The sequence below is a fragment of the Papaver somniferum genome, chromosome 4 (assembly GCF_003573695.1).
Source record: "Papaver somniferum cultivar HN1 chromosome 4, ASM357369v1, whole genome shotgun sequence".
NCBI lineage: Eukaryota > Viridiplantae > Streptophyta > Magnoliopsida > Ranunculales > Papaveraceae > Papaver > Papaver somniferum.
The window spans coordinates 19,125,925-19,198,013 of NC_039361.1; the positions used below are offsets into that span (position 1 = coordinate 19,125,925).

At 38.0% G+C, this 72,089-nt stretch overlaps 4 protein-coding genes across 5 annotated transcripts; 2 read left to right on the top strand and 2 right to left on the bottom strand.

Annotated features, from left to right (window-relative positions):
* The first annotated feature begins 32,762 nt into the window (after positions 1 to 32,762).
* Positions 32,763 to 35,352, top strand: LOC113274859 (protein ROOT PRIMORDIUM DEFECTIVE 1-like). 2 transcript variants are annotated; one of them, XM_026524273.1, is made up of 2 exons: positions 32,763 to 34,702; positions 35,234 to 35,352. In XM_026524273.1, the coding sequence occupies exon 1, from the start codon at positions 32,823 to 32,825 to the stop codon at positions 34,332 to 34,334; it is 1,512 nt and encodes a 503-aa protein (XP_026380058.1). In that variant the 5' UTR covers positions 32,763 to 32,822; the 3' UTR covers positions 34,335 to 34,702; positions 35,234 to 35,352. The 2 variants fall into 2 exon arrangements, with proteins under 2 accessions (XP_026380058.1, XP_026380057.1); XM_026524272.1 differs by lacking the exon at positions 35,234 to 35,352 and adding an exon at positions 34,954 to 35,154.
* A 1,093-nt stretch (positions 35,353 to 36,445) lies between these two features.
* On the bottom strand, positions 36,446 to 37,411 carry LOC113272112 (putative F-box protein At1g76830). Its single transcript, XM_026522016.1, has one exon. It carries the CDS (start codon positions 37,409 to 37,411, stop codon positions 36,446 to 36,448), a length of 966 nt encoding a protein of 321 aa, XP_026377801.1.
* A 10,225-nt stretch (positions 37,412 to 47,636) lies between these two features.
* On the bottom strand, positions 47,637 to 51,368 carry LOC113272113 (GTP-binding nuclear protein Ran-3-like). Its single transcript, XM_026522017.1, has 3 exons — positions 51,294 to 51,368; positions 50,280 to 50,476; positions 47,637 to 48,087 (listed from the first exon to the last, which is right to left on the bottom strand). Exons 1-3 carry the CDS (start codon positions 51,366 to 51,368, stop codon positions 47,637 to 47,639), a joined length of 723 nt encoding a protein of 240 aa, XP_026377802.1.
* Positions 51,369 to 54,920: 3,552 nt separating this feature from the next.
* Positions 54,921 to 56,135, top strand: LOC113272115. Its single transcript, XM_026522018.1, has 2 exons — positions 54,921 to 55,853; positions 56,070 to 56,135. Exons 1-2 carry the CDS (start codon positions 54,921 to 54,923, stop codon positions 56,133 to 56,135), a joined length of 999 nt encoding a protein of 332 aa, XP_026377803.1.
* Positions 56,136 to 72,089: the final 15,954 nt, after the last annotated feature.

The following is a 72,089-nucleotide window of genomic DNA, read 5'->3' on the forward strand; positions in this document are numbered from 1 at the left end:
AACTTGTAATCTAGGTTTTTCACCTCTTGTCTATTCTAAGGTTTACTCTTCTGATATAAAACCATTCAAGAATTGTTCATAAACCCTAGGTTTTGATAGATTTCAGTTTACGATCATATACCAACACTTGTTAGTCGAAATCAAAGACTAGAAAGAAAAACTTCTTTTGAGGCATCTCGTAAAAATCCTTGAGAAGTTTTAAACAAGATATCTCTAGATTTATTCTAGTTGTTATTGTTGTAGATTTATTAGGGTTTTCTTAACTTGGAAATTGATCTTTGGAATCACCCAAGTTTACTTACAGAAATCAGGTTCACGGACTCCTTGTGTGTACGCATACTGATTGTAAGTTAAAACCCTAATCTACAAGTTTGTTTTGATATTACTTTTATCTAGTAATTGTTTTTATCAAAATAAACACAAGATTTCCAAAACCTTGATTTACATCTAAAGGGAAATCAAAGCGGTGTTTTGTGCATACAAGATATCGAATCGTATCAATCGTGGTGGTGTGTCTTCTAAAGAGAACTTTGGGTTCTGCTAGAAGATTTGTGTGAAGAGTTCCTAAAGAGAATCGGTATTCTGCTAGGAGTTCTACAAGTGCTGAAGAAGGTATTACATCTAGTCCGAATAGGTAGTAGGAAATTGGTGTAACAGCTTATTATCAGTGTATGTTTATTCTGGACTAGGTCCCGGGGTTTTTCTGCATTTGCAGTTTCCTCGTTAACAAAATCTGGTATTTGTGTTATTTCTTTTACGCATTATCTTTTATTTATATAATCGAAATAATACAGGTTGTACGTTAATCAATCATAGATGTTAAATCCGACCTTGTTTCTTGGATAAGACTTGATTGATCTTGAACAATTGATTTTGTTATTTTCACATTATTAGACCAGTCTGGACTAACCCTATTTCAAATGGACACTGTGTTGAAATATTCCTTTAGTGATTGTTGCTTAAAGAGGTTTATACACGGTGGATATTGAATAGGTTGTGATTAAAACAAAAGACTTTGTTTCAAGAGCTTCACACTAAAATCAGGTTTACGGACTTGTTTCTGTTTAACTTTGATTATGTTGAAATAGAGATACTAAACTCTTTGATATACTTTACTCTAGATTGAGTCTGACTGTCTAGTTGATTCTCTAGAAAGTATATTGGAGTTTGTATATTCAGATTGCCAAACGAAATATCGGGTGGTGTTGTTAGACCCCCGCTTTTTTAATGACCCAAAGTCGAAGACTTTAATAAACAAATCTGTATCACACAGAAAAGTGTACGGTAATAGATAAATCCGTCTCCCATGAATATACCTATGAGTTTTGTTCCGTCTTTTGATAAATCAAGGTGAACAAGAACGATGAGACGAAGATGTCTGTGACTTCTTTTCTATCTTGCCTATCGGAGATATAAAATCTCGAGCCAATTATTACAATCGTACTCGTAACGATAGAAGATGCAAGATCAGATCACACAACTACAAGAAAAGTAGTATCGGTATGGCTTCACAATCCCAATGAAGTCTTTAAGTCGTTAACCTGGTTTAGAAGAAGAAACCAAAGGTAAAGGAGAATCGACTCTAGCTTAGCACAACTAGTATCACACAGAATGTGTGGGGATTAGGTTTCCCAGTTGCTAGAGTTCTCCCTTATATACACTTTCAAATCAGGGTTTGCAATCAATATTAGCTTGGCAACAAAGAATTCAATATTCACTGTAAGATGAAAACCTGATTAGATTCAAGCTAATATTTCTCAACCGTTGGATCGAAAACTTAGCTTGTCACACACAAATGAAATGTCCAATTTTGGGTTTATGAACCGTACCCAAACATTAACATTTGTTAGTTCAACAAGTCACCAAATGGTTAGCCATATGATTACTCTCATATCAACCATATTCTTCTTCACCATAACTAGTTCAAATGACTCAAATGAACTAGTTAGAGAGTTGTTCAATTGATTAGATCTTATGTAACTAGACAAGACACAATGAAGCAAAATCGATTTGATTCACTCGAATCGGTTCATGAACTTTATATCCACGGTTTGCAAAAGCATTCCTTAGTTTGGATAAACATTAGTTCAAGAAAAACCGACTTTAGATATAACCTGCTCAAGTTCACGGACTGGGTTCGCGGACTTAAGCTCATGGAAGGAGTTCACAAACTCCAGCAGAAATTCTGGGGTCGAGAACTTCCGCCAGTTCGCGGACTTGGCTCACGCCACTTCCATTTATCTTGATCAACAAAGTTCGCAAACTTTGGTTCAAGGAATAAGGACTTATACATATATGTGTTTCCACAACAATGCTTATATCCTATCAATGGTTATGTAATCTAAACTCTCATTTTAATCATTGAAACATTCTCAGAGGACGGATATAGCCGCTATTCACAGACCATTTTTCGTCAGAGCAATTTTCAAAGTGATTGAAACATAACATGACTTTCGTCACTAGGTAAAGATGAATTCGGCTAAAGCGAAAGCTTACCAACACATATTTCGAGAAATAGATATGCGAGATAAACTCGACTCGAAATAGCAAATGTGTATAATGAAAGTCTATATATTAAAACGACTTTTGTCTCAAGAGTAGGAGATAGAATAGATAGACTTTTGAGTGACAAATAAGTTCAAATCTCCACATACCTTTTAGTCGATGAAGATCCACGAGTTCCTTGAGTAGTCCTTCGTCTTGTATGATGATTGCCATGGAGTTCTTGAGCTCAACTACACTTTCTATCCTAGCCCGAGACCTTTAGCTATGTAGGCTAGAAATCAAGACTTATTGTTTTGATCACTAACATTGACAAACATGCTTGAGATAGCAACGCATGCGAGTTCGACCGAGCAATGCTCTAACAATCTCCCCCTTTGTCAATTTTAGTGGAAAAACTATTAATACATATGGAATACAAAAAATAAATAAATTAACTTTTGTAGCTCCTATTCCACATGCCTAATTGATGAGTGCCAAATATTGTATATATTTATCCCTTTTTGTTGGCAATTTAACTCATCTTTTATGCATTAATTCTACATTTTATCCCATATTCTGTATTTTCATTGTTTTCAAGAATAAATATTTTTCTTACTTAATTTTGCATTTTTAGGTAATAAATAAAGTTCGGATGAGTCGCGGAGCGAAAAGAGCAGAAAAGTAGTGAAAAGCCGGGAGAAATTACGCAAGGAAGCCGCGAAGAATGGTGCGCACAACCTCATTTTCTACACACAAAAGCGCCTCCGTTCTCAGCCATCAGATCATTTCTCAGAAGCATCCGACGGTCGCTCCTTCATAGAGCATCAAAATCTGAAGTCTATGCCGAGCACCACAGCGCTGAAATTCCAAGCCTTCAGATTAGATGGTAGTTGAATCCAACGGTCGCTCCCTTGCTGTTCATCAACGTTTGATATCTGCGCCTTACACTACAGTACCTAACCCCATCAAGTACCGTTCATTTTGTTGTATCATATAATCCAACGGTCGATCATCGCTTGCCTCCGCATCACCGTCCGATCTACCTACCATCTTCGCATCTCGCAGCTCAGAGTCACAGAACATCAAGACTCGATGAAGCCGCCTCACACCCTATCACCCGAACCCATCCACCTAACCAAACACCCCCCTTCTCTCCCAACCAGTCGAGCCACTTTCTTCTCCACCTTACCCCTCTGCAGAACCATCTCCCTGCAGCCATGTCCACCACCTTCTCCACCTCTGCCACCAACTCACTGCCACCACCACACCTCCACCATCATCACCCTATCACCCAACAACCAATACCATCTACTCCCATCTCCCTAGTCCATCTAATTTCTCAATTTTTGCACGTTCTCTTTCAGAAACCCTAGGCGTGCAAAATTGGTAAATTAGGTCGAGCTAGAGTGAAATTGAAGGCATGGAGAGGTAGAGAAGGACAAGTAGAGTAATGGGTCACGTTCAATTTGATGTTGCTACATCAAATTAGGTAAGAATTCACCAACCCTAGCTACTGTCAGTTTGGGGATTTTTATTGGAAAACCCTAATGATGTAATTGGGTATAAATTGGGACTATGGGTTGTGTTAGAAACCATGCTTGGAATAGCCAGCATCCAGGACTTTCATGTCCTGTTAATTGTTATGTTTGTGTTTATTGTTAATGTTTGTGTTAATTGTTATGTATGCTTGGAGTAGCCAACATCCAGGACTTTCATGTCCTGTTAATTTTCAATTTCATGTTTCACTGTTAAATGTGCTTATGTGCTCATGTCATTCACTGTTAATTTCTTACTTTGTCACTGTTAATTTCTTGCTTATGTTATTCACTGTTAATGTTAATGTGTTAAGTATCATGTTAGGTTAAATTAATTCCTGTTAGTATTTCAGTTTTGATCATTGTTAGTCAGTTAGTTATGTTCATGTGTGTTGTTGCTCACTGCCATGTAATGTTCACTGTTTTATGTAATTTGCTGTCACATATAATGGAATGCTAGGCTAGATACATTTGAAGCTTTGTGCTAATTGTGTAATGGAAGAAATCAGTGCTTAAAGCAAGCTGATTTTCTTGCCATTCCCTGTGTATGCTTAGGTTGCACTTTGATTGAGCATTGGGAGAAACTAGTGCTCATAGCAAGCTAGTTTTCTTCCCATTCTATTTGTTTGCCTGTATGCTGCCTTAGTATTGCTTCATTTCAGTTTCTTCACCACAACCCTGCCCTTGGCCTTAGGCCTTGGTTCATCTTGTTTTGTTTTGCTTTTGTTCACTGATTTGTTGCTGTTTAGTTTTCATTTGCTTTGTTCCTTGTTTTTGCCCTGTGTTGTCTTTGCTTGCTGCTTTTTCTTCCCTGCCTTGCACTGCTGCAACCCTGTTGCTGCTGCTGCTTCCATCTTGGCCTTGTGCTGCTGTGCACTGCTTGTGCAGCTGCTGCTGCAACCCATCTGCCCTGCAACCCTGCTGTTGCTGCTTTCCTTCTCCAGCTGCCTTGCTTGCTGCCAGCTTCTCCACTGACCTGTCACTCCTTGCTGGACTGCTGCTGCAACTGCTTCCTCTGCTGCTGCCCTTCTGCTGTGCAGCATTTGTGTTGCTTCTGCTTCCTGCAGCCAAGCAAAGGCCAATCCAACTGAGCCCAAAGCTCAGCTCATTCCAAAAAGACTAAGGCCCAGTTCAGCCCAAGCCTAAGTTTAAAGCCAAAGCCTAGTGTACTGATAGGCTAAAGCCAAAGCCAACTTCAATCAAAGCCCATTTACACTTCAAAGACCAACTGAGCCCAAGCTCAGTTCATTTTATTGTTATCAAACCCATTAGTACTCAAAGCCCAATTTAAGCCAAAAGGCTTCATAGCCCAATAGCAACTAGAACCCAAAATAGGTAGAAACACTCCAAACACACCCGATCTCTGTGGATCGACCCGTACTTGCACGAGCTACAACTGACGACCGTGCACTTGCGGTATTACTGTAGGCCCCCGTTTTTATTGCGCTTAATTTTATACATATCTCCGGGCCCACCAAGTTTTTGGCCGGGGATAATTTTTAGACTCTTTTAAAAGCCTACCAAGTTTTTGGCGCCGTTGCCGGGGACTACCACTAATCTTCAACATTACTCGAAATCTTCGTCACTTCCAAGTACTCCAATGATCCCAAAGGTTGTAAGTTTAGCATCATCGTTGTTGAAAATCCGTAGCTATAACAACAAGAAAACAATAGTTCTCAATCATTGTTATACAGTGTCATAATATCATCACACAGCGTCAAAGTCCAATTGTATCACAACTTCAACAACAATACTATGGTGATATGTATCACTCCCCCTTAGTCAATACTCCATCTCACATGGAAACCACTCCCCCTTACATAATGATCTGAAAACCATATGTATTTGTAGTGTGAACTACATATTAATTCTCCCCCTTTTTGTCAATAAAATTGGCAAAGGTACAAGAACGAGATCCTAATGAAATTTCCGAAAGAGACATTTCTTGACCAAAAGAAAGCAAAAATATCAACTTGTTCTTTAGATGCAATCATAAATCCGAAGCTAAATGCATTCATCAAGGAGTTTATAAAGATACAAGATAACCCCTATAATATTCCACAGCCGCACTCCCCATAAAGATTTGGAAATTAAGCGCAAGTTCAAAAATAACTCTCCCCCATTAAAATGTCATTCCCAAGGGAACAACAAGAGTGACCTTAATTTCGAAAGAAAAGAAGGATTACTTTGGACATAACAAATCACATACAAGTATGAATTTGAATCCAAAATATTAAATTAACCACAAGAAGTTCATGATTAATTTAACCAAAAATGCTCAACACAAGTAAACTTATGGAGACTTAAGAGCGCTCAATTAGATTAATCATAAGTAAACCCATAATTAATCTAATCGAAATACACAATCAAACTAATCACAAAGTAATCAATTTAATTGGTCATACTCACATAAGAGAGTCTATGGATCAATGACTAAGTCAATCATGAAAACAATCAACCCAGTCATGAATGCTCAAACATAAGAAGACTTATGGAGTCATAACTAAATAACCAAACAAGAAGATTAATTTAGTTCAAAATGCTCGACATAAAGTACCTTACGGAACAACAACATAGCTAATCAAAAATAATGAACTTGGTTTTTTAATGCTCAACATAAGATACTTTTACGAAGCCTCACAGTAATACATAAAATATGGATCAGGGAAGACCAATTACTGCGGAATACTCAAGGTTTCATTCTATTTTCCATCACTATTTGCACAATGACATTCAATAGACATAATCCTTGCAAAGAAAAGATTTTAACCTATCTTTCGTCAAAGATTGACAATATAGGCTTAACTTTTGTATTTGTCAAATTTCTATTCATTCTTTCATCAATACATGCATATTAATTCATGAACGACTTTACGTTTGACAAGATATGGGACAATCAAGTTCACAGACGCAAACACACATATCCCATAACAATATTGCAATATATAAAACCATAAAGATTAATACTGCAAAAATCATCTTCCAAACAAATTTAGAATTTAAACCAATAAATCTAAAAACATGAAGATGAAAACGTTGGACATAGCTATGTGTAATCACAATAATGGCTATTCCAAACTCTAGTTATTCTTATAATGAACACAAGAAAATAGAAGATTTACTAGACAATAAGAGAAATCAACAATCTATGGAACAAAAGCAGACTCCAATGCCATGGCCGAACACGAACTAAGGTCAAATAGACGGTTCAGGAACCTCACGAGTCTTGGTTTCTTTGAGCTTGTGATTAGCAGCATCCATTGCATCTTCAGAGAAGAGATTCTCTTTGTGAAGATCATTGATGTGAGATTTTATGAGACCAAGGTCAGATGAAACCTTTTTCAACTCAGTTTTCAACACATCAAGACTTTTCAGAGTATCAACGAGCTACAGTTTTGCTTCCTCAAAATACTTAAGAAAGTCATGGACCACTTCAGCAGAAATCATATCATCCTTCTCAACATTCTCATGAGTATATGCATAGTAACACGAGGCATTAGGATGATCTACATCTACAAGGGTTCTTTTCTTCCTCCCTTCGGATTCAAAACCAATACCTTTATCAAGAAAGCGTTTAGCAAAACCACACGTTTGTGAAGAGGACGATATTCTTGATAAACCAAAATAACCTAGAGTATGCAAACGTGACTCATAGGTTTGGTACTTATATAGTTTCTTAGGGAAGAAGACCTTTAGGGTTTGCAAACCGTTGACTCGTGATGGTAACCCGTTGTTGATGGTAGATTTTTTTTCAAGGCTAAAATTGTAAAAGCCGAACTTAATACGCTGACATCCTGCAGAGGATAAAGCATCCGAGTGATAAAGCTATCCTAGAATGGAGCATGTGGAAACAATCCCAGTGTTCTGTGAATTAAATACACCCAGAACGGAGCATGTAGCAACAATCCCGATATTCTGTGGATTTATAGCATTATTAATTAATGCATGGTTAGCCTTGTATTTCCTGTGCTGTTCCCCCAGAACTCTCATTATTGGTGCGGCATGACGACTGAGTGTTGCTCTTAGCAGAGTAACTCGAATATCCAAGTGTCAATAGTTAGGCATGCACGAAATACCCGTACAAACTACATCTCTTGGTATGCTATACTAGCCCGGTTGAGCATCTCTCGGTGTGTTATACTAGCCCGATTGAGCATATTTCCTAAGGGAAATCTGGACTGTCCATGTCAGTCTCAGAAACAATCACAACCACGCAATTTGGCCGCATGATTTAACCAGCCTAGACGATCCCCAGCAGGAGCAGGCTACCACCTTAATGACCACCAGCGGGCCCGTTTATCCCCTGATCGGTCGAATGCATGCTAAGCCCCCAAAACAACCACCGAACGTCAGACTGAAGTAGGATGGTTGGGTTGGTGTGGAGCATCTTGGAAAAGCCTGTACGCGCAAGATTGCCAATGTCGGTCTCAAACAGATCGCGGTCGTCCAACTTCGCCGGCCTAGTTGGACGACATAGATCGTCTGGTGGCTGATCGGTCAAGTGTTGATATACACTCTGGCGGGCCCATTCTCTACCCACACGATCAGTCTCCACAAGGTAGGAGCATGGCTTGACAAATCGTTTGGTTGAAGATGCATGCGCACGACCGATCCAAAACCCTAATTAGGGTTTGCGGCATGTTACATGTGTCGCTAATCGATCACGAGCGTCCATCTTCGCAAGCTTGGATGGAAGGTGTAGATATAGACTTAAAAGGTCCCGAGCATGTCAACATGATCACCGTGGGCCCATCTACATGCATGACCGATCGTCCAAGGCCAATCATGGTCGAATGCCTCGATTCGTGCGCCCAAACTAGGCATGTTGCGTGGTTTTCAATTCCTTTGCGGCAATGGATTTCTGCCGCAAACCGATCTCAACCACTCAACTTTGCCAGTCAAATTGAGTGGCTTAGATCACACCTTCATGAGACAGTGAGGTACGAACGTGTATACGGGAAAGTTGTCTACACGCATGCCCGGTCGGTCCTCCCAAAAACGCCTCCCATGCTTGGTTTCGACGAAGCTGAAGAGTGATGCTTGCGCACCTCTTCAAAACCCTAAAACACTATCAACGGTCGCAGATGGGCGTCATAGATCATCTCGTCCGTCCAACTCTACCAGCTTGGTCGGACAGCCCAAGCTAGGAGTTAAGTGGCCAATAAGGAGTCGTGGTGATCACCATCCGTCACCCTACCACATGGAGTGATCGGCCAAGGGAGGGCTTGCCTGCACAGCCTCAAAACGATCACTCGAATATGGTTGGACATGATCCTATTCTAAGACGCTTAGTCCGCGACTTATCCGGACACGCTTCGAAACGACAATGCTTCATGCATGCTATTTGCGATGCATTACATGCATAGAATATACATGATATTTTATAAATATATACTTCTTAAATAACTTAGTTATTTAACCTAGCATCACATGCTACTTCCTGTGGGTCCCACGATCCACACATTTGTGACATCAAGCATGTCACAAACTGGGGGATACTTACTGGGGTACTGGTCTGGCGGTTTACAGCGTGCAACACGCCAACACAAGAACGTGTCAGGAAGACATGGACGGTTAGTGATGATGGGAGAAGTGGGCCAATACTGATCGTGAGACACTAACACGACTCCACTGCTCCATCACTCTACTTCCTCCACTTCCCACGAGAGACGAGGGTTAGGCTCAATGACTTGTATAAATAGGTTCTCCTCCCTATTTCCAGAAGAGACATAAATCAAGTGTTGATACAACGTATTCAAACACCCGGAGCTGATTGCTTACATTATTGCAAGCCAGTTCGATATATTGATACAAGTCATAATCAGCCAACACCTTCACACTCTCAACACCTTCTTCGCTTCCCTCCCTAAGATCAACCCCATCTCCTTCACTTTGTGACCGAAACAAGTCTGGAACGACCATTTCTTGGTTTAGGCTAGAATTGTACAGATTGATCTCTCGAATCAGAAAGCACTCCCGTGCAGTGCATTTGTTTAGGGTTTAGATTCTTATCTCATCCACACACACCCAAATTTACCAAAAACCGCAGAAACAGTTTTCACCCATAAACAATTGGCGACCGCAGTGGGAAATTAATCTCTCGGTTGTGAAGTCAATTTCTTCAATACCAATTCAATTTTACTGATTTCGAAAATGGTGGATCTTAGGTCTGGATCATCAACCAATCCTGACGGGACTAGCGCTGACAAAACTCTCGGTGTTGATATCCCAGGTGTCACCGTGCAGCAAGTCAATACCATCAATGTATCTCGTGGAATTACTTCCTCTACTACCAGCACCAGCGGAGCAAGAGGAGATATTCCATTGGGAGCGACACCTCCTATCACCAGAGCCAGAGCAGCCGCAAACCCTGACATCTCTTCAAGTGTAACGCCTCCAGCCGTCACCAGAGCAACTGCCACTCCTCCATCGGGACGAGGAGCTGAAGGAGCCAGAGGAGGAAAACCCCCTACTGATAGACACATTTTTGTGTCCAATTTATTCTCAATACTATATATTGTTGGCACTCGATTTTGTACTAATTTTGTTATTTTATGTATTTGTAGGTATTTTTTGGAAATAAATATTTTAAGAAAATTCGGCTCGAAAAGTTGATTTTGGCACCCGGAGGGCACGTGTTATTCGGACTCCCAAGTTTGGATAAGGGGTAACCTAATTACTAAGGGGCACCCCCAGGTCACCCCCAAGGCATCTGCTATTCGCACCCCAGTCTAGGATAAGGGGCACCTTCTTCAACAATTCAAATTCTCAAAATTGGCGGGAAAAATGTTCACACACAGGAGAATTTTCGATCAAAGAAATGAAGTAGTGGTAGGTCGATTCAATGGCTTAATTTTGGTAGAAAGATGTGATTTAGCCTAAGGAAGATATTTTGGGTGTCGAATTTGATCGGAATTGGCTGGAAATATCGATTTGATTCTCGAGCTCAAAACAGAGCTACACGGAGTGAACACGACCTTTACACGGTGTTGTGTGTGTTCTGGTTGTGCATGGAAGTGTTTTGAAGGAGTTGGATGACTTATGAGGCATGTATAAGCCTTACTAGAGCGTGCAGGATCCAAGTTTACGTGTGAAATTCTAAATCTGGTAAGAAAATATTCAAAAATAATGTTATTCACTGCCGAGTAAAGACGAATTATTTGGAGTTATGGCGAGGGATTTCAGCGTGTCTTTGAGTATAAATATGATCTTTGGGTCTACTATAATGGTTGTCGTGAGTTTGGGGAGGTTTGGAGGCGAGCAGAGAGGCGCAGGAGGAGTTGCAGAGAAGTTACCTGCTGCTGCTGCTGTCATTAACACGCCTGAAGAACACGAAGAACGGACACGCAGCAGCAGTCGTTCCTCAACAGTGAAATCGACTGTCGTCTGTGGGTCGTAGTTCTTCAACGACAACAGCACCTCAGCTCTGTCGTTGATTCTGGACGCCTTCTGTGGGTCGCAAAGTTCTGTTTTACATCAATTTCTTGTATTTCTCTTCATTGTAAAACACTTTTGAGCATCAATGAAATATTTTGAGAGCATTTTTACTATGATGAGTTAAACCCCAACACTTGGGCGACGGAGGAGGCCGAGCTTCATAAATGGGTAATTTTATTAATTCTTTTTAAGACTTTTGCATTAAAAATTAAGTGAAATACGATTTGATTAAATTGGGTGTTATTTGATTAGATGGGTCATGCTTAGCTTAGGTGATTTGATGTTCCATGCTTAACATTTACAACCAATGTTTTGAGAATCGACTTTGGCAAAATAAGAGTCCATATATGTTTTGAGCTATTATTGTTGAGAATAAATCATTAAGCCTTATGTTATGAAGATTGGCTGAATCATTAGTCCCAGTACCTCTCTACCAATTTGTCAATATTTGTATATATATTTTTAAATCTAAAAATCCATTACCTTCACAAGTTCGAGTTTGAACGATACCCCTTATCATCATTACTACAACCACCAAAAATCTTTAATTAAAATGACGCCGCCGACGCGGATTTGTGGTTAGGTAGAATTTTTATGTTTATTTTTTTTTTCTTTATTTTTTGTTCCTTTTTACTTTGTCTTTTTGTCTTTGATTTACAGGTTCGAAGTGGAGCACTAAGGACTTGGAGAGGAAAAAGCTTAAAGCGAAAAGCGAAAAGAGAAGAAAAAAGGACAATTTTAGGATTTAATTTTTAAATTTGTTTTTTTTTTTAGAGTGTGTGAGGAAAACTGTAAAAAAAATTTATTTATTTTGGACTTTGGACTTTATTCTGGACAATTGGACTTTATTCTTTTTTTTAACCCTACGGAAGGGTATTATTATAAAAAAAAAAAAATTTATTATATAAACTGTGTGCAGGGAAGGACGACGATTACTATATCGTCTCGGCCCCTCGGGTTCGCACACGGCATAGGAGTCGTGGCCCGAGTCGACGACAACGGTTCATCGCCCGTCTGTTACGGGAGGTAAGTCCAATCGAAACACCCGCGAATCTCCTGCAAGCGGGTTACTGTCTGCCTTAAGGTGATAATTGTTTGAGGATGAACCGGACTGTCTTTATTTTCCTAGTAAAGGGAAAGGCCTGGCCTAAACAAGATAAGGGTTCGGATTTCATCATCGTTCCCTTCTTGCCCGCCTTAGGAAAACGAAACCTAACGCGAACCCAAGCTTAAAATTTGGAATAGAACGAGACCGATAGGGTAACGAGCTTAATAGGAAACTCGTTCGAAAAATATTGGTTGCTCTTTAAGCACACTCCAAAGTTCATGATGGTTTCTGTGAGTTGAATGCGTGACTGCGCCGCCTTGTGATAGCGGTGAGGCCTTGGGTATCAAAGATCCACTGAGCTTCCCTCGCCTCAATTCAACTTACTTTGACTCGGATTGATTCCATAGGGGTTTGCTCAAATTGCAACGAATTCCCTTTCGAAAGATAGAAGCTGGTCTAGAAACAATCTAAGTGGAGCCATCATGCTTTTTGTTTGCTAGAAATCTTTAGGTTTGCTTTGGTGGAGTCGAGTCGGCCTTGTTTGTGATTGTATAGAATCCCTCTGTAGTTTATATTTCTTCGGTGATGAATCCTTTTGAGGAGACGCCACCTGCGATGACGTTGCGAGAATATATGTCTAGAAATTCTCGTTATCAAGAGACGTCTTCGGAAATGACTCTTGGTGAATATATGCGTGGGCAGCGATATATGGATACTCCAACTTTTATTGAGGAATCACCTCTAACGATCTATGAGAAATATTATAAACATAGACCATGTAGTTTGGAACAAAGATTGAGAATTCTTGAATTTCAAAAATTGTATCATGATGATGAGGATAGTGATGATGAAGAATCTGAAATATGTGGGAATAGTGATCAGGAATTTGTTACCCCAGTTGAGCCTTATAATGATTATATTATTTCTGATTCAGATCCTAATAATTTTAAAAATTATTCACCTATTCAAAAGGACGAGGATTTGACTAGAGATACCCCCATTTCAGACGATGTAGTATGTCCTGTTTACGAAACCGATGATGGTTTAGAGGAACCAGTTTATCTTGAGATCGAGTCAAACGATTTAGAAACAATAGTCTTAGATGAACTCGTAGAGATTAGCGAGGATGAACCTGACTTAGAAAAATCAATTGCCGACCTAGAAATTAGGGAGGTTATGACCAGTCTATCTAGAGACGCCGAAAACTCTAAGTTTGGGGGTGAGTATCATTCTCCATGTGCTTTAACTCTTAGTAAGGTCCCTCACTTGGGACTTGACATCAATGCCCTCCCATCTTACAAGATCTTCATATTCATAATCGTTTTCCAGAACCTAATGATATCCAACAAGAGTCTCAAATGTTAGAAACCCATCCTCTGGTTGATGTGGTTAACCCAGGCAATAATACCAAGATTGATTTTGTTTTCCCACCAAATAGTTTTCTTCCAACTGTGGGAACGTTTATATTCCAAATGTGTCGAATATTAAGTTGTGAGACTAAACCTGAATGCCTTAGGAAATTAGAATCGATACATTTGCTTAAGAATGACCACTATTCTCACTGTGGTCAATTTTGTAAGTCATATCTGATTGACTTAGAGGATCCGCAATTATTTAGGTTATTACTTTGTGATTCCAAGTTCTTATTTGAGTTTTTCCAGACTCTAGGACCTAATAATTTGGATCCAACCTATGAAGAAACGCAGCCAATGAAAATATTCTATTTAGACCCTTTCATAGAGCCTGAACCTGAACCACAATTAGCGATAGTTATCAGGAAACTAGGTAAGGGCATGCTAGTGTGTTCATTTCGTTGGTTCACTGCAGTTTCCTTTTGTCAGCTCTTTTTGGTTTTAAAGACCCACAGTTATTCCGGCTACTTTTATACGGTTCGAGTTGACTAAACCTTTCCTACGTCTGGCTGAAGACTTTAAACTTAGCACTTCTTGGGAGGTAACCCAATATTCTTGCGACATGGTAATATCCTTCCTTATCTTTTGCTTCAAGTGGTAACAATTTCTCCTTGTTCATGCTTTTAGTTTCATCTTTAGAACATTGAGGACAATGTTAGATTTAAGTTTGGGGGTATGGGAGAAACTTTTTAGTTGCAATAAAAAATCCAGAGCCTAGAAATTTATGCGTATTAGGATAGCACTAACCAATCTAAGTGGATGGAAACATTTTTGTTTTAGGAGTTGAGGAACCAATCTGACTAGATGGAAACATCTATAGAGTCTATTCATAAAAGCACAGAGCTCAGGTGTTAGAAATAACATGATAGTTTCGCCATATCTTGTCGAGTCCTTTTCACTTTCTATTTTTAGTTTTCTTTTTTCAAGTGATTTGGTGGGGCACACGATTCAAGTTGTTACCTTTGCTAGGGTGAAATAGAGTGACTGAGTTACCTTTTCAAAAAAAAAAAAAAAAAAAAAAAAAATAGACCGGACCAGTTAGACCAATCGGAATAAGTATTAACACTTGGATAGCAATATGCGTGTGTTCTCCCTGTTTCCGTCGCCTAAGCAAGCGTGGAATGCAGGACCCGTGGGAACTATCGTGTAATCTGCTGACAAGAAGCATGCGCTTGGATCCAAAAGATCTATTCATGCCGTTAAGTTAAAAAAAAAATGATTATTGTTATGTGTAGTCAACTGCTGGTTCCCTTGTATTTGCCAGTTTGTTGATCTAGATTTAAGTTATTGACCATGGTTCCCTTGTATATGCCAGTGTGTTAATATTAGTCAGACCGGTATCTCAGTCATTTAGGTTAGGTTCATCTTGGCAGAGGCCTTCAGAGATATGGGAAACACCGTTCTTTTCAACCATCTACATTTTTCTTTTTCCATCTTCTTAATCTTTTCATGTGATTAGTCTGACTCCGAGTATGATGTCCATCGTGAAACTATCTTAGTAGAGATCTGTCACTTATATGAATTTTAGTATGCTTGAGTGCAAACTCGTGTACAGCAATTGGAATTTCGCATCAGGGTTCTTCCTCTTAGAGTCAATAATTGTATGCCAACCAAGGAGGTTCTTTAGTGCTTTCCAAGGTTCTGCGTAGATAGCTAGGGTCTGGAGTATTGGTTTTTGTGGGTACACCTCTGATAAACCCCCCGAGATTACTCGGTCACTTTTCAAGAATAAATTTTGCTCGAGGACTAGCAAATAATAAGTTTGGGGGTATTTGATAGACACATTTTTGTGTCCAATTTGTTCTCAATACTATATATTGTTGGCACTCGATTTTGTATAATTTTGTTATTTTATGTATTTGTAGGTATTTTTTGGAAATAAATATTTTAAGAAAATTCGGCTCGAAAAGTTGATTTTGGCACCCGGAGGGCACGTGTTATTCGGACTCCCAAGTTTGGATAAGGGGTAACCTAATTACTAAGGGGCACCCCCAGGTCCCCCAAGGCATCTGCTATTCGCACCCCAGTCCAGGATAAGGGGCACCTTCTTCAACAATTCAAATTCTCAAAATTGGGGGAAAAATGTTCACACACGGGAGAATTTTCGATCAAGAAATGAAGTAGTGGTAGGTCGATTCAATGGCTTAATTTTGGTAGAAAGATGTGATTTAGCCTAAGGAAGATATTTTGGGTGTCGAATTTGATCGGAATTGGCTGGAAATATCGATTTGATTCTCGAGCTCAAAACAGAGCTACACGGAGTGAACACGACCTTTACACGGTGTGTGTGGTTTTGGTTGTGCATGGAAGTGTTTTGAAGGAGTTGGATGACTTATGAGGCATGTATAAGCCTTACTAGAGCGTGCAGGATCCAAGTTTACGTGTGAAATTCTAAATCTGGTAAGAAAATATTCAAAAATAATGTTATTCACTGCCGAGTAAAGACGAATTATTTGGAGTTATGGCGAGGGATTTCAGCGTGTCTTTGAGTATAAATATGATCTTTGGGTCTACTATAATGGTTGTCGTGAGTTTGGGGAGGTTTGGAGGCGAGCAGAGAGGCGCAGGAGGAGTTGCAGAGAAGTTACCTGCTGCTGCTGCTGTCATTAACACGCCTGAAGAACACGAAGAACGGACACGCAGCAGCAGTCGTTCCTCAACAGTGAAATCGACTGTCGTCTGTGGGTCGTAGTTCTTCAACGACAACAGCACCTCAGCTCTGTCGTTGATTCTGGACGCCTTCTGTGGGTCGCAGAGTTCTGTTTTACATCAATTTCTTGTATTTCTCTTCATTGTAAAACACTTTTGAGCATCAATGAAATATTTTGAGAGCATTTTTACTATGATGAGTTAAACCCCAACACTTGGGCGACGGAGGAGGCCGAGCTTCATAAATGGGTAATTTTATTAATTCTTTTTAAGACTTTTGCATTAAAAATTAAGTGAAATACGATTTGATTAAATTGGGTGTTATTTGATTAGATGGGTCATGCTTAGCTTAGGTGATTTGATGTTCCATGCTTAACATTTACAACCAATGTTTTGAGAATCGACTTTGGCAAAATAAGAGTCCATATATGTTTTGAGCTATTATTGTTGAGAATAAATCATTAAGCCTTATGTTATGAAGATTGGCTGAATCATTAGTCCCATTACCTCTCTACCAATTTGTCAATATTTGTATATATATTTTTAAATCTAAAAATCCATTACCTTCACAAGTTCGAGTTTGAACGATACCCCTTATCATCATTACTACAACCACCAAAAATCTTTAATCACCTACCATAGTGGATTTGATGGAGAGACAAGAAATCCTTTCTAAGGCACAAACAGACATGGCTACAACTCAGGAAGAGGTACTCACTTTCCTTAAGACATTAACTGATCGATTTCCACAAGAGCCGCGACAGCCTCTGGAGCCAGCAAGGAACGCATTCAACGCACCCGGAGAAGATACTTCAGCGGAGCGGGCCTACATGGACCTGATTAAAGAAGCGATAAACGACATACTCGATCTCCTCATCAAGATGACATCAGATATGAGCGGTCCTGTCATGGAGATTCCTACACTGGGTACTGATCCTCACAACGATCCTCCTCAAGTCAATAGTTTCACTATGAACCAGAGGCCGATGGATCAGGAAGCGACTTCTCTTGTGGAAAGTTTATGCGAACTTTTACACCTCTCGAAGAATCAGCGGGCGGAGACGTTTGCTGCAATCAACCAGAGGAAGGTCACAACCGTGCCCTGCATGTTACCGCACGCATCAAGGATTCAGAGTTCAAGAGGACCCTCATCGACACATGAGCGTATTCAAATGTAATTATTCTCAAGAGTCTCAGGATAGTCAAGGTTCACCCAGGAAAGATCGTACAGAAGCCTACTACGATGACAGACTTCGAGGGAAACCAAACCAACGCGTACGGGTATGTCAACCTGAATTTATCTGTAGGGCCCGTCCAGTCAAAGGTGAAATTCGAAGTCATAGAAAAATAGACAGACTGCCACATGATATTGGGGAGACCGTATCTTCATGACAGTAGGATTGTCCCTTCGACATATCACCAGTGCCTGAAGACTATGCTGAATAAAGAAGTCGTTCGTATGCCTGCATCGCTGTCTCCCTATGCACCGATATGTGGAGTGGAATTGTTTGAACCAAGAGAAGCTCCGCAGGAAGGATCAGACAAAGTTCATTGCATCCCACTCCCCACATGGGCGTCGATTCAGGAGAAGTACCGACTCGCATCATTAAGGGCTAAGCCCCACGATGCATCTTTGCTGACAAGGCGTTCTTCTTCATCCGGTGAAGCCGCAACCCACACTCATGCTAAGAGGTAACGAACTTTTGTTAAAAGCCGTGACCAGAAAAGGAAAATCGTATACTGAAGCCGCTGTTATCAATGAGCAGGAGAGACTGTTACCCAGTCTCCCCGCCCAACGGAATGCTACAACAACGATCCACAGGAAGAGGTGTTGGATGCTCCACGACAGCTACAAGACGGCACCAACTCCACAACTGATGAGCTCGAAATCGTTAACATCGGGAATGAGGAATCTCCTAGGCCTATCTCCACCAGCTCAACTTTATGTACGGATGAACGCACGAAGATTGTACAACTTCTCAAAGAATACCAGGACATATTCGCTTGGACGTATGAATAAATGCCCGGTCCAGATGAAAAATTGGTCACCCACCATCTACATGTCATACCTGGAGCCAAGATGATCAAGCACTCTCCGAGGCAATTCAGGCACGAAGCATAAGAGCAAATCAAGACTGAGATTCAGAAGTTGCTTGTTGCTGGCTTCATTAACCTCATCCATCATCTGACCTGGTTGGCTAATGTGGTCCCGGTGAAAAGAAAAACGGACAAATCAGGTGCTGCGTGGATTTCAGAGACTTGAATAAATGCTGCCCCGAATACGATTTTCCTCTACCTAACATTGACATGTTAGTACACTCCATCAGCGGACACGACATGTTCTTCTTCATGGATGGATATAACGGGTACAATCAGATAAGGATATACGAGCATGACGCAAGTAAGACATCTTTTCGAACTCCTCTCGGAATTTTTTATTATACTGTAATGCCATTTGGTTTAAAGAATGCCGGTGCAACGTATCACCCTCTATGACGGAAATCTTCCACTGGAGACGATACCTCAAGGGAGCAGCCTCAAGAAGATAACGATGTCCGCGCGTCATGTCGAGAAAGATCCGGGAGAATCACTCTATCAGACGATGGTGCATGTCTATCATGCTATGTTGGAGAATATGCGCTTTTGGTCATCCTCTGGACTTCGTGAAGCTGTTGAACGCTCATCTACAACAACATCTGCCCTGCTAGAAAGAACCAGCAAGAGGAAAGCCACTGAGATACAACATCCTGCGCATCCAAAATTTCCAACTTCAACTCTAGTACCACATGCACGACTGCCACAATGATGAAATAACGTCCAAGATATTTCATATCTGGATCGACGGTAACTACATCAATGAGAGATGCTTTCAAAATTTGTCTCCCGTGGAAGAAGTAGTTGCGTTACCAAAGGAGATTTCACCTGGGACCTAAGAGGTACATATAGATCTCCATGTCAAGATCTTCATCATATTTGCAGAACCTATTAGTTAAGTCATTCGCATGAAGGAACTTCCCTACTCCTCAAAGACACGATCCAAATATGATAATGGCAAAGGAGTATGACTGGGGACTGCTTAGCACTGCCCATATCAAAGATGGTGAATTTAGAGAGATACAAGCGCGCTATCATTATGATTCAATGACCACGAGAAGTCCCCAGTCATTCTTTATTGTCTGTGTAACATCTTTATGCCGATCCATGAAAAGACGGAGGATCTCCAGTCCCCAGGAGAAATTCCCCTTAATCTATATTTTCTTGGACGATGCGCTTCAGAGCATTGCATTCACTGGTAGGATGATTGACGAACCTTTGTTAATGGAAATACTTGGGATTTGCCATTTGTTCTTCAGTTGGTAGGCGCCTAACATGAGGTAGTTTGATGGCATCGTCTTGAATCCATACTTACAGGAGTTCAATTACTTTCTCGATCGGGAACGAGAAGTTTAGAACAACATCTGCAGTTTATTGTTGTTGCACAGGGATCTTAGTTGCGACCTTCCGGGGTGAAGCCGTTTGATGCGCTGGTGCCACGCGTTTGGGTTGTTGTTCCGCTGCTGGAGTTTTTCTCTTTCTTCCTTCATTAGCGATTGACTAGAGGTTGGATATTTTATTAGAAAGACGCCTGCTTTCCTGAATGTCTTGACGAGTTTCTTCATTGTGGAACGGTTCAGATTGACTGAGTAAAGCAGCAGCGGATCTCTTAGAAGCTTCTGATGTAATATGGGAATTGATATTTTCCAGGAAGGACGCACATAATAAAATCACCTTTTCATTACGAGGACTCTGATGAGAACGTGATAAATCCCACGAGTTTTCTTTCTGATCTTGAGGAAAAATCTTTTGATCTTCATGAGCAGACAAGTTAGCTTGGTGGATACCTTTCCATTCAGCGTGACCATAGGCTTCATCTCCTCACTAGGAGTAGGAATATGAATCTTGGAAAAAGGACTACCACCATCAGCATTGATCCAAAATGAATGGTTGATGGCGTTTCCTCCAGAATGAATACGTGTTGGTTCCTTTGACAGTTGATCCATGAGTGCTTTCAGAAGTGTAAATACTCTGTCATGCGTCTTGACAATAATAGCTTGATTCCCGACAATATCATTCAGGATTTTCGTCAAATCATGAATAGTTGTTAAATATCGAGACTTCATAGCCTCGACAATGGTTTTGAATGAAAGAACTGATTCAGGGATAACATGTGGAGTATTTTCGGTGCTAGAAGAATTAAGATTGGGATTGAGGGTTTCTGAACCATTCCTAAGATCAACCATCTTGAGAAATTTAGGAAATTGAAAATGGGTTTGAATTCGGCCTAAGACCAATTGGGATGGAAAGAAATCGAGGATTGAATTTGCAACCGAGAGATTTAATCTCCCACTATGGTCGCCTATTGTTTGAGGGTGAAAACTGTTTCTGCTGGTTTTGGTAAATTCGTGTGTGTGGATGAGAAACGAGTCTAAACCCTAAACAATGTACTGCACGGGAGTACTTTTGATTCGAGAGATCAATCTGTACAATCCTGGCCTAAACCAAGAAATGGTCGTTCCAGGCTTGCTTCGGTCACAAAGTGAAGAAGAAGGGTTGGTATTAGGGAGGGAAGCGAAGAAACTGTTAAGACCAGAATCGTTGATCCTGAAGGTGTGGTTGTTTATGACTTGTATCAGAAAGTAGAACTGGCTAGCAGAATGGAAAGCTACCAGGTGATTTCTGGATACTATGTTGTTCTCCGACCGAAACTTGTTGTCTGGTGGAAATAGGTGAAACCTATTTATACAAGTCGTAATAAAACGTACCCTAGTCTCGTAGGGAGTGAAAACGATTGAGTGGTGAGAGAGTAGAGTAACGTGTAACGTCAGAATTTATGCTTCCCTAATGAAGGAGCCGTTTACACCATTACTTCTTGCCATCACTAACCGCCCCACTTTATGACACTTTCTTGTAACGGGCGTATTGCACGCCGCACGCTGTAAACCGCCAGACCAATACCCTGATGAGTATCCCCCAGTTTATGACATGTTTGATGTCTCGAGTCTTTTCGTGGAAAACATGTAGCACTTTGCTACGTGTGGCAAGTTAAAATCGAGAGGCTTGCCGTAGGAAAATAACATGTGATGCTATTAGGCTCGTCTTGGCTGGTCGCCTAAAACTTGCCATAAGTCTGTCAGTTCGGTGACAAACTTCGATGGATGATATCACATCTCATGAGGAAGGGTAACCGTTGATTATGGCTACCTTGTGTTGGCGCCTGATAATGGCACAGTGGATTTTTGGTGTATGCCAGTGGCAGTGCGGCATGGCTGGCATGGCTCGTGCATGCCAGTGGCACGGTGGTGCAACTGGCGCCTGGCGTAGCCATGGCCACTAGATTTGGGCGGCTGGTCGCCCAAAACTTGCCACAAGCCTGCCATCTTGGTGACGAACTTGGATGGCTGAGATTGCATCTCATGAGGAAGGGTAGTCGTTGATTATGGCTACCTTCTGTTGGCGCGTGATAGTGGCACAATAGCGCCTTTAGTGCATGCCAGCGGTATTGCGGCATGGCTGGCATAGTTCGTGCATGCTAGTGGCACGGTGGAATGGCTGGGATAGTTTGTGCATGCCAGCGGCACGATGGTGCAAGTGGCGCCTGGCGTAGCCATGGCCACTGAATTTTTGGCACGTTGGTGTTAGACTCAAACGTGGTGTGGCAACATCAGTTTCAATGGCCACATTGATCCCCATGTCATGTGGAACATTGTTTGGCTCGGTTGGCGCGACAACTTTGCCTAAATTAGGGTTTGGCATGTCGAAACCCTAATTAGCATATATGGCATGTAGCATGCGGTAGGAGGCCATGGCATGGTATTTTATACAAACGATTCCAGAGTCATGTCGGATGAGCCATAGGCAGGCCACCATGTTGAAACGGCCACATGATCAAAAATTTCCACGGGTGGCTATGGTGTGGCGCCTTTTTTTAGGGTTTCCTAAGTCCGTACGTCTTGTGGCATGTTGCAGTCCCTAGGCGGCATAGTTTTGTTCCACGATTAGAAATTAGGGTTTCTTCCATCGCCACTAGAGCATGGCCGCGCCTAGGGTTTAGGCTATCCAAATTGAAGACCGTTGTGAAGCTGGTCACGCACGGAGAGTGGGTTGGAAAGTTTTGGCGTGCTGTCGCGGTAAGTGGCGCGTTTGGCATGTGAGTTTGGCATGTCGTTTGGCATGTGCGCCTGGCATGCTTATTTTGGCATGTTTGGCATGCCGTTAGCATGTTGGCGTGGTTTTGGGAAGGCAACTTAGTATGGCGATCTCTCGACACAATTTCCATCTCTTTTGAAGATGTGGCAGGTTTAGAGCAACCTGATTGGTCAACAAAAGTAGGGGGCCGACCAAGCATGGGCGTGGCCACCCTTTTAGTGCGCGTGGAAGGTTTAATGCGACCTGATTGGTCGATGGGGAATAGGGCCGGCAAGTATGGGCCCAGCAACAACTCATGGACGTGTGGCGGGTTTAAAGTGACCTGATTGGTGGACAAAGGAATAAGGGTCGGTAGGGTAGCATGGGGCGTGGACAAGTGGCGCCGGCTAGCCTATGGCATGTCCACGCTTCCCTCGTTGTTGCTCCTACTCCGCGGCTCTGTTTATTATTTGCTTTCTGACTGAGTATTTTGTGCAAGGTCCTTAACCTTGGTACTTGGAGGTCCGTGCTACTCTGCTGTGAGTGAACACAAATCCGTCATGCCATACCAACATTAAGGGTTCTTCAGGGAACATAAGTACAAGAAAAGTACTCAGCAGGCTCCGGCATTTGTGAGTAATGCAGCTAGGAGCTTATACACTCATTAGGCTCTATACTAGTGAACAATTCATCTAGGAGCTTGAGTTTCAATAATAATATATGAAGAGATACATGGGTGCTCATCAGACTTTGATATATTCTCCAAATTCCCTGCAGAATATAGACATATCAATGTCTACTACATCTGATGCCGGGTCAGGTAGATAGACTTTTACAAATTTATCCCTGAACTAAAAATCACCATCAACACACTTGTATATGATAATATTTATCAAAGGTACTTTTTGTTGGAAGAGAAACTTGCAGAATCTGAAGCAAGGTTTAACTCTCAACAAATTAGTTTTGATGACAGAGAAAGTGCTTGTCTCGCTCGAGAAAAACGCTTGAGGCTGATTTAGCTGCTGCTCTTGATAAAATCAAGATGTTGGAAGATTACTTGAAAAAGTTCAATACTAGTTCAAGCAAATTAATCACCATGCTAGGAGCAAGTAAAAATCATCGTGATACACGAGGATTGGGCTATAAGGGAATAGATGCTCCAAGTATTAACAAAGAGGTAAAATTTGTCAAGGCTAGTGATTCTTCTCAACAAAAGGTTTCCACTGATGGCAAAAGTGAAATACCTTCACCGGAAATTAAGGTTCGAAAGAGCAAAGTATATCAACCTCCAAAGTCAGCACATATGGATCGAGGTAAGAACATTCCTTATGTTTTCCACTATTGCGGAAATAAAGGTCACCTAGAAAGGAGATGTCGTTTCCGTATAAGGAATGAGAAACTTCATGATGTTCTTGTTTGGGCATCACAAGAAGTTGTGAAACCAAGATCATATGTTAAGGCTAATCCCCTTAATGCTACAGGTTGTAACTGTCCAACCTTTAGGCAAAGGAATCAGTGTTGTGATAAACCTATTTTTGCCTATAAATGTCATACAAATCCTTTTCATAATCGTAATGGTTATCAAAAGTATAACTTTATAAAGACGAAGACAAGATCCGATGTTCCCAGTTGGACAAAGAATAACTTGCAAAAGAATAATAAATCCAATCCTCTTTCGAGAAATCTTAAAGAGAGTAACGGGAAGAAGGTTCCGGTTGTTTCTAAACGCACTCATAAGTGGGTTCCAAAGAAATTCAATGACACTTTGAGTGTCAAAAGGAATGATCTCCCAAAAAATTCCATGACTATGGAGAAGGCAATCCATGATGTTGGAACTTAAAGAGTTCTTTGGAAAGATGGATTTGGATGTGAAAGGTTCTAAAAGTGATTTCTTTCATGATAATCCAAAAGTCACTTGTGGCGAGCAAGACATTGTTCACCTCAACACAACTTGAGTTTATTTTAAGTGCATCCTCACCAAGGAATGCCCTGTTATATATACGGTGAGGGAAGCACGAAAATTGGGGTGCACAGATTATGTTTGGTAAGGCTATAGAATTCAATTGGATTCATCTAAGAAGGTATATATATAAACTTGAGCAAGATTTGTGATTTTATTTGATTAAGAGAACTTATAATGATTCACGCAACTTTCTTATCGTTCTTTTCTACCTAACTTGATCTGTGTTTAAGGTTCTTAAATGTCTAGGTTTGAAAATAATAGTTCGGGATGTTTGGACTACATGGTACACATACCAGCTATGTATAACATCATTTAAAATCAAAATCCAGGGGTTTAGGTACGCATACCCGTTTGCATACTGCTACGGGATACGGAAATTCGTTTGCAAACCCGTATGCATACTTGACGTCGATATTCGGTAAATATGTTTTAGCTGTAACTTCTTCGTCCGAACTCGGAATGATCTCATTCTTTTTGCATTATCTTTCTCTTTGAATTATCTTCAAAATGGTGATGAGAAATCCTAACTGTGAATGAGTTGAGGTTGGTCTTTGTCCTGTATCTTGTTTTTGAGTGTTTTGCTCCGTTTCGTCGCACTTGTCCTTTTGGACTTGAGCACTTGGATTCTTGGAGTAATTCTCTTCTAAGATCATTTGTAGCTTTTAAAAGAATGATGTTGGTGAATCAAAAATAAGGAAATTCAAGAATGGGCAGTAGTACACATTACTATGAGATTCTTGAATGTTCACAATCATCTTATGTGAACTATGATGCATGGTCTTTAATGACTTTGCATGTTCTTCTTTGTTAAGAAAATCTTTTTATACGCTTTTGGTAACCACTCTTGGTGCGAAAAAGATTGATTCTACCTTCTAAGGACAAAGATTGATTTTTGCAGTATTAATCTTTATGGTTTTATATATTGCAATATGTTATGGGATATGTGTGTTTGCGTCCATGAACTATTATTGTCCCATACGATGTCAAAAGTTATCTCGTTTACATGTCAATATGCAAGTATTGATACAAGATCGATGAACTTTTGACAAACAAAAGTTAAGCCTATTATGTCAATTTTTGATGGAAGATAGGTTAAAATCTTTTGTTAACAAAGATTATGTCTATTATAAGTCGTTATGAAAATAGTGATGAAGATAGAATGAATCTTTGTATATGCCGCAGTATTGATCTTTCCCTGATCCATATTTTATGTGTATACTGCAATGCTCCATAAGGTTTTCATGTGTTGAGCATAAAACGATTGAGTTAATCATCCTTTTATGGTTAACATAGTCGTAGCTCCGTAAGTTCGCTTATGTCGAGCATGTTCAATTAAATTGATCACTTTTGTGTTTAATTTGATTGTGTTTTTCGATTAAATTAATCATGGATTCTCTTGTGGTTAGTTTAATTGAGAATTTTTGATATAGAAGATCATTTCATTATGGTTTTTGGTGTCCAATAAAATCCTTCTTTTCTTGTAAAAGTAAGGTCGCTCTTGTTGTTCTCTCGGGAATGACATCAAATGGGGGAGAGTTCTTTTGAACTTGCGCTTAATTTCCATATCTTTGTGGGGAGTGCGGCTGTGTAATTATTTGGGGGTTATCTTGTATCTTTATAAACTCCTTGATGAATGCATTTAGCTTCGGCTTTATGATTGCATCTAAACAAGTTGATATGTACTTTTCTTTGGTCTTGAAGCGCCCTCGTGGAAATTTCATTAGGATCCCGTTTTCGTACCTTTGCCAATTTTATTCACAAAAAGGGGGAGAATTAATATGTAGTTCACACTACAAATACATATGATTTACGTGCTTTACGGGGTCATTATGTAAGGGGGAGTGGTTTTCATGTTGAGACGAAAGTATTGATTAAGGGGGAGTGATACATATCACCGTAGTATTGTTGTCGAAGTTGTGATATAAGAACTTTGATGATGTGTAATAATACTATGACTCTGTATAACAATGATCGAGAGCTTTTGTTTCCTCATTGTTACGGCTACGAAACTTCAACAACTATGATGCTGAATTGAACATCTATGGAATCATGGGAGTACTTGGAAAAGACGAAGTTTTCAAGTAATTTTGAAGCACCAAGGAGATCAAGCATGTGGAAGAGAAGCTACAAAGTTTTATTTATTTTGTAATCCATATGTATTGATAGTTTTGTCACTAAAATTGAAAAACGGGGAGATTGTTAGAGCATTACCCGGTCGAACTCGCATGCATTGCTATCTCAAGCATGTTTGTCAATGTTAGTGATCAAACCTATATGTATTGATTTCTAGTTTACTTATGACTAAGTCTCGGTCTAGGATAGTTAGGAATAGTTGAGCTCCAGACTCCATGGCGATTATCTTACGAAGACGAAGAACTACTCAAGGAACCAGTGGAACTTCATCCGACTAAAAGGTATGTGGAGACTTGAACTCATCTTGTCACTCAAAAGTCTATCTACTCTATCTCCTACTCTTGAGACAAAAGTCGTATACGTATGATAGTTTTCATACATACACATTTGCTATTTCGAGCCGAGTTTACTCGCCTATCTTTTTCTCGAAATATGTGTTGGTAAGATTTTGCTTTAACCATTTTCATCTTTAACCGTGACGAAAGTCATGATGACGTTTCAATCTTGAAAATAGCTTTGATGACAATAGTCGATTCTTTATGTCTAACGACTATTATAACATTATAGAAGAATGTTTCAACGATTGAAATATAGAGTTGAGAATATGTAACCAACTATGGATATAAGCATATAGTGTGTTGGCACATTAGTGTATAAATCCATGTGCCGGAAACCAAGTGCGTGCATATGTGTACATGCGGTATTGGTGAAGGAGACAGGTTGGGTACGCGTACCCGTACGCGTACTGGCGGAAGTTCATGTCCGTGAATTTCTGCTGAGTTTGGAGTTTACGAACTCAAACCAGTCACCTTAGGTACGCGTACCCGTACGCGTACTGGCGGAACTTTTCTTCCGGAAAAATTATGCTGAGTTTGGAAACTAAAACTAACTCAAAATCTGGTAGATAAGGTACGCATACCCGTACGCGTACCCAAGCTGGTTATTTCTCAAATCGGTAGTTCATGGACTTAAAACAATAAATTATAAGGAATGTAATCTTTCCAAACCGTGGCTATATTGTTCATGAATTTATTCAAATGAATCAAACCGATTTTGTTTCAATTGTGTCTATGCATAAAGACCTAAGCAATTGAACAACTCTTGAACTAGTTGTTATGAGTCATTTGAACTAGTTATGAGAAAGATGAATATGGTTAATATGAAAGTGCTCATATGCTAACCATTGGTTAACTATTTGTGAACCAACCAATGTACACGTTTAGGTACGGTTACTCAAACCTAAATGAAATACATTTCATTTGTGTGTGACAAGCTAAGTTTCGATCTAACGGTTGAAAGATATTAGCTTGGATAAATCAGGTTTTTATCTAACGTTGATTATTGAATGCTTTATTACCAAGGTAACTTAGATTGCAAACCCTGATTTGAAAACTATATAAGGAGACGTCTAGCAACTGGGCAAAACTAATCCCCACACCTCCTGTGTGATACTAGTTGGTTTTCTAGAGTCGATTATCCTTTAATAGTAGGTTTCTTCTCGAGACCCTGTCGATTAACGACTTAAAGACTTCATTGGGATTGTGAAGCCAAATGAAACTACTTCTCTTGTAGTTGAGCGATCTGATCTTGGCATTTTCTATCGTACGAGTTCAATTGAATAATTGACTTGAGATTGTATCTCCGATAGGGAAAGATAAAAAGAAATCACAAACATCTTCGTCTCATCATTTGTGATTCTGCAATATCTAGTTTCGCCACCATACAATTTAGATTATTGTGAGGTGATTGATAATACTTGGATGTTCTTCGGGAATATAAGTCTGGTTTATCAATTGGTTCCTGTTCACCTTGATTTCTATCAAAAGACGGAACAAAACTTGTAGGTTTATTTGTGGGAGACATATCTATCTATCCGTGTAGACTTTTCTGTGTGATACAGATTTGTTTATTAAAGTCTTCGACTTTGGGTCGTAGCAACTCTTGGTTGTGGGTGAGATCAGCTAAGGGAATCAAGTGCGTAGTATCATGCTGGGATCAGAGACGTAAGGAGCGCAAATGTACCTTGAATCAGTGTGATATTTATTAGGGTTCAACTACAGTCCAGACCGAATTTAGTTTATAGTAGGATAGTGTCTGTAGCGGCTTAATACAGTGTGGTGTTCAATCTGGACTAGGTCCCGGGGTTTGCATTTGCTGTTTCCTCATTAACAAAATTTCTGGTGTCTGTGTTATTTCTATTCCGCATTATATTTTATTATATAATTGAAATATCACAGGTTGTGCGTTAATATCAATCAATTAGAATATCCAACCTTTGGTTGTTGATTTAAATTGATTGACACTTGGATATTGGTCTTTGGTACCATCCAAGTTTATCTCTCTAGTATTTGATAAAGACTCGCAAATTTCCATTTGCTTGAGTAAAGATCAAATCGAGAGATTGAGATATTAACTCTTTGATATACTTTTATCTAGAGTGAGTCTGACTGTCTAGTTGATTCTCTAGAAAGTATATTGGAGTTAGTCCATACAGATTGCTAATCGAAATTTTGGGTGAGGTTGTCAGACCCCGCTTTTTCACGTCTAAATTAAGCTAAATTACAAATTAGTTTTATCAATTTAAAAAAAATCCACTGGAATGACACAAACCTCAACTTACTAAAAAAACCCAACTCTATTGTCAATTTTCATAAAAGGAACCTTCACCATCCTTACCGTAGACGCCCAGATCTGAATCCACATTAGTAGTCCCTTCATTAACAACGGGTAATGCATAATCGATCACAAGTGGTTGATGTTTCCCATCTCTAATTCCTTGAATGTGAAGTTCCCACATGTGGTTGACTAGATCTTATCGGAGAAGCATCCACCGCTGAGGGCCGTGAAGAGCAGTTGCGGTGAGTCTGGTTTGGCCACGCATTGTTGGTGTTGGTTCATTTTATTCGTAATTGGCCTAGTCTTCATCACGATACTCATACTCCACACACCTATTGTGCATTATGCATCATTCTCTTATTATTGTCTTTACACCTGCTTTCCTCCAGTAACGACATGGGTTTCTAATCACACCCTATTTGTTTTTAAGGTACCAAATGCACGTTGAATGTCCTTCCTCTTGGATGAATGGTATTGATTAAATAATTTTTCTCGTGGGGGTAGATTCTCCTTTAGCCTCTTGAATTCAGCGACAAACGTTGACCATTTTGGATAGATGTCATCCGCCAAGTGGTACCCGTGCACGTAGACCATTGATGCGATAAACACAAGAAGGTGCTACACCATTCATCTCGCTATCGAATAATCCCGACTGTTCCAAAATATTAATATCATTGGTTGAGCCGCCCTAACCAAAATAATAATGTCATAACCATCTATCATAGGAAGCAACCGCCTGTAGGATATTAGTTGGTTTACTATGATGCCCCACGTGTTGTCCTGGTGCATCAGCTGGATAAAACCTCCACTCTCGGTGAAAACAATACACACTACCAATTATTCCAGGAAACTTAAGAGCTGCATTCTCTTCTAATAGACTTTTCGTGTTTTCAGCTGTAGGACGACGCATATATCTGTCGTTAAACACCCAAATAACTGCGTCCATAAACTTCTTAGCATAATGATAGATAGTGATTGCACCCATTTGCGTGTACTAGGGTATTAGACGCAATACATTTGGTTGGGTGCCTCATCACGGCTAGCATTTTCATGTATGGAGAGTGACCCAGGATGTTAATTGCATCTCTTCGTTGCGCTCTTGAACGTATCTGGCCCACAGGCCCGTACCTAATGCTTAGGTGGCATAGGCAGCCGCCTAGGTCCCCGGATTAAAAATATATTTTTTTTCCAATATATATATGCTACGGTGTACTGCCGGTCAGAATGAAAATAAAAAAGTAAAACGAATAGTATTACGAACAGGCTACAGTTTTGTATAGAAGGCCAACAAAGAAAAGCCCTTATATTTGGCCACATTTAGTATCCAAGTTTCAATAAGTAAAAAGTCATAATAAATTAAATCCCACTTAGGTCATTATTTTACACAAACTTTTCGTCTCTGCCGCTGAGGGGTATTGATTTTTTAAGATTATCAATAAACATTAGTAATTTTATTCAATTGCTAATTTTCATGATAGCTAGTTAAAGGAGGAGAAGGAATTATACAATATAAATGGTATTATTTTGTTAACTGTATTGATTTTAGTTGTTTATTTACGATTTTAATTCTTCTTTGAATTACGGTGTTATGGTGTAATACTGCAAACTGCAAATTATGATGTGAATGGTGATTTTGGGTTTACAAATTACTGCCAAAGATCAATTATGGATTTTTTAACCCAGGATTTTTGAATTTTGATGTTGCTTATGTGTTGATATGCTATGAAACTTAAATAAGCTTTCTCATGTGATATCTTGCTTTTTCTTGTGTAGGTTTTGAAGTAACAAAATACAAGAAGTGCTATGACCCATAGGAAAACAAAATGTCAGAATGGTTCTTTCAAAGCTAAGAAAAGAAAAAGAATAGAGCAGCTTGAAAGTTCTTTAAGAGGATCGATAAACAAATATTTGGCTCAAACAAGTGATATTGTTGGACTTCCAGAAAGAATAAGTGAGAGTGATGGTCCTGCAATAGGAGAAATGATGAATCATAGCGATGAAGAATATGAAAATTTGGTTAATGAAATGGAGAAAGAGGATGTTTTTCTCAATGATTGTAGTAGTGGTCTTAGTGGTTTTCTTAAGGGCCCCCCTTTTTGGTTTTTGTCTAGGGCCCCTAAATAGTTTGGTACGGCCCTGCTGGCCCATATCTACAATCACGGTTGAAGTAGTCCTGAATCATCTTAGCATCTGCGTATACACGACATCTGTGAATTACTTTTCTATTCTTTACCACAATTGGCTCGGGGTTGTGTAAATCATGAGCCTCTTGTATTACGACTGGATATAAAGATTGCACCTGGAAGGGATAACCCCTGTCTTCATTGTCGCATATATCTTGCAAACACTACCTCCATAGTTCACCTGAAATGTAATTAGCACTGGGGTTTTCCGAACATAAAACTAACCTCCACAAGTTACATTACGCGTAATTAACAATTTCAACACAAACATCATGAACAAAAAACAAATCAATTCATTTACATATCATTACATCAAATTGCAAATCAATTGGTTTCAAAACAAAACCCAAAAATCATTGTGACTGATAAAATTCAACCAATATCATGAACACAAATATTTTACATATCAAATTCTACATCGAATTGCAAATTCAAATTCTTTTTCAAATGAAACCCTAAAATCTAAATTATGCCTAAAATTCAACCAACACTATCAATTGAAACCGGAAGCAACTATAATAATACTGGACCAACACATCTTTGGTTGTATTTCTGAATCAAAAATCACAAAAACATCAAAAAAAAAATCAAACTCAAAGTTATTGTACATACTTTCTTCTTGTCCGTGGATGAAAATTGAGAAAAATAGGTTCAAAAGAACCACAACCAGCACAAACAACTACCCCTTCTAATTCGTCTTCAACGAACTCAAGATTAGGCTAAATCATACATGCAAATATAGGGTTTTAGGAGGTAAAACAACGAGAATAGAAATGAAAAAATAACGAGTTATGTTAGTTTTAGAGGTAATCCAAGAGTGCCTAATCATTTAGCGTTTTGCCCGAATTGATTGGGTCAAGCGCCAAATATTTTGACGCTCTATCAGGAACGCCCAATGGTTAAACGTCGGGCGCCGGATGATTGGTCGCTTTTAGAGGGAATGTTGAACAACCGTAGGAGCTGGGAGGTGGTTCAGAGTGACGTGGCACCCGCTTGAATCTTGAACGACCATAGCACTCGGCCTTGTTATTGCCAACGGACCTGGGTCCATGGGGGAATAGCAGGATCATCCATTTAGGTTGGCTCCAACAAATTTGCGAGTCCGCTAAAATGGTTTAGAGTGCCACTAGAATTTCTCTGTGCAAACAAAAATGATAAACCCTTTCTTTCCCTTAACCCTTCTCTCATTCTAAAACCATGAGATCTCTTAAACCCTTGAAGAAATTCTTCATTTCATCAACACAAACTCTATTCATAAACCCTAGTTCCAAACAAAGTCTCTCAAATCCCATTTCAACCTCATTATCAATCAAACACTTCTCACAAAAAACTTCAATCCCTAAAAAACAAGAAAGAGTAAGAGACCATGGATTTGATGATTACATGGAAACTCACAAAAAGATCATCAAAATACTCAAATTCCAAACCATAATTCTATCACAACCTAATCAAACAATCAACATTGCTCGTCTCGACGCCCTTTCTCGGCGTATTGGATTCAAACAATTTGAAGCAGGTACATTTGTTCTTAAATTTCCTCATATTTTCCAAGTTTATGAACACCCAGTACAACGTATACTATACTGTCGTCTTACTAGAAAAGCGTTTGTACAAATTGAACAAGAAAAACAAGCTGTGAATGAGCAAATTGATGATGCTGTCACTCGTCTTAGGAAAATTTTGATGTTGTCTAATACTGGGAGAATTCGGCTTGAGCATATTAGGATTGCTAGGCTTGATTTAGGGTTACCTGAGGACTTTGAGATTTCGGTAGTGTTGAAATATCCACAGTATTTTAGACTTTTTGATGCTGAAGATAGTAGGCATAAGTATATTGAGATTGTTAAGAAAGAGCCTTATTTGGGGATTTCTGCGATTGAGAGGTTAAGGGAGAGGGAATATAGAGAAAGAGGTATTGATGCTGAGAATATAAGGTTTTCATTTATTGTGAATTTTCCGCCGGGGTTTAAGATAGGGAAATATTATAAGATTGCTGTATGGAAATGGCAAAGATTACCTTATTGGTCTCCGTATGAGGATATATCAGGTTATGATCTTCGATCATTGGAGGCGAAGAAGCGAATGGAGAAACGGGCTGTTGCTATGATTCATGAATTGTTGTCGTTAACAGTAGAGAAGAAGCTTAGTTTGGAGAGAATTGCGCATTTTAGAACGCCAATGGATTTACCTAACAAGCTTAAGGAGTTTTTACTTCAGCATCAGGGTATATTTTATATCTCAACAAGGGGGAATCAGGGGAAGCTTCATACTATTTTTCTAAGAGAAGCTTATAGAAAAGGGGAGCTTGTAGAGCCTAATGATTTATACTTGGCTAGGAGAAAGTTGGCGGAGTTGATAATGTTGGGCGCTAGAAAGGCAAATATGAGCCGGGAATTGGGCACCTTTAGGAGGGCTAGGGGAGATGATGAAACCAGGGGGATTAGAACAGAGTTTGTTGAAACGAATGGTGGAGGTCTCACGTCTGAAGACAATGTGGTAAAATATGGGGAGGAAGAAGAAGAGGAATTGAGCTTGAGCAATAGTTTTGATTGGGGGAGAGATGGCGATGAAGAAGAGGGCAATACAGATGGTGATCAAGAAGAGGATAGTGCCTGTTCGAGATCAACTAGTGATTCGGAAGATGTTGATAATGACAGTGATTTTGTAGGATCCACTGATTCAGATGATGCTCATGCTAAGAGCGAGTGAATGAGACACCTATCTATATAGGTGTCGAATGTTTCGGAAAGCATACACCTTGGCCCGGATTGTATAATTTTATTGTGTCTGAGATGTCCAACTGAGGAAAGAAAAAGGCTTCTTGGGAATAGATAAATTTGAAGAGTGATGTTTTCCTGTTGGGCACTTTCCTGCATGATCCTTACTGTGTGCCCAGGAGCTCCCAAATACAGGTGGGGAATTTCGCGATAGATGAATCGAATAATTCGTTTAATGCTACTTATCCAAATCGGTCAGAGTTGTAGTGTTTAGCAGAAAAGTTTGAGGAATTTTGAGAGACAATGTGGCGTGGCTAGAAGACTAAGCTGCCAGAGATGCTGTGCTTGAATTTCTATCAGGTGTGTAACATATTTATGCTTGTAAGTTGCTTCGATATAACTTATCAATGTGATCATATTTTTTGAATATTTGATACCATTATGACATTAAATGGGTGATTGTTAATTTAGAAGTTAATAAACACAAACTGTAACATATTTCAAAAACAATCGAGGTGAATTGTTCAGAACTAAATTGCTATCTAATGATATTTTTTTAGTGAATACTCTTTAAATCATATGAATTTGCTTTTTTTATATTAACTCCGCAGTTGAGAACAACATATATTTCTGGATTTGAAGCCTCCAGAAAGTGGGTTAGTGAATTGGACTTGCCAGATTCAGAATAGATATACTGGGTTAATGAACTAGAGTACTTGACATACCATATTCACACAGTTTGCCAGTTCCCACCCTCTAAATTTATCTATGTATCTACCTTCAATGGTCTATTCGTCGATATAACCATCAGTCAGTGCTTTTGATAGTGCATCTTGTTACAAAAGCATAATATGCTCCAATGGAACCTAATATTTGATTGGGTCACGCTAGTGTGATTTTCAGGACAGTGAAAAATCATGATGAAGAAATGTCAAGCCAAAGCGGCCGCCAGCTTAATGTAGACTTAAGTTGATGTCTGTAACCTTTTATGCTGCTAGTAAAGGTTCATTAGTTTCTCTATTTTGTCCCATACATAGGAGAAAGGGATCAAGGATAAATCTCATATGTAATTCGTATTTAGCATTTATATTCGCATATGGGAGAGTATGTGGAAGATCTATGTTCTGAGAATTGTGTAGTGGTGTTGCCTGGTGTATATTGATATTAAGAGATAAACTCTATTTACTCATATTTGTTGATCCTTTTCTCGAACTGTAGACTCTGCAGTTCGGTTGGCGTCAATACATAGTTACCATCTTGAAGCTCCCTTTGATTTAGGCTAGCAAAACTTTAAACTATTGTATGTTTGCCTGCTCAATATTGAAATATTATTATCACATGAGCGCACATTGCACGATGACATTACTTGTTGAATATGTGGCTTATTCTCGAAGTGTAGGTCAAGGAAGGATTGTGAATATGGATGACCTTTTTTTTTCTGTCGTGTTTGGAAATCTTCTTCTATTTTCCTCTGCCAATGTTATAGACTTACTGGGATAATAGTAGACATGAGGTTTTTTTTGTCACTTTCTGAAAAATTACACTTGACTGAAATACCTTTCTGGTTATTGATAGTAGGATTATTGAATTTGATATTTGGACGACGATCAAAGCGAGGAGTCCCTATATGATGAAAAAATATCAAAAATGTCCGTCACAAATTTTTTGCAAAAAAAAAACAAAAACAAAATTTAATTTCTTTGTCAGAGGTTTCTTGGTATAGAAGAGGAATTCAATTTGTATTGTACGTGAGAAAGATTTATAGAGGAGTCTCGTATTTATAGCGGGTATGACTGCTTCATTACTAAGCTGTTCTCGAAAAAAAAAGAAAGCCTTATTTTGACGCGAAATAAAATAAAGAATTTGACGCGAAACAAAATAAAGAAACTTCTAGAATCGAGTACTTAGACAAGGTTTTATATTTTCTTAAAAGAGCTACTAGTTCTATTACACGCATATTGCGAAAAGGTTCCTTGTTATCCTATCTAAAAATGCAGCTCATATATAGAACATTCATAATGATAAGAAAATTATTTCAAAATCTCAAAGAATATTACCAGTTGTAAGTACGTATATGTCTTGGAATCTCATCCTACAACTGCTTCATCGGCCAATCGCGGCTTTCAGCTGCCTCCAAGATATATACCCTGACTCCATTATTTTAGTATCTTTTTCTCCCATTTCTTTCAATGAAAGTAACGTGTTCTTGTGAGGGAATACTTGACAAAACTGTTCAGTACTGAAATCCACCAGCATTTTCGAAGTTGAAGTATTTGGGTTGTAGATATTGAGATAGTGAGAACTGTAACTTAAAACACCCCCACTCTTCGTAAATTCTAATACATTGTCATCGTTAAGTCTAAACTCTTTAGTCCAACCCAATGGCTGGTATTTTTTCTCCTGGTCTTTTATGTCATAATTATTGATCCCCTTTCTAGAGAGCCATATGTCATAGAATCTGTTCCCGGCGTTTTGACTGTGATATCTCGGTTTGGAGCAGGTAGCACTATAGACCAACAACCCACCTAAAACCCCTACTGCATGAGCAGTCCAATTGCAGTAATCGGGTGGCTGTGGGAAAGCAGGTGGTGGAAGTTGTTTAAGAAATTTTTCATTAACCAAATCGAAGACCACAATCACCCCTAATCTAACTTTAACCCAATAAAGAGCTCCATTCAGGAAGACACCTTGTCGAGTGCTAACCACCAGGTTAGTTTTAATATCTAATTTTGCAACATTTCTCCATCCATTGCCACTGCCAAGAGTATATACCATCACGTTTAGGGTCCAAGGATCCTTGTCTTCTCTATACAGCGTGACAACTTTGTACTCATTGGTTGAAGCAAGGTAACCAAACCCGCTCGACCAATTACGACCCGGATTTTTCCCAGGTTCAGGAAGAATAACATACTCTTTGGTCATTGGATTACAGATACAAAGACTAACATCCGGTTCATCACGAATACAAATCAAACCATTAAACGAACCAAGTAAAGTATTATCATACTTAAAACCATTTGGCGAACCAACTAAAGAATTATTATCCTTAAACGGAGAAGCTAATATCATCCTTGTGATCCTGTTGATAGGCTTCCCATGATTCTCATTATATTCAAAATAGTAGAGTTTTTTATTTTTAGACAAGGCAAGAAAACTCAACTTACCAGAATTATCAGTAGTTGTGGAACGATTAAGACGAGTTAAGTGCACATGAGAGAATGATGGATGTTGAATTTGATGTCTCCATGTTTTGGACACTAACTTGCAATCCAGAACCGATTCACTTGGTAAACGAGTGAATATGTCTAATGTTATATCTATGGGAAGGATGTTGAATTTATCCATGAAAATCCCCTTTGTGGTTGTTCTTGCCGAAGAAAACAGGATCGATGCACATAGAGAACGAGATAAAGAGATCCGAATACTTTTAGGGTTGATGGAAAAACGGATTTCCAATCAATGGAAGATTTGCATGGCTTTTTGACTAGCGGTAGGTCCTACACATGCATGGATCACAAAAGCTTGGGCCAAATTCTGTACGATGTTATGCTGGTTATGATGTCCGAGTAGAAATTGCTTGCGAATCATGCCTTTTATTATTTGGCTTCCCTACATGAGTACACATTGCACATATGCACGTTTTACATTACTTGTTGAATGTCTGGCTTGTTCTCCTGTTCTTCCAACCGTAGGCCAAGCAAGGATTTGTGAATATGGATGACCTCTTTTTTCTTCCCGTTGTGTTTGGAAATCCTGGCGTTTTTAGGGGCCATCCCAAAGGATTTAGGGGCCATCAATTTATACCCAGCCAAAGACTCTAGTTAAGGGGTACCCTATATGATATTGAAGTTACATAAATGCCCTTATGGTAAAACCGTATAAAAACCAAATCAAAAACAATTCTACTCATTTCAACTCTTCTTCTTCCAGTTTCATATTATCTTCCGATTGTGGAAGAAAAAAAAAATTTCCTCGTTCAACCGAAACATCGCCGCGAATCGTAAAATCAAAACATCGTCGATTCGATTATAAAACAATGGATAAGAGAAATGAAACCCACAGACCTAGAACCAAAAATGTTGCTCGGGGTATCGATCCAAACATTGGAATTTTAGCAAGAAATAAAGAAATTCTTGCTGCAAATGAAGAAGAACGCGAAGAACGCGAAGAACAAGTACCCGCAATGTAGTCGGTGGTGGCGATTCCGAGACTCAAACACTTCGTCAACTTCAAATGGCCCCAATTAGGTAAGAATCTATCATTTTTGGGGTTTATTTCGCTTTAATTCGTCGAATCGAGAAAAAAAATTTCTAGGGTTTTCGGTTATTTATCCAGATTCGGACGATATGCATGCTCATTTACTTCCGAATGTAGTCGTGTTCTTCATTTTTCAAGAACATCGACAGTATTCGGGAGAAAGATTTGATGATTATCTGGCGAATATTGGTGGCCATATCTTCCTGGATACAAACTGCTAATAATCGGTAGTTTAATGAATTTTTTGGCTACCGAATATATTTCAGTAGACACAAAGTATTCGGAAGAACACTCACTACAGAATGTATATATTGAAAAAATCTCAAAATTTATGATATAGGAAAAATCCCATTTTGGGGCCAGTATTTATTCGGAAGACAATATAATGTTTTATACCTCCGATTGTGTAGGATAAAATTTTAGAGTTTCTGAACTCCAGTTGATGAATATTCGGTTGCAAACGTGTTTAGTTATATTCCGATTGTTTTTCATTCGGAAAAAATATGTGTCTTCTTACTTCCGAATTTGTTTATTCGGGTTATAGAGGTGCACTTTTTCTTCCGATTGTGTAGGATGAAAAATTTACAGCTTCTGAACTCCAATTGATGTATATTCGGTTGCAAATATGTTTAGTTAGCTTCCGATTTTTTTGTATTCGGGAACAATATGTGTCTTCTTACGTCTGAATGTGTACATTCGGGTTATATTTCCATACTTTGTCTTCCGATTGTATAGTTTGTAAATATTGTTCCTTTCTTTGTTGTTTAGACAAAGTCGAGAAGGGAGGAAGAAAGTGACAGCTAGTGCTAGGAGGCAAAGGAGTGCCAAAGATAATTCAGGTGCTCAACAAAGCGAACAAGAACAAAGCAGTCAACAAGGAGTGCAACCAACTGTTGAACAACAAGGCAGTGAACAAGGGGTGCGACCAAGTGTTGAACAAGCCGCTCAACAAAGTGCAGGACCAAGTGTTGAACCAGTTTGGGGAGAAAGTCACGAAGAGGCATCAGCCCAAGGTGGCAGTATCAAAGACGGGTAAAAGAACTCGAGCTTCATCGAGCGCTGAAGCTGCTCCAACTGAAGCTGCTCCAATTGAAGGTACTCAAACTGAAGGTGCTCAAACTGAAGGTGCTCAAACCCGTGGTCGTGCAGGACTGGGAGGTAGTCACGGTCGTAAAGTAAAGAAGAGCAGATAAATGACAATGATTTTTGTTGTACATTCGGAAATTTGTTTGGGTAACTAAGTTAGACAAGTTCAAATGACAATTATTTGTGTGGTATATTCGGAAGTTTTGGTAACTAATTTAACGTCCGATTATTTCAAAGACAAAATTTGAAAAGTATAAGTTTTTCCAAATTCTGATTTTTGGGCCATCGTAAAAAACCACGCCATGGCTCCAGGTGGTTCCAAGGGCCCATATTGAAGGTTAGACATCCCATATTCGGAAGTTTAGGTAACTAATTTAAAGTCCGATTATTTCAAAGACAAAATTTGAAAAGTATAAGTTTTTCCAAATTCTGATTTTTGGGCCATCGTACATTCGGAACTTTATAAAAAACCTATCCTCCAAATATCACAAGATCAAAACAAACCACGCCATGGCTCCAGGTGGTTCCAAGGGCCCATATTGAAGGTTAGACATCCCATATTCGGAAGTTTTGGTAACTAATTTAACTTCCGATTATTTCAAAGACAAAATTTGAAAAATATAAGTTTTTCCAAATTCTGATTTTTGGGCCATCGTACATTCAGAACTTTATAAAAAACCTATCCTCCGAATATCACAAGTTCAAAACAAACCATGCCACGGCTCCAGGTGGTTCCAAGGGCCCATATTGAAGGTTAGACATCCCATATTCGGAAGTTTTGGTAACTAATTTAACTTCCGATTATTTCAAAGACAAAATTTGAAAAGTATAAGTTTTTCCAAATTCTGATTTTTGGGCCATCGTACATTCGGAACTTTATAAAAAAGCTATCCTCCGAATATCACAAGTTCAAAACAAACCACGCCATGGCTCCAGGTGGTTCCAAGGGCCCATATTGAAGGTTAGACATCCCATATTCGGAAGTTTTGGTAACTAATTTAACGTCCGATTATTTCAAAGACAAAATTTGAAAAGTATAAGTTTTTCCAAATTCTGATTTTTGGGCCATCGTACATTCAGAACTTTATAAAAAACCTATCCTCCGAATATCACAAGTTCAAAACAAACCACGCCATGGCTCCAGGTGGTTCCAAGGGCCCATATTGAAGGTTAGACATCCCATATTCGGAAGTTTTGGTAACTAATTTAACGTCCGATTATTTCAAAGACAAAATTTGGAAAGTATAAGTTTTTCCAAATTCTGATTTTTGGGCCATCGTACATTCAGAACTTTACAAAAACATTATCCTCCGAATATCACAAGTTCAAAAAAAAACTGTTTCCTGGAACCAAACAAACACCATAATCGGAAAGAAAGTTGACTCATAAAATAACCGAATATTACAATCGGTAGGTTGTTTAACAAAATAATCTACCGATTTCGTATAATCGGCTAGTTTTTATATTAATAATACTCCGATTACATCCATTACATAAAGTTCAAACGGCCTTAACCTGACAATTTCGTCAAAAGCACCTAAATCCATACTCCTAATTGACCATAAAAGTATTAAAACAGATCATAACTTCCAGTGACCATACAATTTCGTCAAAAGCACCTAAATCCATACTCCTAATTGACCATAATCGGTAGGTTTTGTAATATATTTAACTCCCGATTAACGCTGAATCCAAAACACGAACCAAGAAATACTGCACCTCGTATAATCGGAAGTATGGGAACGATTTTGGCTTCCGATTGCATTCGGAGGGTAACAATGTTATCATATCCTCCGAATATATAAGGGTAATTTCGCCATTACGAATTACGCGAGATAAGGGCTGGCTACATTTTCCCTTTGGGTGACCTTTTTTGTTTTATTGTTGGCCCCTAAATCCTTTTGAGTGGCCCCTAAAAACGCCAGGTTGGAAATCTTCTTCTTCAATTTTGACCTCTCTCTGGAAAATCTTACAGACTTAAGAGTTATACCATCTCACTATCAATGGATTTGGATAGGATTGTTATCTATGGACCTGGTTGTCAAGTTATTCTTCTTTTTGGATTTTTTTTGAAGTGCCTTGACCAAGTATGGCTCTATTAAACGATATCTGCATCACAAAAAATCTTTCGACTTGCAGTTGTTTCTGCATGAATGTCAACTTGAACCTTCATCCTCACCCACTAAGTATGTACATAGTTTTTTGTTGTATCTTGCGTAACTGTATCGTTTTATCTCTGTTAACTATGAGAGTCAAGTCTGATCAACAGAGTCATATTCAGTTAGTCAATAGACCTAGTAACTAGGAAGAATCCAAAGGCTGCGTATACGGTCTGTTGAAACAAGTTTTTTGAGTTTGTTTTTGAATCTGTAACAACTCTTGTAACTGCATTGCAGACTTTCTAAGTATAAATAAACTCTTCTATCTCCACAGCAACTTGTGGAAGATATTCTGCCAAATACCTTGTTCTAACTTGGTATCAGGAGGGTGCGATCCCTCACGCTTCTTCAACAACAAAACCCTAAAACCCAACAAAAAAAATGGCAGCAAACAACACTACCAATAACCTCAGAAATATCTAAATACATCACCTTGTCACTCTCAAACTCACATAAACAAATTTCTCCTTATGGAAAACTCAGTTCAAGCCTATCCTCAAAGGATATGGACTACAAGGTTTCATTGATGGAACCGAAGAAATACCACCTAGAACTCTTCCTAATTCAGAAGTAATAAACCCACCGATTAAATATTATGAAGCACAAGACTCTCTGCTAGTCGGATGGTTGAATTCCACTTTGAGTCCAGAGGTTCTCTGCCATGTAAGAGGACCGCATACTACCAAACAAGTTTGGGACAAACTTGAAGGATATTTTGCACCAAAAACTAAGGTTCGTCTGATGAACCTTAAGAAACAACTCCACTCACTGAGCAAAGGTAACAAATCCTTAAAAAAATTCTTCATTGATGCTAAGAATCTGTTTGATCAACTTGCAGCATATTGGTATAATGCCATTGATGATGAGAAGAAACAATCAATTTGCAATGGTCTAAATCAGACCTATGATCCCATCGTAACTGCACTGGGAACCATTGAAGATATGGAGATGGATACTTTTTATTCTCATCTTTTGTCTTCTGATATGCGGCTTGAACAACAACTTGATTTACTCCAGCAACCTATTGCTAATATTACTGCCACCAGCTCAGCATCTAGCAGCAGAAGTGGACCAAGGAATTACAATCAACAGTACCGAGGACCACCTCAGATGAACAACAACCAGCGTCACAATCAGCCTGATCCAACGAAATTTGAACAGCCATGCCAAATATGCAAGAAAGATAACCATCAAGCAACCAGATGTTGGTTTAGGTATGACAAACCAAACAACAATCAGCATAAGGCGCCAGCAGCTTATATTGCTCTCCCTGGAGGTGAACATGCCAATCAATGGGTAACTGATACTGGATCTACCCATCACTTGACCGCTGATATGAGGAACTTGGCCATTCTTCATGAGTATGATGGCACCGAACAAGTGCAAGTTGGTAATGGCAATGCTTTGAACATTGCTAATGTTGGTAAAGCTTCTTTTACCTATAATTCAAGACAGTTCAATCTGAACCATATTTTTCATGTTCCTCAAATCAAAACTAATCTGCTATTTGTTTCACAATTTTGTAAAGATGATGCAGTTTATTTTGAGTTTCACACTACTCATTTCTTTGTGAAGGACAAGCAAACGGGAACAACGCTGCTGCGAGGGATTAATAGGAATAGTTTGTACATTTTTGAAGGCATTGACAAATCAGATGATCCGGTCAAGCCTCAAGCTCATGTTGCTTCTTCCTACCCAATTTGGCATCAACGTCTGGGTCACCCAATGATGCGCACAGTCTCAAGTATTTGCCATAGGTTTTCCTTACCAGTTTCCAATAAAAACTTTGATTATTGTCATTCTTGTCATGTTAGCAAAAGCAAGAAATTGCCATTTTCTCTTAGCACTACAATAATAGATAAACCATTAAGTTTGATTGTTTCTGATATATGGATATCACCAAAACTATCCAGAACTGGTTTCGGTATTACATGCTTGTCATGGATGTTTATTCTCATTTTACTTGGGTGTTTCCTTTGATTCAACGATCTGATGCATTAAATACTTTCATTCAATTTCGCAAGCAAATAGAAAACCTCACAGATCATAGGATAAAGGTCTTTCAATCTGATAATGTATTAGAATACAAGAAATTCACTGCTTATCTAAATGATTCTGGCATACAACACAGATTCTCATGTCCTCATACCTCCCCTCAAAATGGAATTGCAGAAAGACGAATCTGCCATGTAACAGAATCTTGTTTAGGACTTCTGTTTCAAGCACACATGCCAATGTCATTTTGGTATGATGCATTTACTACAACTTGTTTTTTAATAAATAGGCTTCCAAAATCCACAAATGAGCAAACAACTCCACTTGAACTTCTCTTCCAGAAAAGCCGGATTACTCCTTCTTAAGAATTTTTGGTTGTCTAGCGTACCCGTGTCTCAGATCATATAGCACCCACAAACTAGAACCCAGGTTTATTTCATGTGTGTTTATAGGCTACAACAATGCACATAAGGGTTATCAATGTTTACATACAAAGTCTGGTAGAATTTACATCACTCGTCATGTAAGATTCGAAGAAAATACATTCCCATTCAAGCCAAAGCAGCAGCACGTTCCAGAGTCATGTCCAGGTAATGTGCCTTCAGATACAAGTATATTTTTAACACTTCCATTTCGAACAAGAGGTTTACATTTTCCACAGGACTGTGATGCACCTCAATCCAGTTCTTCCTGCCTCTGCTACACAGTCTGCTGTTGTTGCCTCACCTGCCAATTCTGGTGCTCTACCTGATCACTCCATTCCCCAGCAGCCAGCATCACAAGATAATTCTGCAGCATCGACAAATTTAAATATTGCATCATCTGATCAGTCTGAAGTGCAATCATCTCGGAGTGATGTTGTTTCCCATCCTATGGTTACAAGGGAAAAGTCAGGGATAAGTAAACCAATTCAGAAGTTGTGCTTAACTGCCACAAATCACCCACTACCTGAGTCTGATTTCATGGAACCTACATGTTACACAGAAGCAAGCAAAAATCCGAAATGGAGACCAGCAATGGATACTCAAATAAATGCATTGATTTGAAACGACACGTATTCATTGGTGAAATATGAAGATGGGATGAACGTTGTTGGATCGAAATGGGTATTCAAGGTGAAGCGAAATCCAGATGGAACAATAGAGCGTCACAAAGCTCGACTTGTTGCGAAGGGCTTCAACCAGTAAGAAGGAGTGGATTACGGTGAGACATTCAGCCCGGTGATCAAACCTTGTACCATTCGATTGGTATTATCTATTGAAGTAATGAACCATTGGCAACTAAAGCAACTAGGCGTTGAAAATGCCTTTTTGCATGGTCAACTTGAAGAGGACGTATACATGGAGCAGCCATCTGGGTATGTAGACCCTCATTATCCAAATCACGTCTGTAAATTGCACAAGTTCTTGTATGGACTAAAACAGGCGCCGCGTGCTTGGTTTTCAAAACTAAGTAACTACTTGGTAAAGATTGGTTTCAAAGGATCAGTTGCAGACAGTTCTCTCTTTGTCTGTCAATCACCAACATCGATAACTTATGTTATTTTGTATGTCGATGACATAATTGTCACGGGGTCAGATTCAAACACAAATCAATCAGCTAATTGCAGCTCTTGGCTGTGAGTTTGCACTTAAGGATATGGGTGATTTATCTTTCTTCTTGGGTATAGAAGTTCTACGTCAAGCTAATGAGTTGGTTCTCACTCAGAGGAAGTACGTATTGGATCTGCTCAAGCGTTTCAAGATGGATGGAGTGAAGCCGGTTTGTACACCACTTGGTTCAAATGCGAAAATTCAAAAAAGAGGCACTGAAAGATTCAAAGATGCAACTTTATATCGTAGTGTGGTGGGTGCACTGCAGTATCTGCATTTGACCAGACCAGATATTTCTGTGGCAGTAAATAAGGTGTGTCAATATATGCATGATCCAATCATTGAACATTGGGAGCTTGTGAAACGAATACTCCGATACCTTAAGAGTACTGTGGATTATGGACTGCATCTGAATTCAAGAAAAGATTTCTCTCTCCATGCATACTCTGATGCAGATTGGGCAGGCTGCTTAGATGATCGTAGATCCACTAGTGGATACTGTATTTATTTTGGTAGAAACTTGATATCCTATAGTGCAAGAAAACAGAAGACGGTATCGAAATCCAGTACGGAGGCGGAATATCGAGGAGTAGCTATTGCTACATCTGAACTGATATGGATTCAGTCCTTGTTAACGGAGCTTGGCGTTACGTCTACTATCCCAATTTTGTAGTGTGACAATCTAGGGGCTACTTATCTCACAGCCAATCCAGTGTTTCATGCTCGGAAGAAACACATCGAAATTGACTACCATTTTTTCCGAAAACGTGTTGCTAACAAGCAGCTAAGTGTGAGGTTCATAAGTTCAAGGGATCAGCTGGCAGATATTTTTACGAAGGGGTTAGCTGCGCCAAGGTTTCAATTTTTTAGATCCAAGTTGCACATTCGCCAACTCCGGTACAACTTGAGGGGGGATGTTAACGATAAGAGTCAAGTCTGTTCAACAGAGTCATATTCAGTTAGTCAATAGACCTAGTAACTAGGAAGAATCCTAAGGCTGCGCACACGATCTGTTGAAACAAGTTTTTTGAGTTTGTTTTTGAATCTGTAACAACTCTTGTAACTGCATTGCAGACTTTCTAAGTATAAATAAACTCTTCTATCTCCACAGCAACTTGTGGAAGATATTCCGTCAAATACCTTGTTCTGACTATCTCCATCCAAGATATTTTTCTTTTCACGCGCGCGTTTGTTCTTGTTGTCGGTGTTCTCGTAACTGCATACAATCATACTTAAATAATGCGACACAGAAATGTAACATAAATCCTGCCAGCATTGGCCTAGCTAACGGTAAACTAAAATGTAAGATCAGTAGAAGACAACCTAGCCCCGGGTCTAAATCTGGCTAATCATTTCCAAAAACATAAAACCGAGTCAACCCACTGACCTGAGAGTGGGAATAACAAAGTATCTTGAATTTAAAATTCAGATACACTTTAAAATTTTTAGAACGCAAGGTGTTATTATAACAACCGACTAATGCTATGGTAGCTTCCTAACAGCTAGCTCCCAATGCATTTATACACATGTAAGTGCAAGCTTGGTGAGCCTCCCAGTGGTATAAACTAAGCCTCGTGATTATGACTCAGAATCACTCCTAGTCAATTTAATCTGAGCTAACATTGACATTTTTGGCTGTCAATGAACAAAATATAAGACTCGTGGGGATTTAATCGCTAAACAATCAATACTTTTGTATTTTTGTAGACACGATCAACACTTTTGTGTTTTTAGAGACAGATTTTGCGTGTGAGTGATGCTAATGAAGTCGAGTACTTTTTTTATCGGAAAATGGGTCATTTGTTCAAATATTTTTAAAACATGGTTCAAATGGACGAGTAAAAATTATTATGGGTGAAATGGACACCAAAAAAATAGCAAGAATGAAACTGAATTCATCCTGATTTAAACTTAAAAAATAGTAAGGATGAATCTGGATGCATCCTGATGTAAATTAAAAATAAGAAAAAGTATTTGAAAATGGATAGGATGAAACTGTTTACATCCAGGCTATTTTTACATTTTTTTTCATTTAAACAGTATCAAAATCTAAATGTCCTTTTCACTCAGAAATTGTTGATTTTGATTTTTTAAACCAATTTTGTGTTTTTTTTATTGAGAAGTACGAAAAATGGTAAACTTTACTGTTAATAAACCAACCACATTAAAGTATGAGTTGCAGTGATATCAAAGCTAGTGTAACACTCAAAGTAAACAAAAACTAGGAAAAACTGTACTCAATCCATCATCATCAGGAAGTGGTTTTAACTTCGCATCTTCTAAGTCTCTTTCAATCTGACGTTGCTGATCCAAGTCAATGGTAACTTCAGGAGGGGCAAGAGCTGGTGACTCTACAAAGTGGATGGTAGCGTCACCTGCAAGCTTTCTGGCAAGGTACAAGAAAGGCTTCTCAAAGTTGTAGTTGCTCTTTGCACAAATCTCATAATATTGCATATTCTTCTTCCTGTGGAATGTGACCTGCTTTGCTTTCACCTGCCTGTTCTTGACATCAACCTTGTTTCCACCAAGAACAATTGGGATATTCTCACACACCCTGCAGAGATCTCTGTGCCATGTTGGGACATTCTTGTATGTCATACGAGCAGTAACATCAAACATGATTATTGCACATTGCCCATGGATATAGTATCCATCTCTTAGAGCGTCCACAGTGGTGTGAATATAACCAAAGACCAAAGATTAAAAAAAAAGACCAAATTTGGGTTTAGTCCGTCATGTGGCGTAGTGAGAAAAGAGTATATTTGGTCGCGCGTTGATAAAGATTACGCCTGGGATCAGGCGTTGGTAAAGATAACGCCCGACGTGGAGCGTTGGTAAAGATAACGCCCGAGTGGGGCGTTGGTATAGTATACGCTTCAAAAAAAAAAAAAAATGGGGCGGAGGTATAAAGCCCGCCCCATGCAAGTTTCAAAAATTTTAAACTTTGAAAATGGAGTGGGGCGTTAAGTATATGAACGCCCCATTTCGCGCGTTAAGTTTATGAACGCCTGATAGACACATTTTTGTGTCTAATTTGCCCTCAATGCCTGTATTGTTGGAACTCTATTTTTGTACTGATATTGTGTTTTTATGTTTGTTTAGGTGTTTTTGGAGAAAATACCCTTGTATGGAAAGAGTTGCTCAAAAAGTGATGATTTACACCCCGGAGAAAAGTACTAAAGGCACCCCAGAAATGTACCGGAAACGTCCCAGAAAAATGTACCGGAAACGTCCCAGAAATGTCCCGGAGGAAACCAGAAAAATTACTATTTCAACCCAAGAATTACTATTTCAGCCCAAATTCCTAAGGGGACACCACTGTTTGCTAAGGGGACACCTTTTCACGATTTGAATTTGAAAATGGCGGGAGAAATCAATCACGCCTGCATGAAATTTCTACTCGATTCTTGGACGTGTTTTTGGAAGATTCGATCGCTGGAAATTATTGGGCTAAGCCTGTTAAGGCTAAACAGGCCGAATGCAAGTGATTTTAGCGATCAAGTTGGGCTGAAATGACCGGGAGAGAAGATCAAAGTCCAAACAGGGGAGCTGTTTTCACGGGAGAATATTTGGGAAAATATTGGATTCTGTTGGAGGATATACGTGTGTTATCTCATGGGATTCGAATATATCTAAGCTAGGAAAGATTGAGAGAGCGTCAGAAGCCAAGAGAATATTTGGTAAACACGATTTCGATTAAACAAGAAAAAAATCAAAAATATTATTCTCGCGTCTGCAAAGAATTGAAGAGAAGATTATATGAAGTTATGATGGAAGATATCGATGCTGTTGGGTATAAATAGCTCACTGAGGTCAAGGAGAAAGGGTGTCGAGAGTTGGGAGGAGAGGAGAGAAGGCTGCAGAGGGAGAATCACCATTTTTCTCTCCGCTGCTGCTGCCATTGATGAAGAGGAAGAACACGGAGAACAGACGGCCAAAGACAGTCGTTCCCCAACAGTGACAACGACCGGTGTCTGTGGGTCGTAGTCAGCTACGCAGATAACAACAGCACTCTTTTATCGTTCTTTGTAACGGTGTTCTGTAACGCTTATAAGCGTTGCAGTTTACCGATTTTCACCCTTTTCTCCATTTTCTCTTCATTGTAAACACCAATTGAGCTTAATAAAATATTTTGAGAGGTATTTCACTATGATGAGCTAAACCCAAGCACTGGGACGACGGAGAAAGCCTTAATTCATCCATGTGGTAATTTAATTAATTCTTTTATTTACTTTTTGCACTAATTTTAATTGAATTAAGATTTTAAATTAATTACTTGTGATTTTATTTGATGGAGTATGCTTGGTCCTAGGGATATTTGATGCGCCATGCTCATAAAATACAACTAATATTTTATAAAATCTATCTTGGCAATAAACTAGAGTTAATATTTGTTTTGTTTTTGAACTATAATTGTTAGAATTAATTTCTGAACCACTTGAAAATGAAAAAAACGGCCGTATCTTTAGTCCCAGTACTCTTGCCCATATTGTTAATATTTTTTGTATATATTTTTATTTTTAAATCTTTACAAGTCCGAGCAACGAACTTTTACTACCACTTTCAAAACTATAACAACGCCCCATCGGGGTTATCTTTACCAACGCCCCATTCAGGCGAAGTTTATATGCACGCCTGTTCGTTGGACGTTAACTATACCAACGCGCGATGAATGGCGGAGATTATATCAACGCCCGATGTGTAGCGGAGATTATATTAACGCCCGACTATATTTGGATTTGGTCTTGATCGCCGACCAAATTTGGTCTGGATTTTACTCTTTGATCAAATTTTGATCGATGGTCCGTCCCACTACGCCAGCCCACTCGACTAAAAATTTGGGTTTACTCGTCCATTGCAGTTGCTCTTAGGCCACCAAATTTCTCTTGATCAGCAGTATCCCAACAGTAGTACCTAATCGGTCCAACGTTTGTGTGGAAGTCTAGAGGATGAACTTCAACACCAATTGTAGGTTCGTATTTCTTGTCAAATTCTCCAGTAAGATGTCTTTTGACAAAAGTTGTTTTCCCGGTTCCGCCATCACACTACAAAACAGAAGGCCTCTTGGGACGGCCAGAAAACGTCCCAAGAGGACAAAAAACCGTCCCAAGAGGTATTAGGAACGGTTTATGTACCGTCCCCTGTTCCACCGTCACTAATACTATTTGGCCATGTTTTCTTTTTGGGACGGACATATTTTAGCCTTGATTTGAATATTCTATGACTATTAGGGACGGTCAGGCCATCATCGTCCCAAATATCCTTCTTTAGAGCAACTGCAGTGGTGCGAGTATAACCAAAGACCAAAGAGGAAAAAAAGACCAAATTTTGGGTTTAATCTGGTGTGTGACCCTAGGGTGGAAAAACTAAATTTGGTCAGACGGACATTATACCAACGCCTGGTGTGGGGCGTAGAATATACCAACGCCTGGTGTGGGGCGGGGAGTATACGTTCGCTCGGTGTAGAAAAAAAATATTAAAAAAAAAAAAGAAAAAAAGTGGGGCGGAGGTATTATGCCCGCCCCATGCATTTGAAGTTTGTAAAGAGTGGGGCGGAGGTATTAAGCCCGCCCCACACAAAAGAAAAAAAAAAAGACGGGCGTGCATTATACGTCCGCCTGGGGTGGGACGTGGACTATACGTCCGCCTGGTTATGGGGCGTGGACTATATAAACGCCCGACTATATTTGGGTTTGGTCTTGGTCGCAGACCAAATTTGGTCTGAATTTTAGTCTTTGATCAAATTTAGATCGATGGTCCGTCCCACTACGCCTATCAACTGGACACTATATTTGGGCTTAGTCGTCCATTGTGGACGCTCTTAGGGACGGTTTTTTCAAAACAGCCGTCCCTAGAAACTACTTGTTTTGTAGTGTCACCAACAATCACAAGCTTGAAACTTGGGTAATCAACAGTTTTTTGGTTTGGAAGTGCCATTATTGTTTTTCTTTTTTGTCAGAGGTTTCTTGGTATAGAAGAGGAATTCAATTTGTATTGTGCGTGAGAAAGATTTATAGAGGAGTCTGGTATTTATAGAGGGTATAACTGCTTCATTACTAAGCTGTTCTCGAAGAAAAGAACGCTTTATTTTGACGCGAAACAAAATAAAGAAACTTCTTGAACAAAAGCTGTACGGAAATTTAATATTTTTGAGAACTAAATTGTTGGCTGGCTCCCACACAAAAATTTGGGTCTATCCTAATTTTAGATATGCATCAGATCTTTCGAAGTAAGAAGAAAGAACCCTGTCCCTCATACATCTCATCGATGAACTATCAGATGCATTGCCAAGGAGACAACAATCTTTCTCTGCAAACCTTCATTCCAGAAGAAGTGACAAGAGTTGATGCTTCCTGTTTTTCTTAAAGGCTACTTCTATGACACGATATTGATCTCGGCATATATGTGCTTGCTCAAAGGTTCAGAAGAATTAGAATTTTACACACTTCTTTATACTTATTTGGCAATTGCTGAGAAGTAAAAACCAATAGATTCCCTCGTATCACTTGGGAGGCTCACAATTTGCACGATGTTGGCGGCGTATACTTACTCAGACTTAAAAACGAAATAAGTTACTAAAGTACGGATCACATTCTCACATTAAGGCTACAGAAAATGCAGAACTAAACAAAGCAGTTGATAAAAACATTCCCATATAATTAAGATAATGTCAATAACATTAGGTTTGCGAAAAAGTTCTTTGTTATCCTCATATATAGAACGTTCATGATGATAAGAAATTTATTTCAAATTCTCAAAGAAGGATTACCAGTTATAAGTACGTGCCTTGGAAAATCTCATCCTACAACTGCTTCATAGGCTAATCACGGCTTTCAGCTGCCTCCTTACCCTGACTCCATTATTTTAATATCTTTTTCTCCCAATTCTTTCAATGAAACTAACGTGTTCTTGTGAGGGCATACTTGACAAAATTGAAGTATTTGGGTTTTGAAATCCACAAGCATTTCCGAAGTTGAAGTATTTGGGTTGTAGATATGGAGATAGCGAGAACTGTAACTTAAAACACCGCCGCTCTTCGTAATGTCTAATACTTTGTCATCGTGAAGTCTAAACTCTTTAGTCCAACCCAATGGCTGGTATTTTCCCCCCTGCTCTTTTATGTCATAATTATTAGTCCTCTTTCTATAGAGCCATATGTCATAGAATAGGTTCGCAGCTAGCACTATAGACCAACAACCCACCTAAAACCCCTACTGTATGAGCAGTCCAACGGCAATAAGCGGGTGGCTGTGGAAAAGCAGGTGGTGGAAGTTGTTCAGAAAAGTTTTCATCCGCCAAATTGAAGATCACAATCATCCGTCCATCATGTGACCAATAAATAGTTTCATTCAGGAAGACACCTTGTCGGGTGCTAACCACCAGGTTAGTTTTAATATCTAATTTTGCAACATTTCTCCATCCATCCACTGCCAAGAGTATATACATCACGTTTAGGGTCCAAGGATCCTTGTCTTCTCTATACAGCGTGACAACTTTGTACTCATTGGTTGAAGCAAGGTAACCAAACCCGCTCGACCAATTACGACCCGGATTTGTCCCAGGTTCAAGAAGAATAACATACTGTTTTTTTTTGCTCAGTAAACAGAAATATATTAAGAAAAAGGTAATTTACGAACTCTGCAAAGTAGAAGCCACCAAGCAGGGGAGAAAGGAAACACAACAAAGAAAACCAAAATCCAAGAAAAAACTAGGGAGTGTCAGAGAACAGGAAGAATAACATGCTCTTTGGTCATTGGATTACAAATACAAAAACTAACATCAGAATCATCACGAATACAGATGAAACCATTAAACGAAGCAAGTAAAGTATTGTAACCCTTGAATGGAGCCGTTAATTTCAACCTTCTGATCCTATTGATAGGCTCCTTATGATTCTCATTATGTACAAAATAATGGAGTTTTTTTATCTTTAGACAAGGAAAGAAAACTCAACTTATCAGAATGATTAAGACTAATTAGGTGTATCTGAGAAAAGGATGGATGTTGAATATGATTTCTCCATGTTTTAGATACTGACTTGCAATCTAGAACTATTCACTTGGTAAACGAGCGAGTATGTCCGGTGTTATTTTTACTGGGAGAATGTTGAATCTATCCATCAAAACCACCTTTGTTGTTCTCGAAGAAGGAAGCAAGATCGATGTACATAGAGAATGAGAATGGTAGAAAGGGATCCGAATATTTTTAGGGTTAATGGAAAAATCGATTTCAATGCGGAAGATTTGCATGGCTTTTTGACTACTAGTGGGTCCCACACATGGATCATGAAATGCCACGTAAGCTTTGGCCAAGTTCTGTACGATGTTTTGTTGGTTATGAATCATGACTTTTATTCTGAGCACACATTGCACATATGCACGTTTACAATGTGTGGCTTGTTCTTCCAACCGTAGGCCAAGGCCAAGGATTGTGAATATGGATGACCTCTTTTTTCTTCCAGTTGTGTTTAGAAATCTTCTTCTTCGATTTTGACCTCTCTCTCTCAAATCTTACAGACTCGAGTGTTATACCATGTCACCATCAATGGATTAGGATAAGGTTGTTATCTATGGACCTGGTTGGAATTTTCTGAACCGCCTTGACCGAGTATGGGTATTAAAAACGATATCTGCATCAAAAAAATCTTTCGATTTACAGTTGTTTGATCTGCGTGAACGTCAACTTGAACCTTCATCTTCACCCACTAAGTATACCTAGTTAATTTTCTGCTGTGCGTATCTTGCGCAGCTGTATCGTTTTATGTCCATCTAAGATATTTTTCTTTTCACGCGTTTGCTCTTGTTATTGGTGTTTTATACGCATTATCATACTCATCAACATCAAATGCTTTATCCATCAAAAAAATAAATAAATAATGTTACCTAGAAACGTAAGATAAATACTTCCAGCATGGGCCTAGCTAACGGTAGTAAAATATAAGATGAGTGGAAGACGTCCCAAGAACATTTACCCGAGTCAACCCACTGTTTTAAGATGAGTCAACTCAGTAGGAATCACGAAGGACAACTCCGGTATTTGAATTTAAAATTCAGGTACACACCGTACACTTTAAAACACAAGGTGTTATTATAAGCACCGACTACCCTATGGGAGCTTCCTAACAGGCAGCTAGCTCCCAATGCATTTATACAAATGTAAGTGCAAGCCTGGTGAGCCTCCCAGTGGTATTAACATAAGCATTTCCTTGGCTTCCTAATAATGACTCGGTAGTCAATTGAATCTGAGCTAACACTGGCATTTTCGGCTGTCAGTGAACAAAAATAAGACTCGTGGGGATTAAACCATTAAACAATCAATATTTTTGTGTTTTTAGAGACAGATTTTCAAAGTCAAACCAGCGCACTCATCAAGGTTATATAGTATCATTCTACTATGTATCCATCTCTCTTTGCATCCCATTCTCTCTTCAGTTTCTCTAAAGCTAGAATTGCAGAATCATAAGCATAGATCGAAGGAGCAAATACATCCATGGGATTTTTCAGCATCATCAAGGAAGCCTGTAGAATTTCATATACATGGAAGAAAATATTTTCGTGCATCGCCATTGTTGTACTCTTGCCTCTAGCAGCCCTTTACTTAAACGAAATCCAAATTATCAACTTCATCGAAACCAATCAAAACAGTGAAAATGCCAGACGGGTTGCTTTGGGTATAACCGAGTTCATCTATGCGTTGCTTTTGATATTTTTTACTCTATACTCAACCTCCATCGTCGTTTACACAGTTGCTTGTTTCTATACTTCTCAAGATATTACCTTCAAGAATGTCAGTAATGCATTTAGTAAAGTATGGGGGAGGCTCATTGTCACATCCTTGTGGTACATACTCATGATGGTCATTTACTTCGGTGTAGCCATAGGTTTGTTAGTTTTGATTGAGAGCACGATGAAAGGTGTTGGGCTAAGTAAATTATATGTAGCTATTTTTCTAGCAGTAATTTACTTCGTCGGATTGGTTTACATAACTATCATTTATAACACGGCAACGGTAGTTTCCATTTTGGAAAATGATTATGGTAGAAAAGCGTTTAGAAGAAGTATGAAATTGATCAAGGGTAAGACGTGGGTTTCGTTCTTTATCTATCTTGTTCTTGATTTCGCACTTGCTGGTATAATAATCGTATATGCTTTAATGGTTTATGGAACAAGATTGAGTGTAGGAACTAAAGTTGCTATTGATGTTTACGGGAACAAACTGAGTTTAGTGGGTAAAGTATTTGTTGGAATCGGGTGTTATTTGTTGATGGCTATGGTTCTTCATTTCTATTTTGTTATCCAGGCAGTGATCTATTTCAAGTGTAAATCTCACCACAATGAGAACATATCAGATGTTGCCCGTCATTTGGAGGATTCTTATGTGCAGTTGGTTAAGGTCGAAAATGGCGCCGTAGAGCGAGCATCCGTTTGATGGATGGATTTGTAAAGTTCTTACATAAGTTGTTGTCTGCACTTCATGTATTTGCTTTGGAGGAGAAAATCATTTTGTTGTTTGTTAGATGAGTTTTATTATTTGCACACAGAAATGTACTGTTCTATAATTCTTTTTGACGAACGAGTTGTCAAAGAAACTGTAGTAATTTTCTGAAACTAATCTGATTGTTTTAAACTGTTTTGCCAGATTTGTAAATCTGAAGCTGCTAGTAGTGATAGATCTAGTAATGTTCTTATTGTGTTTGAGCTGTAATGCTGTATAGCCTCCCAAGTTATTACAATCCCTTTTAATATACTTATTTTAAGATAAGAGCAAGCTAGTACTATGGAAGTAATCTAAATTGGGTACTGTCATTAAATTATACGGATGCTAATTTTTGTTTGGGTTTATCTAGCTTAGTTTATTTGAATCCGATTCAGGATTTGCAAAGGCTCGCAAATGCTCAAATTATATTTGTACTAACTCAAGAAATGATTGTTGTGGTGCCACTTTAAATCCTAACTCGTGTCTAAGACTAAAGTTGTATTACTTGTGTGAATCGGTATCAACTAGGTGTGACTCACTCACTAGATCAAAAAATAAACTCTTCAATTTAAGAGTTGGATTTTGAGGCATTTTGACATTTGAATGTGGTACAGTCATAAGGTTTGTGTTGGTCACATTAGTCATTCATTTAGTGTTCCTACTTGAGCCTATAAATTGCGAAACCTAATTCATTTTGGTGATTGGTAATTTTTCATTTTGGTGATTGGTAATGAAAGCCTATAGATCTTTCATTTGTTTATAACTAGGATTATGTTTAGGCAGTTTTTATTCCTTGGTAAACAATAATTCTTCCCGCTAAAGTTATTACTTTGAGACTTTGGGGTGAACTAAAATAGCAATTGGTCTTGCACTATTTCAACCTTTTTAGAATAATAAGGAAACTTTCTTTTGGGTAATGATCCACGTACATCCAATAAAAACCAACCAACTTTGTATTTGGTGAAGTAAAATGTAAAGTAATATGTGGGTTAATACTCCTTTTAATGAAATAGTTGCTCGTTCAGCTCTTGTAAGAATCAGAATTCGTAGCAAGCTATACTCAAATTTTCATCATACGTTAACATCCTTTTTATGTCACCAATTTAGTAAAATACATTTTATGGGTCTTTTGAGTTTTATCTCATAAACCATGTTTCATATGTAGGATTCAAATATCACACAACGGTAAGAGTTTGCGAAATTATAGATAGAGCCTGCGAAGTTATAGAGAGAGTTTGCGAGAAGGTAGCGAAGCTTGCGAGAATGTAGTTTGGGCGCGAGATAATATGAGTTGTACGCCACTACATATGAGTTGTCATTCACTATGTAAACACTTATATAAAGGGAAAGTGAGAGAGAGAAAAAAAGGTTTAGAATTTGTATTATTATTATCTTCTTATTCTTCCCCAAAAACCAGAGAGAGAGAGCTCCAAATACTCATTAATGGAGTCTCCATGTAATCAAGATGTAATTACAAATAATCATAGTAAACCCTAACCCCGTGGATGTAGATCAAATTGATCGAACCACGTAAATCTTGTGTCCTCTTACAATTTTAGTATTCTTATCATCATTTTTATGTTTAGATCTACAAATTATTATAAGGGGTGTGTTGTAGGATTTCCTGCAACTATATAATGGCGCTATAAACAGGGAACGAGTAAAGGATTTATCCTTCCTGTAACTTGTTGATTCAAGAAATTTTCATGAAGATTAGCTACTGTTCATATTTTTCTAGATCTACAAAATTTAGGTTCAAAAATGGAAATTTTATGGAAGAAATCACACTTTCAGGGAGTAAACATCATCAACAATTCAAAGACATGAAAAGAGTGAGAGAAAAAATTAGTTGTTGTGGTGAAATTTAAGGAGAAAATGGAAGTTTCAGTGGAAGATTTTCATGTTCAGGATAAGAAGGCAAATGTGAAAGAAATTAAGGAAGGACGAAGAAAAGATAAGAGGCAGATGCTGCAATTTCTATCACAAACAGAAATTCGCATAGATGGTTTGAGCTGGAGCGAGTAAGCGATAGGTCACGGGTTCGAATTTCGCAGAGACACATATTTTTCATTTTCTTCTCATTTGCATGGGAGAATAAAAGAAAAACATTGTGCGTTTATTTCGCAAAGAGATTCTTGAACAGTTGGTCAAGAGAACAATACGTACGTTCGTGGTCGCAAGTTCGAACTTCCCTGCGAGCATAGTTTTCTTCTTTTTTACAGATAGCGAAAAAATGAATAATTTCGCAATATTGTTTCATTAGTTCGCAAACAAGAGGTAGCACAGTTGGTCAAGCTTCGCTAGAGTGAGTTGTAAGACTCGAGTTCAAATCCCTCATCAAGTTTAATTTTTCGCACATTTTTGAAATCCTAAAGACGAAGAAATGGAATAAAGTACAGTATTCTGTGTTTCTTTCGCAAGCAATAAGTAGCGCAGATTGTCAGAGAAGGAGTATGCAAACTAGAGGACATGGGTTCGATTCTCCCTGTGACCAAATAATTTTTGCTTCGCAAATATTCATTTCGCAGAGTTGATATTTTATTACTTCGCACAGTCTTTGATTATTTCGCAAGATAGGGTTAGCATAGTTGGTCATGAGGCATGAATGCAAGCAGCGGGTCGTGGGATCAATTCTTGCTTCTCGCATGTTTATTTTTATTATGCGAAATTTATACAGAATTGTCTCTTACACAGTTGGAATTTAATTACTTCGCAAGATCTTTGATTATTTGGCAAAAGATGCTTAGCACAGTTGGTATGGTGCGAGAAAGTCCAAGAAGCAGATCAAGGGTTCAAGTCTCACTTCTCACACTTCTTTTTGCTGCGCGAAATTCATACATTTCAAGGCATTTATTCACTTATTTGACAACAACAGCGACTCACATGAAAGATAAGTACCACCTCCTTGAACATTTTACTTTATACTAGGAACGAATAAAAAGATTTTTGATTTGATTTACAAAAAGCGATTCAATCGCACGATTACAAAGATTTCAAGATTTCAAATATTACTAAGATTTCAAGATTACAAAGACTTCAAAATTACAAAGATTGCGAGATTTCAAAATTACAGAAAACTGCGAAAATTCAATTTATATATTTCTCTAGAATATTTATTTTGCAGAGAATAAAAAGATTTTTGATTTGATTTACAAAACGCGATAGAATCGCAGAATTACAAAGATTTCACAACTACAAAGATTTCAGAGTTACCATGTATTAGAATTTCTCTTGAATATTTATTTTGATTCAAATGATATGATATTATGAGAATGAAAGAATGAATTAAAGAGATGACATAAATGAAAGAATGAATGAAAGAGATGACAGAAATGAAAAGATGAATGAGAAAATAAAGAATTGCGAACATTTTGCAGAAACAAAAAGACGCGAAAATTTCGCAGAAACGCGAATAAAATTTCGCAGATAGGGGCGAACCTTTATGGCGTACACCCTAGTTCGCGAATAAAATTTCGCAAGAGGCAAATGTAAGACCTAAAGTACGTCATATAAGGGGGTACCTGTTGCATGGCTCAGGGAAAGGTTATACCACCCCCGGAACCTGAGTCATGGAGATTTGGGGTCAATAAAGCCCATCCGGGAGAGGCACCTTGGATTCTCAGCTTAAGCATATGACTTAGGTTGGGCGACTAAGGTAATAAGGACTCTCCCAAGGAGTGCAGAATATGATCAAGGCGCCGAGGTACACAGTTGAGTCAAGAGTGTCAGGGGCGTTTGAAGCGTCCTTGCCATTCTTGACAAGTCTTGGCTTATACTGCACTCGGCCCGAAGAAAACCCCACTTAGGGTGCAGTCTCGTAACCATAAGCCCTATAGGTAAAAGGTATAAGAGGCTGTGAAAACAACTGGTTTTTGTTAAGACCGGATGGGAGGATCTAACCTTGTATGGTAGAAGTAAGCCTCCTTGAAGGGGCAACCAGGGGGGAGATAAGGGCGGCACCCTCCATTAGGGAGCTGATAAGTGTCTTAAGACGCAAATGTCATGAGGCTTTTTACTCTCAAGGGTATTAAGGCTTGTCATATTTGTGCGACAATCCTGAAGAGGCAATAATACTAGAGAAAAAGATAAGACGAGATCAATGGGTTTTTGCATGAAAGTGCAAAGACGTCCTGCGATTTCGTCGCAAGACGGCAATGTCATGGGGCTTTATTTTCGCAAGAATATTTAGGCTTGTCATATTGTCGCAACAATCCTGAAGAGTCAATAATACAAAAGAGAAAGTTAAGGCAAGATCAATGGGTTTTTGCATGAAAGTGCAAAGACAACCTGCGATTTTGTCGCAATGACAAGAGGTGGAAAAATAAGACCTTTAACTAGGAAGGCAAAATAAGACCACATAAGAAAATGAGTAAGCAAGTAAGCTTGCGAGAATGATTATATGTAAGCAAAACAAGCTTGCGAATATGTACATGGAAATGAAACTGAGGCAGTGAAAATGCCGCAAACTTGATATATGATCATACTGTTATGAGATATTAATAGTGCAGGAAAAAGGAAAGATGAAACAAAAGTAAGAACTTGTGAGGAACAATAACTATACGAAGAGGAATGCAGACACTAAAGAAAAATCCAGAGAAATGGAGAATGGAGGCAATTTAAAGCTACATCAATTTTAGCGTGCAAAATGAGCTAAGTAACGCAGACATTAACTATATATTGCAATAGATAAGCATTCTCATCATACAAGCATCATACTCGCATCATAAAATCATTGCACAAGCATTTCATGGCATAAACATCGCATACACATTTCATAACATAATCATCACATAAGCATTAGATTCGCAGAATTGTTCAGAATTTCGCAGAGTTATTCAGAATTTCGCAGAATTGTTCAGAATTTCGCAGAATTTTTCAGAATTTCGCAGGATTGTTCAGAATTTCGCATAATAATTCAGAATTTCGCAGAATGATTCAAAATTTCGTCAAATGTGTCAGAATTTTGCAGAATGTGATTATTCCGAACGATATGATTATTTCGCTCAATTATTTCACACAATTATAAGCAACTTGAAGAGATTATACTATCGCATGAGCACAACACATGAGACAGAGGCAAGATAAGAATGAGGAAACAATTCGCACATTCAACATTTTCTCAAGGATTCTACCTTCATAAATAAATAACAGAGGAAACTATGGATTACCAAGAAAACTTTTTATGTTCTTTATCTCCTCGGCAAGAATCATTTCCAAAGTGGACGTACAACAACAAGAATCCTCACCAAAAATGAAGTAATAATTTCGCATAATAAAAATAGAGGCAATACTTATTATTCAAGGACAGATACTTCTTATTTACTTCACAGAGTTCTTCCTATATTTCGAGGATTGAGTAATTCTTATACTTCTTCAAGGATACTTCATACTTCGCATACTTCAAGAGATGATACTTCTTATTTACTTCGCAACGCTCCGGAACTTCACAAAAGAATAGAGGCAAGTATGTACTTTTCAAGTCCAATATTCTTTCGCTCGTTCCTCCAACAACTACTACTACAAAGTGGATTTTTCCTTAAAGATCGCTCTTCAAGAAATATTCAAGGAAAAAGAGGCAAGATGTAGGATCCAAATATCGCACAACGGTAAGAGTTTGCGAAACTATAGATAGAGCCTGCGAAGTTATAGAGAGAGTTTGCGAGAAGGTAGCGAAGCTTGCGAGAATGTAGTTTGGGCGCGAGATAATATGAGATGTACGCCACTACATATGAGCTGTCATCCACTATGTAAACACTTATATAAAGGGAAAGTGAGAGAGAGAGAAAAAAAGGTTTAGAATTTGTATTATTATTATCTTTTTATTCTTCCCCAAAAACCAGAGAGAGAGCTCCAAATACTCATTAATGGAGTCTCCATGTAATCAAGATGTAATTACAAATAATCATAGTAAACCCTAACCCCGTGGATGTAGATCAAATTGATCGAACCACGTAAATCTTGTGTCCTCTTACAATTGTAGTATTCTTATCATCATTTTTATGTTTAGATCTACAAATTATTATAAGGGATGTATTGTAGGATTTCCTGCAACTACATCATAGAAACTATTAGACGAATTATTTTTCTGAAAAAAGTTATGAGACACGATTAAATTGATGTTCGACGTGGTTTAAAACAAATCAATCAAATAAAAATAAAATATAACAATACGTATGAGTATATTCTTTATCCAATTTTTTTATCTGAAGGAACTTTATCCCATTTCCAGTAAACCGCAAACCAAATATAATTTGGGAAGAAAAATAGCCATGTGAGGCGAAAAAGTGTGGGCAAGTCTAAGGTGGTTTTACCGGGTAAGAAAAATCAGTTATAGTTTCTCAACCAAGCTCGATAAACTTTTGGGTCAAGACCATGTCATCTAAATGAGCAAATGGCTTGACATCAAAAGATGAGTCGAATCACATGTGCCAAGAAACATTATGGTTAGTAAAGCAATTTGTTTTTTTTTCTTAACATTTTGATGAGGCATAGTCATGAGTTTTTAGTAAGTCGCATTGCAAATCATCCATTTTACATGTTTTTTCCTAATTGTAACTTAACTCAACCAGAGTCGTATTCAAATAAACTAAGCTAGATAAACCCAAACAAAATTAGCATATGTATAATTTAATGACAGTGCCCCAATTAGATTACTTCCATAGTGTTAGCTTCCTCTTAGGCTGATCAAGAAACACAAAGAAAATAGCTACCAGGCGTAGTCACCTTATCTTAAACAAGTATATTAAAAGGGTTTGCAATTACTTGGGAGGCTATGCAATTTTTTAATATTTTAACTATCGTTACCAAGTTATAAATGATAGTTATGTAAATCAACCCGACAAAGTACCATAAGGAATTGACAACGAGCCTCTCCCATACTTTACTAAATGCATTGCTAATATTCCTGAAGTTTAAGGTAATATCTTGAGAAGTATAGATACAAGCAACTGTGTAATTAGCGACGATAACAAAAGGAGTCACATAATAATCAGGCTCGAACATGGAGAAGAATTATTTATGGACCAAACAACAATATGTTGGTTTTCTTAATCTAGATTGATGTTGCCTCATTGTTAGCTTCTCTATATTGATGGCGAAAAAGAACATTACGAAAAGACCTAGCTAACAAATGGATGTCCTGGGCCACAGTCTCAAAAGACCAAGGAATATCTATAAGTACGTCACATAAATCGATAATATACATAGAGTCACTTTCTACAACAAAGTTGAGGATGTTTGAGACCAAATTTTAAAAGTTGCCCAGGAGTAGCTTTTAAAAGAAGTGAAAGCATAAGTTATGGACTCACTCAATTTTAATTAATTAATTCTATATTTAACCTTGTTATTACATTAAAATGACAAAATTAACCTTCAAATATTTTCTTATGTATAAGTATTTTCACTGATCAAACTATTTATTTTTGTATAAGTACTTGTTGTAAACAATTTTTTTCCTATCTAATAAATAAAATGGAATTTCAAGCAACAAGTATTTCACGTTATATGCTGTACAAAATAATAATAATCCTGTTATATTGTAACAGGAGAGAGAGTGTGTCTGGTGATTTTTAGGCGATTGAAATACTGAATTTCGTTTCCGGCTATTCCTTCAAAAGTTTCTCTCACGGTGAAAAGGTGAGGGTACCCAAATATACCTCAAGCTAAAACTTTTCCTACCTATAAGTCCTTTCTCCGAAAGTGATTGTCTATGGATACGAAATCGAGACAATACAACAATGAAGTATGTTTACTTGATAAGAGGTTCGGACTTAACCAAACACAATAGGATTACTATCAAGTAAAATAGGAATTAACATTTGCGTAATTTATTTTAGATTATAATAACAACAATTATAATTGCGGAAAATAAAAGTAAATGACACAGCAAGATTTTGTTAACAAGGAAACCGCAAATGCAGAAAAACTCCGGGACCTTGTCCAGAATTGAATACTTTCGGGATTAAGCCGTTATACAAAATCAAACCAACTTTGTATAATTGAGACCAAGCAACTAAACCTATAGTTCACTTAGTTTCGTCTGTATTCTCACACCTCCAACTTATGAAAAAGTCACGTACTTGGAACAATTCCTTTGGTTCGTATTCCAAACAGTAAAGGAACAACAAATCTGTTTGGTAGCAATTCTTTTCAACCAAGTGATGTGAGTTTGACAAAGGCTCTTCTATTTATCTCAATAAACTCCTTCGTCAGGTTCTTAGATCTATCTTATTCTCAACTACCAAAGTAATTGTTAAGATTTTGCAATCAATACTTTTAATCACAAAAAATTGTATTGATGTCGATGTACAAAACTAATAAATCTAATCTACCAGAAGGATAAATCGATTATAGTTGGATCCTCTATACCGAAACAAGTATTGTGCACACCAAAGATTATGAACCCCAAATCAGAAATCTTCAATATCTTCTTAGATCTTCAATAAACGCCTGCACACAACAACTTGAATCTCTTGTGATCAATCACGCACAAAATGGAGTTTGTTAACAATGGATTATCACAAGACGTCTTTAGATCTACAAACAGTCTAAAGATCCATGTCGAAACTTCTATCTAGTTTGAGTGAATCTTATATCAGAAGAGAAGATTCTCAAGCATAAACAAACTAGGTGCAATCAAAGTTCAACCACTGTTAGTCAATCATATCAATCGAAAACATAAGATAAACCAGAAATTATCTAGTTTCCCACCAACGGTACTAATAGAGCTTCTCAATCCCAAATAAGACTTTAAACTGACCGGTCGTAAGAGATTTCGCCTAATTAGGTTACTCTCCTCTCCGAATAGGAGGCTTCACCAGTAACAACACAACCGAGGAAGTTTGATGTCACGAAGGATTAGTTTGATAGAAATGCAAACTTCAAGTATTTATAGACAAGAAAGTTTGGACACCAAGGAATTTCCAAAACCTAAAATATTCTCAAGATATGCAATATATTCCAAATTCGGTTTCCATAATTCCTGGAAATGCTCTGTCCAAAATAATGACCAAAAATCTCTTTGAAAAATCTTCAACTAGTAAATGCACATTACTAATTCTCATTTTCCTAAAATAAAATTAAAAACCTTAAATACAAGATTCTTAACTTATTTATGTTTCGATCCTGGGATTCTCTTCCTTTAGCTATTAAGGAATATTTTGAACAATCAAAGATAAGCGTTACTGCACATGTTCAAAGTATGTCGACATCCTTACTTTGTAAGTCCTCTTTCATACTTACAATCTTGAAATCGATTTTCCACACTTCCAAACAAATTTAGAATTGGTTCATCTGACTTTCAAGAACTATGTGATTGATCAAGAACACTCAATCACCAATCATGGGTTTAACGGTTCTACCAAAACAAGTTTCGGTTCTACATCCATGTGAGTATTGTGCATAGTTACACTAGCTTTCCAGAATTCGGTTGACTAGGTACTAGGATCGGTTCCCCACATATATATGGTATCTAACTTGAATGTGTTGCACATGTACATACGATCGGTTCCCCTTTCTGCTAAAACATGTTGCACCTCATACAAGGATCGATTCCCCTTTGTGATGTGTTGCACCTCTTACTAGGATTGGTTCCCTTTACCCAGAGTCGGTCTTACAAAATCACAAACTCGATCATACCATCTCAGGTGATTACTTAAGATAGGTTTCACTAATAAAAGTCATACCAATACAAAAGTCGGGCCTTTATGAATAGTTTTACCAAGAACACAAACAAGTCATGAGCGGTTATACTAATCACACATATTGGTTGTTCACAAGATATGCAATGAATAACAATACCAATAACGCCTGGCTATTTCCTTTTCGATTCACAAAACAAGTTCATGAATTTACTTCTTTAAAACACATGTAAAACATTGTTTCCTAGGATGAAATCCTCACCTCATATCCATACATAATCACAATAGCATTTAAACGATTATTTCGATGTCTTATATACAAAGTTTAATGGTTAAGCAATAAACCTCGTATTGTATTCCTTAATACTATGTCTATCTAGAGTGTTCGTTCTTCGCAGTTTTGTTTTCAATATGCACGACTTGAAAGATACGTTAGGGAATGAAACAGTTCAAGTCAAATATCACTAACCTCAAGTGGAAGGATGATGTTGTCGTTGTAGCTTCTTACTTCTTCACTTCTTCAAGTCTTCGCAATACTTGTAGTGTCTCATATCCTAATACTTTCAAGCTAACCTATACGAAGTTGACTCTAGTACATAATCAAGCGACTTTTTAAATGAGTTTTGATTCACTAAAGTATGACAACCAAACTTGACATACCAACGCTTGGTGGGTTCAGCCGAGTTATGCTCTAACAATCTCCCCCTTTGTCAATTTTAGTGACAAAACTCTTACATCATATGGATAAACAAATTACAAGAATTCATTACACATAGGCTTGATTCCCGAATTCAATAGCACAATAACCTGTATACATTCAATCCTTAAATGTCGTTGTTGACATTATAATAACAAAGAATATTACTCCCCCTATAGGTAAGATAGGTAGATTTTATCAATCCGCACGTCTTTGTTATTCCTTTGTAATGATATGGTACTCCCCCTTAGTCTATGCTTTCACTCTTTCGTTAGATAAACCTTTAAGCACATTGTCCTTTCCCTTAGTGATACCAATCAATATAAAATCAATGCCAGTATCACTTGTGTACTCCATATATTTCTCCCCTTTTTTGTCACAAAATGAGAAAGAAACGAAAAAAATAAAGGACAAACCGAAAAGAATCTTACAAATCTCAAAATAGACTTGCAACCTATAGAGTTAAGCATTAGGGTTCCACACACCATTTGATAACCAATATCAAAACTGAAACTACAAAGTAATTTGTTTTGATATGTTATGAAGGAAACAATTTCCCGAAGCAATTTTCCCTAATAGTTTAGCAAACCAAAAAATCAACTAAGCACCTTAGTTCCTTTGCTAAACCGATTGTACAAATACAATCGCTTGTTCGATAAGACCAAAATAAAGATAACTCTATTTTTCTGGTTCTAATTATCCAAATAACTTAGACCTTTAAGTTTTAAACAAGACAAGTACTATGTTAGTTTACTAGCATTTCTTGTTAAGGAATTCGATTAGACTTGAATAACCGAAACCTCCATTTTGATAAGTCTAACTAAGATCAGAATTAACTTAGTTTCTCTTATCCGGAATCAAATTGGACTAAACAATTCATCCCGTAAACCTTTTCTTTCGTTAAGCCATAAAAAATTCATACAAACCAAATAAATCAACTTGCATAATTATTCACCTCAACCGGAAGCAATTGAAACAACATAGACATTAAAGCACCGCAATTGCACTTAAATTTTGTAAGCCTAAACAATTGATACCACACAATAAAGCAAGATAACAATAGTTTTTCTTAACCGGAACCAATTGAATCACCCACACATCCATACACAAATAATGGAATAAAACATCAATTGTACCGAAATTTTGTTAAGCAAAAGCAATAGATATACGCAATAAAATCAGGTTTTTCTTAAACAGGAAAACAAATAACTAACAAGATTGTTACCTCAAATTTCGCATCCATTTCTCCAATATGTTTGCATCTTCTTCCAGGGATAATTGATATCTAAAATATCATTATGTTGTCATCCTTATGCAAAACAAAAAGAATAACAACAACCAACCTTTACCAGAAAAAGGTTGAAAACCGGTTTTAAACTATTGCAAGCAAAAGTTGAAAACCCCCGAAACACATATGCTTTTATGCTAAACCAAAACCGATTCAACATATTGTGACTTTTTCACATATTTTTTCTATCAGAACCCCTCATGATCCTTTGATAAAGCCTACCAACATTGGCTAGAACTTAATCCTGCTAAATCAAAAAGTCACCCAAACCATAAGGGTTCACAATATTATGAGATCGAATATCAAGGTAATAAAACCGAAATCAAACATCCCATAAACATGCATAGCAATAATAAAGCATTCAAGCACAGGCTATGTAAATCAAAAACTATCATAAGAAAAATTATAAATCAAATAATTTTATTCATACTCCCTCCGTCCAAGTTTACTTGCTTAATTTGGATTTTGCAAAAACTTGAAAGAAATTCAAATTACTTCCACATGCACCATCGATCTTTCAAATTGTTTGTTCAATATACTAGTTTTCATATCCTAGTTTTTGTTTCTTTCTTGATAATTAGAAAATTTTAATAGGAAATATACCAATTTTTTGGTACAAATTTGTTAAAAAAAACACAATTTTAGCAAGTAAAGTTGGGCGGAGGGAGTAATAGTTTTATTTATAATAGACTTAATACAATCATTGAAAGAAATCAAAAATTGATGTATATTTTCCTGGATTAAGTATTACATCATATAACTTAATCTCTAGTGGTGCTCTTGTTGTTCACTGAGGTTTCTTCAGTGTTCAAACTTTTAAAGCATGTCTCAAGAGACTTGTCAGCAACCACTTCTTGTTTCTCAAGTTCTTCAACTAGAACCTTGAGTTCAGCAAGAACTCCTCTTGTTCCTTCAATCTTTTCTTTTACCCAATCTTGATGTCGAACAGTCATGAAAAGATTGGTTTCCAGTTCTTCAAAACCTTGGATATATTGAGTCATACTATCAGAACGAATCCACTTGGTTTTAGTTGGATCTTGTTTGTTGTAAGCCAACAGACATGACTCATCTTGTGATCCAACTGAACTATCAGAATCATAATCAGACATGACATTTGATATGTTTCTCTTCTTCCTCTCTGTATTGATTCCTTGACAATCTTTAACCTTTTGAGCTTCCTCCTTATTAGCCTTTGAGATACTGCGAGTTATTGGAGGCATGCTCGGTTTTATATATAAATAAAAGGATTGATCAGGGTATCAGAATACATGCAAGAGATAGTTTCGTTTTTAAAATAAAAACAACTTTCGGACCGAAAGATATCAGGGGAAACCGAAATATTAAAGAATACATTTCTTTTCCTTTGTCCGAACTTCTGAAGCTGGAATGTTTATTAAAATTCGAAAATTCTAAATAAAACCTATTTTTGGAAGATCATGATAAACATGAACATTTCCAGACAACCATGGATTCGCAGCTATCCATAAAGTGTCATAACTTTTCTGATAAACAACTACACAAACAAATGCGCTTCAGTTTTATTGTGCCTTTCCCATCCATAAATAAGAGCACGAAAAAGGATGAGAGTGCACAATTTTGATGCAACTAAGTTGCATCGGAGTAAGCTTTTTCTAGCTTACAGTGAATATCAGAAACATAGTTCATGTTTCTCTTTGGGAATTTCTGCCCAAAATATTTTCTCCCAAGACAATGATCTTTTCTAACTCTAGAGATATGATCAGGTTGAGAAACTTTACTGACGTGAGAATTTTCAAAGATAGATAAATCTCTCTTAATTCTTTCAATGAGATTTTCATAAGATTTTGTCATTCTAAGGACTTCCTTATGATCCACATCAGTGTGATTATTTGAAACAATTATCGGAGATTCCTGATTGTTTCTTTTGGTAGAGATTTTCTCTTTCCCTTTCTTCTGGAGTCGTTCTTCATTAAAAAAAGGATTGTTTCGATATGGATGAGGAGGAATCTTTTTCCAGAAGCGATTATCAACTCTTTCCTCTGATTCTTTTGAGTTGATCTTATCAGGTAGTGGTATGATCTGTCTTTCTATTGAGGAATGGTCTTTTAGTTTTTTAAGACAAGAAACTTCCTTCAATATTTTTACCACTTTATGTTGAATAAGTATAAGTTTCATGTCAGGTGACTGAAAATTGTATTCCTTAAGATCACTTTCACGGAATCGGTTCAAAGTTTCATTTGGACAAGATTCGTTTGATCATCAGTAGATATAGAAGATGGTTTCTTATCCTCTTCTGACTTGATGTAGTTAGGCAAACTACCATCGTCTTGATCTGTTTCAGATATGACTAAAACGGTTTTATCACAATCTTTAAAAGTCGAGCAAGGACTTTTAGTTTCCTCAACATCAGAAGAAATTACAACAATATCATTAGTTAGAGTCATAGGATGTGTCTCTTTTTCTTGAGAAAGAGTTTTACCAAGAGCTTCTAATTTGACAGTAAGATCCATATTCTCTATATCTAGAATATTCGGTTGGATGTCTTTATCTCTGATCTCCTGTTTAAGAAGATTTGTCTCTGTATTTAATAACACCACTTTAGAAGACATAGATTATATAGGCTTTAGGAGTTTTACCAACTCTTTATAATCATCTTCTTTTCCATCATAGATGGACACAAATGTTTTCGCAACTCCTGGATCATGAGTCAACGAAGTAGTAACATCTTCAACCTTTGAGTAGTCATACTTTTGCATAACGTTAATTAAATCATACATAGATTCAATTTCTTATAGGTTGGATCGCACCAAACACAGATTGTTAGATATTTTTGTGTTTGCCTTCTCTGATACCAATTGAAAAGGCGAGGGTACCAAAATATACCTCAAGCTAAAACTTTTCTTACATATAAGTCCTTTATCCGAAAGTGATTGTCTATGGACTGAGTCGAGACAATATAACTAATGGGTTCACACTTCGTGTGATCGTCTATGGATACGAGATCGATATAATACAACAACGAAGTATGTTTTCTTGATAAGAGGTTCAGACTTAACCAAACACAATAGGATTACTATCAAGTAAAATAGGAATTAACCTTTGTGTAATTTACTTTAAATTATAATAACAACAATTATAATTGCGGAAAATAAAAGTAAATGACACAACAATATTTTGTTAACGAGGAAACCGCAAATGCATAAAAACCCCGGGACCTTGTCCAGAATTGAATACTCTCAGTATTAAGCCGTTATACAAAATCAAACCAACTTCGTATAGTTGAGACCAAGCAACTAAACCAATGTTTCACCTAGTTCCGTCTGTATTCCCACGCCTCCAACTTATGAATAAGTCACATACTTGGAACAATTCCTTTGGTTCGTATTCCAAACAGTAAAGGAACAAAGAATCTGTTTGGTAGCAACTCTTTTCAACTAAGTGATGTGAGTTCGACAAAGTCTCTTCTGTTTATCTCAATAAACTCATTCGTCGGGTTCTTAGATCTATCTTATTCTCAACTGCCGAAGTAATTGTTAAGATTTTGCAATCAATACTTTTAATCACAAAGAATTATATTGATACCGATCTACACAACTAATCAATCTAATCTACCACAAGGATAAACCGATTATAGTTGGATCCTTTATACCAAAACAAGTATTTTGCACACCAAAGATTATGAACCCCAAATCAGAAATCTTCAATATCTTCTTTGTCTTCAAATCTTCTTAGATCTTCAATAAATGCCTGCACATAAAAACTTGAATCTCTTGTGATCAATCACGCACAGAACGGAGTCTATTAACAATGGATTATCACAAGACGTATTTAGATCTACAAACAGTCTAAAGGTCCATGTCGAAACTTCGATATAGTTTGAGTGAATCTTATATCAGAAGAGAAGATTCTCAAGCATAAACAAACTAGGTGCAATCAAAGTTCAACCACCGTTAGTCAATCAAATCAATCGAAAACATAAGATAAACCGCAATTATCTAGTTTCCCACCAAAGGTACTAATAGAGCTTCTCAATCCCAAAGAAGACTTTAAATTGAGCGGTCGTAAGAGATTTCGCCTAATTAGGTTACTCTCCTCTCCGAATAGGCGGCTTCACCAGTAACAACACAACCGAGGAAGTTTGTTGTCACGAAGGATTAGTTTGCTAGTATATATAGACAAGGAAGTTTGTACACCAAGGAATTTCCAAAACCTAAAATATTCTCAAGATATGCAATATATTCCAAATTAGGTTTCCATAATTCCTGGAAATGCTCTGTCAAAAATAATGACCGAAAATATCTTTGGAAAATCTTCAACTAGTAAATGCACATTACTAATTCTCATTTTCCTAAAATAAAATTAAAAAGCTTAAATAAAAGATTCTTAACTTATTTATGTTTCGATCCTGGGATTCTCTTCCTTTAGTTATTAAGGAGTAACTTTGAACAATTAAAGATAAGCGTTACTGCACATGTTCAAAGTATGTCGACATCCTTACTTTGTAAGGCCTCTTTCATACTTACAATCTTGAAACCGATTTGCCACACTTCCAAACAAGTTTGGAATTGGTTCATCTGACT

Coding starts and splice junctions, on each gene's coding strand:
- LOC113274859 (XM_026524273.1), top strand. CDS start 32,823: ATGAGATCTCTTAAACCCTTGAAGAAATTCTTCATTTCATCAACACAA.
- LOC113272112 (XM_026522016.1), bottom strand. CDS start 37,411: ATGATATTAGCTTCTCCGTTTAAGGATAATAATTCTTTAGTTGGTTCG.
- LOC113272113 (XM_026522017.1), bottom strand. CDS start 51,368: ATGGCACTTCCAAACCAAAAAACTGTTGATTACCCAAGTTTCAAGCTT. Junction 50,477..51,293: donor TTGGTGACACTACAAAACAA/GTAGTTTCTAGG, acceptor TCTGTTTTGTAG/TGTGATGGCGGAACCGGGAA. Junction 48,088..50,279: donor AGAGCAACTGCAATGGACGA/GTAAACCCAAAT, acceptor GGACGCTCTAAG/AGATGGATACTATATCCATG.
- LOC113272115 (XM_026522018.1), top strand. CDS start 54,921: ATGGGATTTTTCAGCATCATCAAGGAAGCCTGTAGAATTTCATATACA. Junction 55,854..56,069: donor GCGCCGTAGAGCGAGCATCC/GTTTGATGGATG, acceptor CTGTTTTGCCAG/ATTTGTAAATCTGAAGCTGC.